This window comes from Dermacentor silvarum, chromosome 4, assembly GCF_013339745.2.
Source record: "Dermacentor silvarum isolate Dsil-2018 chromosome 4, BIME_Dsil_1.4, whole genome shotgun sequence".
In the NCBI taxonomy this organism is placed as follows: domain Eukaryota; kingdom Metazoa; phylum Arthropoda; class Arachnida; order Ixodida; family Ixodidae; genus Dermacentor; species Dermacentor silvarum.
Genome location: NC_051157.2, coordinates 70,955,252 through 71,027,340, shown reverse-complemented (window position 1 = coordinate 71,027,340; position 72,089 = coordinate 70,955,252). Strand labels below are relative to the sequence as shown.

At 48.2% G+C, this 72,089-nt stretch overlaps 1 protein-coding gene across 2 annotated transcripts; it reads right to left on the bottom strand.

Annotated features, from left to right (window-relative positions):
• Positions 1 to 21,021: 21,021 nt before the first annotated feature.
• On the bottom strand, positions 21,022 to 48,880 carry LOC119450206 (heart- and neural crest derivatives-expressed protein 2). 2 transcript variants are annotated; one of them, XM_037713592.2, is made up of 3 exons: positions 46,553 to 48,880; positions 37,302 to 37,339; positions 21,022 to 23,290 (listed from the first exon to the last, which is right to left on the bottom strand). In XM_037713592.2, exons 1-3 carry the CDS (start codon positions 47,174 to 47,176, stop codon positions 23,281 to 23,283), a joined length of 672 nt encoding a protein of 223 aa, XP_037569520.1. In that variant the 5' UTR covers positions 47,177 to 48,880; the 3' UTR covers positions 21,022 to 23,280. The 2 variants fall into 2 exon arrangements, with proteins under 2 accessions (XP_037569520.1, XP_037569519.1); XM_037713591.2 differs by lacking the exon at positions 37,302 to 37,339 and having other exon boundaries at positions 46,553 to 48,878.
• Positions 48,881 to 72,089: the final 23,209 nt, after the last annotated feature.

Sequence of the window (72,089 nt, the reverse complement as noted above, 5' to 3'; positions counted from 1 at the left end):
AAAGTAAAACCAAAAGTAAACCCAAAACTAAAATAAAATTAAACGACAACAACAAAATATAGCAATGCCGTTTAGTTACACAACGTTTAGGTTGATTTCGCACCCCTTCGCGTTCTTCATTGCTTGCTCTTCGTACGACGGCTGTTACGCACTGCGAGGGATTGTTCAAGACTCCGGCGATCAAAGTCGGGTAGGATAAATAAAGCTTGAACGAAAAAGAGAAGTTAAATGGCAAATTCTGGAAATCAAATTAATATTGAAACAACCGCGCTCAAAGTTCAATCAGAAAGAAAAAAAAAGACAAGGTATACGAGACTCTATAGTCGATACGCATAAACGCTGGAGCACAGCATTAAGGGGATGCATTATCAAGTCTGTCGCGTTCGTACATGGCCGGGTACAAATACGCCGCAAAACATGTACGAAATAAAGCGCAACGTGACATGCCTCTGTGGGTTTGAGGCCTTATTTTATTTCATAACAAAGGGTGTAGGCACTTAACCCCCAGCCATTGGAATAGTTACACTGCAAGCTGTCGTTCGAATTCAGGGATGAAAAATATCACGTAGGAAAACTTCCAGAGCTCTTAGAAGACAAAATGGGACATGTGGGAAAGATTGAAGCACTTCTAAAGACTGCACACACTCAAAGTAAGTTTTTAATGTTCAGCTGGCACAAATAAGGTAAAAAATAATATGCTGATATAAAGGACCGACATGCCTATCTTACTGCACATTGGTTTTTCAAGTTCATCGCTGTAAAAAGATGGAGTTCGTCAGTGACTTATATGTTGAAGCTGTACAGGACACTGTTTTGGGTATTTATCCACTACGTACAGTCTCCCAGTGTTTTTTATCTCATACAGAACTAATCTGCGCGGGGTACAAGGCCTTCCCCGATGTGCTTCAATCTGCAGTCACAACAATAGCGATAGCCATTGCCATCGCGGAACAATTAACGAGATAGAGAGGAAACGACATACACAAGCGTTTCACCTTTGTTTCATCCATTTTGTTTTTTTCCCCCATGCTAAGAAGTTTGATCAGAAAATACCAACTAGCCAGATATCTTACATATTGATGTACAGACGGTTCGATGACTGCAAACAACTCGTCCTGTGCGTGCGTTGATCATCCCTTTAAGATCGGTCTCGACCAGATTCAATTTCTTTCATTCCACAACATCAACGGGATCGCAACTTGCGGCTATCAGATGCGCTGTACGTCAAGTGCATCCACTTCACCGATGGGCCATATTTGAAGATTCGAAGACGGCCCTACAAGCTCTGCACTCAAGCCTGCTTCACGGCCCTCGTGAACGGCTGGTATCCGAAATCGGGTAATCTCAACACCGCGCGGTTGAAAGCGGGCACATAATCAAATTTCGCATTTCAGTGGCTGCCGGATTATTGCGGCATCAACGAAAGAGTCCCTGAAGCAGCGCGTTCCGCACATTAATTCCTGCGTGTGCCTGTGCCGTTGTCTGATGCAGCGCGGGCAATTTGTTATACTTGCTAGTGGCGGCAATGCATTAGAACATTACAATTCACCGGAGTGTGCGACGAACTCGCAACTGCACTCCTACGACCTGTCATTGCGCCTTGCACTATACCGCCTGATCTGTATGCGTCGCTTTTACGAGCGCGTATATACTGTATCCGCATCGTTGTGATGGACAGCGCCCCGTGCAGCGTTTGTGATTGCGACGAGACCATACCACATATCCTTAAATACTGCACTTTTGACAACGAAATACAGACATTGAGGGCCATTTTAAGCCGTCAGGACGACAGAGCGTTAACAGAAGAAACAAATGGGAACCATGTACTCGGCCGTCATCCGAGCAGAGGGTCACAAACACTGCTGCACTTTGTGAAGACGACTAGGGTTCTGCGACCACCTTTTATTGCGTGGTGAACAGTCTCTCTCTCTCTACGTGCGTGCGTGTGTGTGCAACTTAAGAAATGGCATGCACTGGAAATAAATCGAGATTTCTCTTCGTATATATAAAGTGATAAAGGGTAGACGTAGATATAATAAACGTTATAGTAAACGTAATAATTCTATAAGAATTGAGGATGCATACTCATTGCATGTTTTTTTTTTTTGTATTTTTATCGCGCAATCATGTGCAATTTTCTGCGCAGGGTCCTGCGCAGGAACATTCTTCTTCTTTCTGGGGTTTTACGTGCCATGCAAAACCAGTTCTGATTATGAGGCACGCCGTAGTGGAGGGCTCCGGGTTAATTTTGACCACCTGGGGTTCTTGAACGTGCACTACAAAGCAAGCACATGGGCGTTTTTGCATTTCGCCTCCATCGAAATGCGGCCGCCGCGACCGGGATTCGATCCCGCGATCTCGTGCTCAGCAGCGCAACGCCTTATCTGACTGAGCCACCGCGGCGGGTCTGCGCAGGAACATTGCGCAGGGTCCTGATGGTTCAGTGTGGAAGAGGTGGCTCTTCGGAAAATGGTTTTGCAACACGTAAAATTTATTTCGTCGTGTCCACCTCCGTTTAGCCAACCAGCGTGCATTGCCAACTAATAGGTCACAAAATGTGTATGTGGCCCTGCTGTTCCTCTGTAGCTTTCGTGTTTTCGTGGCACCCGCTGCTTCCGTGGCCGGGCTATAGCAGCAGAAGACCTGGAAGCTATACAAGCCACTACGTCACGCTAGTAGGCCGATGCTGCCATTAAAAAGCACACCGTGACGGAAGCACACATGAGCGTGGTAAGCGCATACAGGAAGCTTTTCGCTTGATGCCTCTCTCCATTGAACGTGCGGTATATCCTTCAAGTGTGACGTCACGGCTCCGCGGACTTCGTGACGCTATGAGGTGATGGTTCTGGCCCGAACGCTGGAGGAGAGGAAAGAGGGGAGGAAAGGGGTGAATGAGAGGGAGAGAGAAAAAACAATCGAACAACCGGCGCCTGCGTACTGCGCGCGAAATGAAAGAGAAACGCAGGCACGATGCTGGTGCGAAAGCGGGTCGATGGAGTCGTTCGCAGGGTTGACTACTGCGTTGCCGGGGGGGGGGGGGGGGGTACCGGTCGTCCAATGGGAGGCTCCGACTCCGCCTCAAGACCTCGAGCCTGGCGGTGGGCGCAGCCCACCCCGCCGGACCGGGCTTAACGACGATGCGAGCAGTGCGCCGTGAAAGGACGCTCCGTGGGGGAGAGGAGAAACAATGAACTCTAAAGGGGAACGATGTGCGCCCAAAGGCGGAGGGAACGCAGCTCAATGACGACATGGTCAACGAGCAAGGGGAAGAGGTGGCTCTTCGGAAAATGGTTCGCGTGTAGATAAATGGAGCGACGTGCTCAGCGTAGCGCAGCCGAGTAATGGTCGTATACGAATGCAAAGGATGGGCCTCGCCGGCCCAAGTGCAGCATTCAGAACGCCTGCTACTGGACTCCATCGAGGTTCGGAACTATAGAAGTATGCGCGGAAATGAATTCGTGCTATCTCATTTCTGTTACTCGTGGTAAATGCATACTCTGCAGATGATGCTTTGCAATGACATAATGTACAATCTAGTGGTATTATTATACGTAGAGTGTCTCGTCGGTGGCTTCCGTCTCCTTTTAGCGGGCCAAGGGAATAAAACGGTAACTATGTAGGACGAGGTAAACAATGCCCATCACCTATGCGGAATATGCTGTCGTCAAGTTCCGTCTTTATTGCCTTTCCCAATTAAGTGCAAGGGATGCGCTGGCAAAATGACCCTCAGGATGTGGCGCTCTGGTCTTTGCGTTACGTTTACATGCTTCCTTCAATGCGTCTGTTATGTGCTTGCCCTACGCTAATGTGGTTTTTGATTTTATGCCGAAACCCGCATGCGGCGGAGGCTGTGTGGCTATGTCGTTCTGCTTGTCTACTCGGCAAAACAGGAGCCAGCGCATACCCAGTGGTACGTGTTGTCCGGATATGTCCACAAACATAGTCGGCGAGGAAACAACGACGAACGCCCAAACCATGGCGAAGACGCAAAGAAAGCTTGGCTTTAAAAACGCGCCTGTATACACAGTTAGATTCAGGTGTCCGTCGAAGAACTCCAGGTGGTCAAAATTAATGCTACGACGGCGTCCCTCATAGCCCACTGTGTAGTTTGGAGGCGTTAAACTTCACATTTGTTTAAATTGCACGCAGAGGTCGTGTCCCTTGGTTACAAAGGATTTGGCTGCCACTCGTTGGCAATCAGCAATCGGTTGAAAGTATTGTGGAGTTTCCATCACTAAAGGAGCTCGCATCCCGTAATTTTATTTCAGTGAACACGCCGAGCGGAGCACTCGCTCGCAGAGAAGCGTTTGAGAGGAGCAGTCCGCAGAGAGAGCCTCATCCGTCACGTGTGCGTAGTCTCGATGAATTAGAAACAAAAGTAAAGAAAGCTAAAAATACGCGAAATGCGCGCTTGGTCCTCGCTCGTAGGCGGCGGCCGCAGCATCGCGCCTACCGTTGCGCCAGCGCAGTAATGGCGAGCAGTAGTAGAGGCCGTTTCAGCGCCGAAGCTATACGCATGCCGCGTGTTTGTTTGGCCGGGCGCAGGAAGCCGCACCGCCGCTGGCAGAGTTCCCAGACTGCCGCCGCAGTCTTCTCCTTGCGGCGGCGCGCGACGAATCGGCCGCGAAATGTGGTGGCCGCACGCTGCCGTCGTAAAGTGCGCCTCGGAACACTCGCCGCTCCACGCTGCTCCCGAAGTTGTAACGTCCACGTGCTCGTATACGTACGCTCTAAACTTATCGCACTCTTTCTTTCATTCTTTCTTTCTTTCCCTTACAGCCGAGTGGGAGTTACACAACGGTTTTCGTGCGGCTGCGGCAACGTGCGGTGATGTGGTCGGTATCGAGGAGGCGCAAGCGCACTGCGGAGTGGTGGCCCAGTGAAGTGGCGCAGCGTACTGGAACATGCGTCGGATATAGCGATGAGCATATAAGTGCTAAGCTGGGGTATAGTGAATCATTTGAAGAGAGTTCGGTAAAGCGTAGCGTCTGTGCTTAATGTAGCGCAGCATCGTGAAAAAAAAAATTATAAAATTTAGAGCCTTTCCACTACTGTGAAGATGGAAGCCAGCGAAGTTGTGGCTATGGTGGGTTTGCTATAGTGAATATTGCTATAGTGAATTTTTATATTATCATTATTGACTATATTGAGCGTCTCCGACATGTTCGTCAAAGAGCATGGACCCCGGCGCCTTGTTTTCTCCCGGTGCGATGGCCAAGTAATGCGTATGCTGCGCCAAGTACGCCCCATCGTCATAGACTAGCGTATGAGCCACAGCGTTCATAGCCGCGGCACACTGCACGGCATCGTCAGGATCCTGACGAAGATGTGGTTAAACGAGCGTCCGTACCGTAGCGAGTCCAAAGGGCAACTGCTGATAATAGCGCTAGCGCGATCTCTACGCGTCACGAGTAGAGCACTGCACGGGCCTTATTTTTCGGCCCAAGCCCGGCCCGGGCCCGCTTTACGAGGCCCGAGCCCAGCCCGGGCCCGTAATACAAAGCCCGAGCCCGGCCCGGGCCCGGGCGTACATGACCGAGACCAGCCCGGGCCCGGCCCGGGCCCGTGGTTCCAAGCCCGGGCCCGACCCGGGCCCGACCCGGGCCCGTGTAACTGAGCCCGGGCCCGGCCCGGGCCCGGGCGTTCATTACTAAGCTTAGCTAGGGCCCGCGTGTGCATGACCAGGCCCGGCCTGTAATAAAAAAAAAATCTTTTTTTTTCTTTTTCTTTTTTTTTTTTACGTACAGATTGTGACGTATCTGTCAGCCTCACCTTCTAGAGGTTTAATAAGCTGCAGTATATAAGCAATAAAAGGCCGAAATCTTTGTTTCTCCCACGGGAACATCAGTAATCCGGCCCATTGCCTGTGCTACTATTTTTCTGGTGGTGCGCATGCACTTACCTTGATTTGTACGATATAGTTCTATGATGTCATTTAGCATGCAAATATACAGGGCGTTTCATTTTAGCTGAACCAAATTTTTAAAGGTTGCCTGTGGCAGATAGTGCAATTATAATCCTTGATCTAAACTACTCGATGAGGTGGCCATTATTTCCACGAGAAATCAAAACGCCTAATTGAAGAATTAACATTATTATGCTAATTAACATTTTCATTAATTATTTTATGGCACATCTTTCAATCTACGAATTATAGCAGCCGAGTTCGCAAGGCATATCCACCTGGAACGAATTCTCAGGACTAAACCAGTTTCGAGATAATAATTTTCAAAGTGTCCGACGAAATCAATCGAATCAAATCAATTTATTGTCCAGTTTACATGCTGGACGGTCATTTTTGACTAAAAGCTACATATGTAGCTGGGCACGCCATGTAATCCGTAGGAAGGATAACCGGTGGACCATTAGGCTTACAGAATGGATACCTAGAGAAGGAAGCGCAGTCGAGGTAGGCAGAAAACCAGATGGGATGATGAAGTTAGGAAATTTGCAGGCGCAAGTTGAAAACAGCTAGCGGAAGACAGGGGTAAGTGGAGATCACAGGGAGAGGCCTTCGTCCTGCAGTGGACATGAATAGGCTGATGATGATGATGATGTAGCTTGACGTGACCCAAAAGACCAGGTAAGGCAATAGTACAGCAAACATATTGCACACATGCACAATAATTCACATATATTTCCAGCTCTCGCTGGAATTCCTCATATACGAAATAGCTATGAACGGAAAGACAAAGAATATTTGCGTCACGGCGAGTTAACAGAATTGGAAAAACTAATCACGCGAAATAACTTTTTAATTAATTATTTTACGGCACATCTTTCAATCTACGAATTATAGCCGCTGAGTTCACAAGGCGTATCCACTTCGAACGAATTCAAGGCGTATCCACTTCGAACGAATTCTCAGGTCTGAACCAGTTTCGATATACTAACTTTCAAAGTGTCCGACGAAATGCATGGGCGTTCCAGTTAACCTTTTGAGGAAAACGCTGTTTTATGCATTGAAGCACACAAGTAACTGGCCTTAGCGCTAAAATATAGCCATAGTATTAAAACTGGTAATAGTGCGATCGCAAAAGCGGTAACATGGAAATGGTTTCAGGAGTGGTTCTTTGTATAATTTATTTTTCCTTACGCGGAAAAAATGTTCGTTTTTGCGGAAAAGAAAAAAAAAAAAATTTGCGTAGCTTGCACTGGCGGCGCAATGCTAAAGAGACAGCAGAGATGATGGGCACCTAGCTAGTCCTGGCTTCTGGGCTAGGCTAAGCACTACCAAGTCATCCCCAGCATTTCCCGGAGTTGATTTATTATTGATTGATTATCGATTAGCTATTGATTGGCTATCAATTGTCTATTGCAAGATATTGGCCACGTATTTGGGATACGTTAAGCACTACCAACTTATCCGAATTTATTGATTATTGATCAATTATCGATTAGCTATTGATTGGCTGTCGATTGGCTATCGTAAGGTATTGGCCACGTATTTGGGCTAGGCTAAAGTCATCCCCAGCATTTTCGGGAATTTATTGATTATTGATCGATTATCGACTAGCTATTGATTGGCTATCAATTTCCTGTCGATATGCAATTAGTCCCCACCATTCTTAGCTAGACTTAACCAGGCTCAGCTTCGCTAGTTCACAGGTGTATGTGCTATTGCGCTTGGACCCTTTCTGCACTGCTGCCAGGATCGGCCGACATTTTTGGATTCAGCGGACACATTAGACCCGGCTGAAACACCTCCGCTGTTAAAAATGAGAACTCCATCTGTTTTACTATTTTCTTTGATAAGATATAGTCATCTGATAAGATATACAGTCAAGAGAGCGGTGTGGATCTGAGAACAAACGGGGATAACCGATATTCTAGTTGACATTAAGCAGAAAAAATGGAGCTGGGCCGGCCATGTAATGCGCAGGATGGATAACCGTTGGACCATTAGAGCTACAGAATGGATACCAAGAGAAGGGAAGCGCAGTCCAGGACGGCAGAAAACTAGGTGGGGTGATGAAGTTAGGAAATTCGCAGGCGGAAATTGGAATCAGCTAGCGCAAGACAGGGTTAATTGGAGATCGCAGGGAGAGGCCTTCGTCCTGCAGTGGACATAAATATAGGCTGATGATGATGATGACAGTCATCTTGCACGTGTCACTTTAGCTTGGCACAGAATGCATTGAAACATGCAATGCATAACGGTCGCGTGTGTTCGAAGGCCTAATTAGGCCCTTCAATGAGCGGGCCCGAGTCTGGCCCGGGCCCGTAGCTTCAAGCCCGAGCCCGGCCCGGGCCCGCGGCCTCAAGCCCGAGCCCGGCCCGGGCCCGGGCTTTAACGCGGCGTTAAGCCCGGGCCCGGCCCGAGCCCGCCGACAAACGCTTCGGACGGCCCGGCCCGCGGGCCGGGCCGGGCCCGTGCAGTGCTCTAGTCACGAGACAAAGGGGTACAGCAATTGGTGGGACGTGCCGCCGCCGAGTATTTCGACACTTGTGAAAAAGGCATCGACGGTGGCGAGGGGTTTAACAATGGGCCCTCCATCATCCGTTTGGCACCTTTTGCATAAAGGCACAGCTGGCGGGAAACCGCCACGCACATGGAGCCAAACCACACGCACACGAAGCCGAAAATTGTTGATCTACTTCCGGTCTATCCATCCACTTCCGTTGCCGGACGCGATCTCCTGGAACCTAGCCTATAGCAGCTTCGCTGTAAAAATGTAGTGCAAAAAAAAAAAGAAAGAAACAGTGCGAAAGCGAGACAAAAAAGCACAACGCAGTGCTGCGTCCGTGTTGTCTCTGTTGTCCCATTTTCTCGCTGTTTTTAAGAGCGAATCGCTTTCTTTGGCTCCTACGGCCATTTTCTCCGTCTATGGTTGGCAGTCGGACTTTCACCGCCGATACAAAGGCCACGTGCTATTTCGCATGGCCTCCGAGATAGGTGGGGGCGTGTTGTACACAGCGCGCGCCGCCTGATCTCGGAGACCATGTCTCGTATAGAACTGAGTTGCGGGGCGCGTTCGTTGCCGAACGACAATAATTACTATATCAGATTTAAAAGATATTGCGTTGGAGAGTAGTCCTCTCAAACTTAAAGTTCTAGATATAGCGCTTGCAACGGTAAACTATAATTCGACCCATTTCGTTAAATATCCCGGGTTCTTCCGGGGGAAGTGTGAAGATAGCCAACGGGGGCAACAATGCGACAATAGAGCTTGACTCCGTTGAAGCCTTGCCTTCGTAACGTCGTTAGTTGCGCGTGTAAGCGAATAGCCGGGCCTGCCCGCACGTGCTGTCGCGCGGGAGCTCTCGGAAAGGATTGCGGCCCTCCTTTCCTCCCGCCACCCTCTCCCCCTGTGGCTGCTACAGGAGAGGGCACCGGCACCGCTATACAGATGTGGTGGTTAACGGTTCTGTTTTCTACGGAATTACGCAATGAAACAACAAATGCTACCTAGATGTCCTCACTACAACAAATATACGCCATCAAGTGCGTCATTGCTTTAATAAAGTAAATATATTTCTAAAAGCGTTCGGCTATTCGCTCAAAATTGACAATAATCGTGGATGTTTTCTGTACAATATTGACATGATGAACGCTCACCAACTAATCGCCTTATCCTTTCTAATATAGTTCTGCGAATCCCCGCCCCTTTATTTGCTATTTTAAGTGCGCTAATGCTCCTTCACCACATGAAAATATTTTACCCTTATCTGTTTCTGTTGTATTCGAGAGCCAGAACCGCGTAGAGAGTACAGGGGTCAAACAAGTGCAGATTGATTGCGCATGGTGAAAGAAAAGAAAAATAGAAGGAAGAAAAAAGAAGCATGGCGATGGACTGTATGCGCGAACAAATGTTCGGAGGTCCGCCGTTTTCTAGACTTTCAGTTGTACAAAGTAGAAAAATAATTCCTGCGGCCCGCACTAAAAGGCGATGGTGTCGAAGATGGCGCGGACATGCGTATCATATGGTCTAAATGTACATAGAATCACGTAATATTCCAGACATCTTATTTACCGTGCGACAACGATCAAGCATACAGGATATCAGTTTCTGAGACACGACTGCAAGCATCAAATGCAGACAGATAGCCTTCCAGGAAGAGACGGTGATTGCTGCACGCACGCTCTGTATACCCCCTCCCCCCTCTCTTTTTTCTTTTGTGGCACTGCCTTATGGCGCCGGACGCGCGATACGCTCTGAAGCCGCATGTTTTATCTGCCAGACAACGCCCCACAAGAGAAGACAGTAATAGCGGCGGTGGTGTCTCACCTTCGTTGTAAATGCAAGCAGCGGGCAAAGTGAGACGTCCTGTGAGACGTCCAGTGCGTACGGGAGATAGCTGCGAGGTTGCTATTCTCTGGAAGGGCGCACAACGCGTGACACATTTCAACGCGGCAGCGTTAAGGACTCCGTGCCGCAGAAAATCCGGCATCGGCATGGATGTCGGCGTCCGTGGCGGAGAAAATCATCCCGAACCACCCCGATCGCGCAGGCACTCCGCACGGGGCAAGCTGTTAGTGAACAAAAATTGAATTTCTCACAGTGAAATTCGTAAGAAAAAGGGTAAATTATGACTTAACCAAACCTATAGACATGGTGGCGTCGGCCTGTTATTTGAATGTACGAGAAAACATAATTCTGTTACTAGGGAACTCAAACACAAATCCCTTTTGCCAGCATTTCTACCATACCAACAGCGGCGCGCTCGAGTATGCTACTTGCGAAAATCTTATCCAGATGACGCTGGTCAATCCAGGTCAATTGGGACTTGGCCTGCATAATGCGTTTTGGACACGCGCGCGCGTCGGGGCAAAAGCAAACAATTATTAAATAATAAAAAAGGTCCTAGAGCCTTCACATTTTAATACAAGACGACTTATATTGCCCCGGAAAAGCGTCATCCCAGCAATGCTTTCTGTTTAAAAGTGAAGCCGACTACAAGGGGATCTGTGTAAGCTAGGTCTTTGTAAGCTGTCTTTCCCCCTTTCTGTGTTGCAGTGAAACCGACTCAAAGAAAAATGCGATGATAACGGGTCCCGATAACGCTATCGCGTTCCACTCTTAAAGGCCAAGCTTAAGCGTCCTCCAATTTTTTGTTCAACCACTGTCGATCACATGGTTGACCACGACCTTTCAATACCGTGTCCTTTCAATTCTTTCTCAGCGCGCTCACTTAGCCATACATACCGTGACGCACTTCTTGATCCTTCTTCCTACTTCGATTTTCGGTTGGTAATCTAGCAGGTGGAATCAGAAGAATAACTTCTGCATTCGTACAAAGCTTGCGTAAAAGCAGGCGAAGCCAGCAGAGGTGTGAGGGAGCAGTCGCTATATATATAGCTCGTATGTGTACAATCTGAGAGTGTGCCGTTCACAACAAATCGAAGGAGGTGTTGCACGACGTAGAACAATTGAATTAATCAAACACACTCGCACTAGCAGCCGTGTTGTTCTTCCACGATTAAAAAAAAAAAGAAAGCAAGGAAACTATTTGCTGAGTATCTGCGCTCTGTCAGGCCAAGCTGTGTTATCGCTTCCTTATTGTTGAGTAAAAAGAAAAAAAGAAAAGAAAGAGAAGAAAAATCAGAGACTAAAGAAAGAAAACGTGACGTGACAAACAAAATTACGAATTACATGAAACATAAATGGCGAAGAAGTTGTCTATTCGCGAATGTGGTGCACGCAAGGTAACCATTATTTTATAATCATCGATATTTACGTTTCAAAGGAGATTTAGGATTCCGGACGCAGCTGGAGACGTTACTGGCTGTGCTGTGATCGTCATTTGACACCGACTACGACGGCCAACGCTGTCTCCGCCGGATGCGAAAGGTTGTGGGAACAGCTTCGCTGTTAAAGCAAAAGAGAGAGAAAGGAAGCGCTGTATAAAGTTGACAAGGCGTGCGCTCAGCCAACGCCTCCAAGATAGCGCAAGGCCTGTGCGCTTCGATTCATGACGTCATGCATGCCACCTTGCCCGACTGCCATAGAATCTAATGGGAATGCTCCCGAGTGAGCCGCGGTGATTTTTACGTCACTGCATTCGTCACGCCGGACTTGGCAATCGAAATTCCGGTCCAGGTAGCATGACGTCATAAAGCAGAGCGCACATGCCTGCTATCTAGGAGGCGTTGACTCCGCCGATATGCCTTAGATCGATTCCCGCGTCGGCTGAGCTCTTCCTTGGCAGCTGAATAACCCAGCTGCTCATGTATACACGAAGGATGTTACGCGCACTCGCCGTCAGAGGTCACGCGCTATCGGTGGCGTGCTATCGTAAGTAGCCGGCGCACAAGACGCGTCGGATACGCACGCAGGGTTCGCGTCACAGTCCGCGTCACCGCCGCATTTTCCCACGAGACCGCGCCAAAAGGGCGAAGTTCACAGCGTGAGAGTCAGAAAGTGTATGTGCGTATATGCTACAGTCCGAGTTATATATACATGGTCTCCGAGCGCGCGACGAAGGAAAGTGAACGCTTCGCGGCACCGCTATCGCGACCGTATATATGGGGCTCGAGTGACCAGCTCGACACGGCTCCCATGTCACTGATTGGCGCGGGAGAGGAGTCCCGCGGGAACGCCTTGCGGCGCGCAGAAAGCCTTTCGAGCGACGGCTGCTCGGCTATAAAACCTCTTGACGCCTGGGCAGAATTTGAGTTTCGAAGCAGCGTACGCACTATCTTCCCCGCTACGCATTTGAAAGATGGATGATAAGGAGAAAGATAGCATTCATTAAATACCGAAGAAGTGTCCAAACATTGTCCGCGCATTGGTAAAAACGGTGCACATGCGAGTGTTCTGTGGGGGAATTCAGTGGGTGATGTCAAATTACACGTTCAAGAAAACAATTGCTTCTTTTGTGGCTTATACGGTATAAAATGTCCTTTCAAAATAATCTTTATCTATACCTTGAGTGTATTTCCTTCCGTGACTTTCAGGACATAAACGCCATGTGCGACATAATGATTCTGACTACATCGAGCGCCGAGTATTAAAGAAGTTCGCGCAAGATTGATGACGGTTATTGTTGAGGACGAGATCAGCCGCAAATTGTGTGAAAATGTTTAGAGTGTATCTGTATAGGCGGACTTCAGTGGATGGTGCCGAACAATCTATGAAATGGATGGCGCTGAGAGGCTGCATAACGCGTCATTGTCAATGTGGTCTGGAACTTTTAGGAAAATCAACTTTTGGCCTCAATGCTCTTTCCCATTAGTGCGCGAAATTTGTCGAGCACGACGTTGATGAATGAGAGGGAAAAAATAGGAAAGATCTCTTGTTTCACGTCGTGATTATCGACACCTGCAACGGCACTAAGCGGCCTTTGCCGGCTGATCGCCGCTGATTTATCTTTGAATTTACTCCCGCGAATATCACTCACCGGGCCATCTGATTGGCTATGACCTCCTTTCCTCATGTGGTCCCATGTTAACTTTCCTCCTCGGTCATCTTCCTCCTTCGCTCGGAACTTCTTTATCTTCTTTTAAATTTTATAAATATATAATAACTTGTTTATATGTCATCTGCTGCCATATCTCTCACGATTAAACCCCTTTTAAGGCACTTTAGATACTACGAGCTATGCGGCGTAAGTGCATTGCCAGATGTTACCTACGAAATACACGTGCGCAAACGAATGTGATCATGCGTGACATGCGCCTACATGTCCACTCTGAGACTGTGTCATATCATACAACTTCCAAGCATGCCTATAGCTGCGAGATGGTTCAAAAGCTATTAACTAGGGGTGGTCAATAGCGAAATTTCAGAATCGAATCGAATACGAGTATCCGAGTAAAACGACTCCCGTATATCGAATCAAACATCGAATATTTTTCTCATTTTTGAATCAACACCAAATAAGTTTGGCGAAAAAAGAAATCACGCTGATGTACATTAATACGTACGTGCACTATACCGCTCTCAATTAGACGTCCGAATAACTGAGGAGCTTGTAAATGAGAAACAACTGCTTTCAACGGCAATGACAGTATTGAAACAAGGGAACAGTAAGTCACCAGTTGCACGCATACAGTGTTATGTTCGCTGAACTAGAGAGGCGTCGTATACAACAGTGCCGCATGTTGTGCTGAAGAGATGGAAACATGGTGAGGCTAGCCAAATAGTAAGACGGAACAAATTCGTAAATATAGGCTGCCTAAGAGCAAGCCATTAATTGGAAATCATCGAGCCGAAGTTCTATGCTCCATGCGCTACAACCGCAGCTATGCTGCAGCAGAATCCTTCGGAACAGTCCTCGGACGAAAACAGCGAAGTGCATGGGGAGTAACTGTTGCCGTTCGTCCTGCCGTTGCTCTCTTTTCGACCAGGGACTAAACACTTACTCCCCAAAATTTGCACACGACACGCACACTCCTGCAGTTAGTCCTTTGAGGGACGAAAGCGCCCTTTTTAGGACTAACAGCCCAGTTACTCCCGTTTACCCCGGGATCTTTCTTAGAGTGTTGCTCATATCTAGTTCTGTCTTCCTTGAGTCTCCAATAAGTGTTTCTATCCCTTATATATTCGAAAGAAACAAATATTTGACAACTTCAAATAGTGATTTCTCGAATCGGATACGAATCGAACAACACTATCGATTCGATTCGTATTCGACATTTTGAAAATTCGCATAGCTTTACTAAAGAACGCTTTAAATAGCTAGAATTAGAACGCCCGTAAATCCCGCGCATCCAAATTACCCGATAAGAGGCTGTTGGTTGACATCGCGGCGGTGCTGACCTTTGACTAAACTTAAATTCTCGGGTTTTAGGTGCCAGAACCACGATCTGATCGATTATGAGGCGCACCGTATTGCGGGTAACCTCAGAAAAATTTTGACCACCCGGGGTTCTTTACCGTGCACCCAATGCACGGTACAGTGGCGTTTTTGCATTTCTCGCCAATCGAAAAGCGACCGCCGTGGCCAGTATTTGATCCCGCGCCCTCGGGCGCATCGCCGAAGCCATGGCACTACGCCACCACGGAGGTTTCGGCCTTTGACTTGTGCATAAATTTGTCTGACCACTAACTCTGTTGCGTTTCCTTCTAGTGATTCATACAACAAACTTGCCCGCTCGCACAGGATTCTAACCACGCACCTTAACACCAATATGTGCAACGGAAGCTCAAGGATGCAGCGGGAGATCTCTAAAAATTTGTGTAAGCCACTGAGGTCCCTCAACATTCTCCGTAGCCTCGCTGCACGCTGATGGGTGCACGACTAGTTTCGAAAACTCGAGTAATTTATTTTATTCTTCTGAATCATCTTTATCCCCCGTTTCGGAGTTTCCCTTCCGTCTTCCGTCGCTACATTTATTCTCATAATCGCCTCCAGCGTCGTTTCTGAGATTACATGACAAAAACTAAAACTGCTGCTGACAGTGTCAGTGACATTCTACGGTCGTGCGTAGTTGCGTGCGCAATTTTCTCTGTTCTGAGCACTCTCTCAAAGCACTTCCTTTATCTCCAGCGCAAGCCGGTACTTTTTTGTTGTCATATACTGTAAACCTGCGCTGATAAATCGAAACAACCGTATAGATCATTGTGTCAAAGCACGCAAATATATTTAGTGTGCAGCAACATCAAACAGGCCCGCAAGCGGTAGTCCATTTGCGGTGCTTATAGCTCGAGGTCGCGGGTACAATCCCGGCCGCGGCGGCTGCATTCCGATGGGGGCGAGTTGCAAAAATGCTCGTGTACTTTGCCTTGGGTGCACAAGAAACAACGTCAGGAGGTCAAAATTAATTTTGTGTTCTCTACTATATGCCTCATAATCAGATTATGGTTTTGGCACGTGAAACATTTTTTTTCCTTTTTACTTTTTTTTTGGCATCAAGTGTATTGTTGGCTCACAGCAATGTCCAATATCTATAGTACACTCATAGAGGCGGCAGTTTTTCGCTTGAAAATATAATGCATTTCACTTGATTTTCAGGGCCCAACTAAAGTGGATAGAAAGCAGAAGTGAACGTGTGGCATCATTGTATATCTATATATGTGCATTATCACTGGTTGGCTTATATAGCTTTATAAATTTACAGCTGTATTTAAAAAAGGCAGTTTCGCCCGAAGGAGAAGGCGTTAAAAGTGATGGCAAGGTTTAGCGTGGTGCTCGAGCTCCTCACATGGTGTTCTAACATTACGCGGAGACGACATGGCGCGACACAGCACGCGAGCCAACCGCTGCTGCCCAGCAAGAACAGCGCCCCGGCAGATACCAGGCGTCTCAGAACGCTGGCCCGATGAAGAATGTCGGCAGCGGCATTACAAGCGTCGCACCACTCTACGCACCACCATGGGGCACAAGATGAGGCCAAGCGTCTCAACGCACTCGCATGACCACGAGGAGTTCATAACTCGTAGGACCGCTCAACGGTGTTCAATTGGACATTATTACATTTTTTTAGCTCTTAGACTGGGAAGGCTTAGGAGTGAGGATCAACGGCGAATATCTCAGCAACGTTTGCAGATGACATTGTCCTATTCCGCAACAATCGGGACGAATTACAACAAATGATTGAGGACCTTAAGCGAGAAAGTGTGTTCAATAGCCTGGAATTAAGAAAACAATAATTCAGGATCGCCAGTCAGTCTCTAGAGTCTGTAAAGGAGTACGTTAATCTAGGTCAATTACTCACAGGGACCCTGATCGTGAGAAGGAAATTTACAGAAGAATAAAATTGGGTTGGAGTGCATACGGCAGGCATCGCCAAATCCTGACTGGGAGCTTACCGCTGTCGTTGAAAAGGAAAGTGTACAATCATTGCATTCTACCAGTGCAAACATGTGGGGCAGAAACTTCGAAGGTAACAAAGAAGCTCGAGAGCACAAAGAGCAATGGAATCAAAAATGTTAGGCATCACGTTAAGAGACAGGAAGAAAGCGGTGTGGAGCAGAGAGCAAATGGGGATAACCGATATTCTAATTGACATCAAGAGAAAAAAAATGGAGCTGGGCAGGCCATGTAATGCGTAGGGTAGGTAATCGATGGACTATTAGAGCTATAGAATGGGTGCCAAGGAAGGAAAGAGTGGAGAAGGAAAGGCAGGGAAGAAATGCGAAAGCAATATAGCCCCTTTGGTGAAATGGGAGGCAGGCGTGTGCCAAGAGAAGGGAAGTGCAGTCGAGGACGGCAGAAAACTCGGTGGGGTGACGAATTTAGGAAATTTGCAGGTACAACTTGGAATGAGCTAGCGCAAGATAGGGGTAATTGGAGATCGCAGGGAGAGGCCTTCATCCTGCAGTGGACATAAATATAAGCTGACAATGAGGATGATGATGATGACATTTTATTCCACACAGCCATTTTATACACTCATGGCGTGGCGCCACCTCCTACCCATTGGCTGCGCCGTCATGTGCCTAACGACGCACGCACTACAGGCCACACGTTTAGTCAGCCAGATGGCTTCGACGTGACGTGCGCAATGACGCACGCACTACAGGCACACATTTAATCAACCGGAACCGTGGAGCCGCCGTGACGTCGGGGAGGCGTGCTCGTCTAGCACCCCGGAGGCCCGGGCTCGATTCCCACGCAGATCAAAAGTTACCTAATTTTCTTTTCAAAGGCATTAATTACCTTGTTTACAAGAACCTCCCTGAGAAATTTGACGCAATTCGAGCATTTCTTACGCGTTATTCCTCTTTGCGTCGGCCATTCTTGGTACGATCATTTGGTCACGCCGCCGACTACAACGCCGGATTTCCGCGTAATGAGGCATATAATGCTTTCGCATTAGAAGTTTTATCTTTCTCTCAGCAGGAACACTTATGTTTGTGTGCCAGCAGCGTAAGCCAGAACGCTGCCTAGCCTCCCGCAGAACCGACTGAACGGAGCGTGACGGTCCGTCCACTTGCTGCGTCGTTTTAGCATCCAAACGCACTGCGCGCCGTCGATATATAGGACATCGCGGCGGTGGCGGCGGCACCGGCGGCGTGAACGCACCTCGATCGGTCCGTATAATTGATATCTTAATAAAAGAAAGAAATAAGATTATAGGAATGTTGTTGAATAACTGACCTTGTCACCCGGCGTCGACGCTTCGCGCGATGAGTATGTGGTCGTCATCATCGAAATGCATTCAGGCGCCAAGCATCAAATGGCGTTGCGGCTGTTTCAGCTTCCTACAATATACAGCTTTAGCAGAGCGTTGCCTGCGCTCCGTTCTGCTCACATTTCACGTGCATACTGGTGGCCTGCATGAGCTGCGTTGATCTCGCTTACTTAACGAGCGCGTCTCTCCGAGACGCCAGTGACGTGCCCTCAGCCTGGCTGTATAATAAAACGACAAAGAAAGCAAGTAGACGCGCCTTAACGATCCGTTCAATCGGTTACGTAGCAGAACGTGGACAGTGTTCCGCTGCCCGTGTGAGCGTTGTGCGCACGCGCACTTGTGTTCCCGCTAGCGTTCCGCGGAGCGGCTGTGTACCAGTCTGTGTACCAGTCTCAGCGGAGCGGACCATAAACGCTCTGCTAATAATATTGTACCAAATCTGCCGACGTCAGCCGCTTGGACTATAGGAATGAGACGTCATTCTTGAACAGCAACAGACGCGAGCCCGTTTCATGGCCTGCTTGAACTCGATACGAGAATTTTGTGTGCTCGGTAGCGTTCGAGTAGATAAGACATGCGTTGCTGTACTATACAAGGTGTTTCTTTTTCTTTTCCTTTTTTTTTAGCTGCCCCAAACTTTTAACTATTGTCTGTGGCAGATAGCTCAATTCTAACTCTTGATCTAAATTACTCCATGAGGTGGCAATTACTCCTACTAGAAATCAAAATGCTTAATTGAATAATTAACATAATTAGACTAAATAGGTTTTAATTAATTACTTTACTGCACATATTTCAATCTACAAGTTGTAGCTATTGAGTACATGCAAGGCTAATAGACCTTGAACAAGTTCTGAAGATGGCACCGGTCGCGAGATATTCGCCCTCAAACTTGCGCTGAGCGTGCACTGTTGCTCCATTTTCTTCTTATTTCTTTAAGAAAACGCTGTTCGTGCATTGAAGCACAAAAGCAACTGGAACGCCAATGCATTTCGTCGAACACTGAAAATTAATATCTCGAAACTGGCGTAACAATTAGTTCTAAGTCGCCAAGTCTTGTATAATCACCGGCTACATTTTGTGGATTGAAATATGTGCCGTAAATTAATGAATTAAAGAGTAATTAGTGTAATTATTTTAGATATTCAGGTAAGCATTTTTATTTTTTGTAGTAATGGCCACCTCATCGAGTAAATCATATCAAGGGTTCGAATTGTGCTATCTGCCACAGCCATTTTTTTTTAATTTGGTGCAGCTGAAAAGAACACCTGTAAATGTAGAAGGTGGAAATTAACGCTTACCTGGAGAATAAGGATGGCTAGAGGGGTCGTGAACGTGCAACGTCTCCTGCAATATATGATTCCTCTGCTCGTTACGTTATCTGCCGCTTGTGTTGGCATGTAGATAGCTTGAACGCCCGATGCCTTATAAAGGCGAAGGCCTTATATGTCTCATCGTTCAGCGGCTTTCAAAGTCCTTGAGCGAAAACGGGTCGACTACACAAAAGGTACAAAAACTATCATCATCAATGGCTCATACCCCCGTAAGCACTCATACCCTCGTAAGCAAGCAAGATGGATGATAAATATGGATGATAAAGCGAATTAATAAAGATAATAAAGTGAAATAGGTGCATGACTAAGCGAATTCAGATGGATGATGAAGCGAACTAAGTGGATGACTAAGCGAAGTAAACTAAGCGAAATAAGGGGTATGACTAAGCGAATTAAGAGGGTTGACTAAGCGAAGTAGACTAAGCGAATTAAGGGGCATGAGTACGTCTTGCGTCCGTCTTTGATGAATCGGCACTTGGGCTTTCGCTTTCAAGTCGTCTTGGGGATAACATAAGAGACCCTGTGATTTTTTTTTATTTCACTGTTTACACTGTGAAATAAATTTCAGCCTGGAGTATTACGAATCCCGCATTTCCAACCTGTCCACCTTATCTCCAGGTGCCTGCTTACAGTTCAGCCAGAATTACAGCGGCATCACCACGCGTTCGTAAAAGAAACGCGATGTCACGGTGCCGAAAGTGCGTCAGAAATGTGTTCCATCTAGTTTCAACAGACTTTACAACAGCCTCCAGCTCATACTTAAGCTTTGCAAACGACCTTCGGGTGCCCTTAAAATGCAAAGCTGTACGCAGTGCGAATTTAGATGCAGTGTGCCATTCGACGTATTCAAAATGGCAAGCACCTATGCGATACGGTATACATGCCGGGTGTGTTTTATTAACGTTAATAGAATTTTTAAATTTATTTGTGGTAAACAACACAAACATACTCATTGAGCTGGATTACTCGAACGGGCGGACATTACTTACAGCGTAAACCAAAATACATAATTTAATATTTATCAAATTTTAATTATTCAAGTTTTTAACTATTTATTTACTTTAACTCACATATTGCAATACGCGAAATGAAGCCAGTGATTTCACAAAGCGCATCCTATTGGAACTAATTTTGAATCTAGCACATGTTTCGAGATGAGCGCTGTCAAACTTGAGGTAAAAATTAACTCTTGTTATACTTACTTTTTTAACAAAATGCCTTTTATGGATTGAAGTTCAAAAATTGCATTTCGTCGCGAATTTTGGGGACGCATATCTCGAAACTGAGGTAGTCCTCAGAATGCTTTCTAAATTGAAATTTTTATGTCACCGGATACAATTCGTAAATTGCAATATTTTTATTTATTTATTTATTTTCAATACTGCCACTCTCAGTTGAGAGCATAGCAGGTGGGCATTACAAAGAGACAATCATGTTAAAAAATTTATGGCCACATATTAGTCGTAAACCAATATGTGCCATAAAGTAATTAGATTGAAAGTTAATTAGCGAGCATTCGTTAATTAGTCCAATTTTCATCTTGATTTTGCACACAAGTAACGTCCGTCTCTGAGAGTAATCTATAGCTCAGTAAGTAGAATGGTGAGGCATGACACAGCTATTTTTCATAAATTCCGTTAAGGATAATACAGAAAAAACACCTCTATATTAACAAAGAACATGATATGCACATTGCTGCCTTTATTTCGAAATAAACACCCTTGAAAAAAAAAAGCACCAAAGAAGGAAAACATTGCACTTAAGTGATCTAATAGGGTAAATAACAACAGATTTAGTAAATTATCTGTGACCTTCGTAAACCAACAGAAAAAAAGAAAAGCTTTCAAATCAAATATTAGTTTTTCATTTCAACAAAATTCATCCGCGAGGGAAAAATAATGCAATCGATATTTACAAGAGGGAAACGCTATCACCATTCTTTGGTATACGTAATCGTCATAAGTGGGGCGGTTCCAGTTCTTTGTCTCCAAGAACCTCATCTGCTACACACAAGCGAAAACTTGTCCTCAGTATGCCTTAACATGTCAAAGCAGAGAAGCAATTTCGTAGCTTTTGACAACAGACATGCGAGTATTGTCATCAGGCGCTGGCTCGCGCAAACGCGAAATCTTACGTTGGAAAGAAAGAATGGCGCTCTACAAAGTGCTGCTTTTATGCACATGCGTATCTGCAATATAACATCTACTCTTTTCACCTGCAGCTGTTTATCAGTTCATGTAGGCCGGCAACAACCGACTTTATGAAACAGAAAACTGCGCGTTGCATAACGCGTGTACCTAATTATTTGGAAAAATGGATATGGCGACGATAAGTTTCGCCACCAATTTACAGATTCAATTAATCTCCATTCATTTCGTTAACACAAGGGATGATCATATGTTTGACGCTAATTCGCGTGGCTGTGTCGATCTTTGCCCAATAAAGGATCAGAGAACTCGATGCATATTGTACAGTAGAGCCTTCGCTAATATATATAGTGTCGATGATTTCCGCTGCTTCAGCCTTGCCTATACGCAAGGATTCGAATTGCTAAACCTTATAACACTTGCTGTTTGACAAATGCACAAAAACACTGGCGCGAACAGAGCAGTCACTGTCGCTCAAAACCGTACACGTCTACGGGACGCAGCCGTCGTTGCACATAATAGTTCCTTCGGCACGACTGAACTTTACGTTGCACTGGGAGTTGACCTTCGGATGCATCTCTTCTCGCTGCCGAAAATTTCTGTGCAGTGTGTGGTCGATTCGAGAGTCAGTTCGTGCGTGAGCATATAGGTGAGTGCAGGGTGCAATGACCCACGGAGAAATATAACACCTCTTTTCGCGTGCAGTTCTTCGCCGGGAGCGACTTCGCGCAAATGCGTGTTTCTTCTCTTCCTCTTGGTGACGGCTCCGCTTGTGACCGCGGGTATACTTTGCCTCGTACGGGTTCGCACCACTTTCGTCCGTCCTGTAAGTGTTTCACCTGCTATTTTGACACCCACTGCAGTACGCGGAGCGCAGAGTTCCACTCGGTTCATTTCTGGGGTTCCGACACGTTGTTTTCGGAAGACGTATAGTTAGTCTCTTACCACGCACCGGTTAAAGGAATGACTCCTCGGAAATTATTATGAAAAAAAAAGAAAAGAAATAGCTTTAAAAAAAAGAAGACTATAGGAACACACATTGTCTGACTTTGGTGACAGCTATCACGATGTAGCACAGCAGCGCAAGGCAGGCGCGCTGTATGGTGCACAGTTTTAAACATTACAACCACGTTAACCTCGTGCGCGTTGTAGTTTCTAGCTGCGAATGTGTTTACGATTGCACACGCGAAGCATTAAACTTTGCGATTGACTGGGTGACTTGGAACTTTGCGCGTTGCTAACAGGCTATAGCGCCGTCCGCGTGCGACCAAATTTGAATGCGTGCCATTTTTCACCGCAGAACGGTGGCGTCCAACACACCGTGCTTCCGAGGCTATATATCACCGCTTTCCTAGCAACTACAGATATTGCGGGGACTACGCGCTCCTGATACTAGCGTGCGCAACGAACACAGAAGTGACAGGCGCTGGGCAAAGTCCTCTTCCGAAGCGCGCAGCACAAATTATCCGAAGGGGTAAAAATAGAATCCTTCCGTTCACAGATCACATTTTGTCCCGTTCGGCACAGCACTGTTCGAAGCCTCGGTGCAGGCGTTCGGTGTCGCCCCACCGCGGTGACACTGTTTCCGCGTGATGCGTGGTGGGTCACTCGACTGTTTGGGTGCATGCGAGAGCAGCAGAAGCACAGTCGTGCTGCGAGTTCCAGTTGCGTGCAGTCGGCCGACGCGTGGGCGACGAGTCTCAGGCGTCGTGCTTAAGCTCCAGCGCCCAGACGTGTTGCGGCCAGCCCGTCCGGCCTTTGCCCCTCTTCTCGGCCTGGATCACGTTCGCCTGCGCGGAGGAGAAGACAATATATATGCGGCGGTCAAAACAAAAGTCCGTAAAAGCAACCTGCACGATAAGCACACAAGACAGGCGGTCAGCCAATCAAAAAAAAAAAAAAAAAACAATTTTTTTAGGTGATACGCTCGCTATACCGCGAGTAAGGGGTTGGGAACACTCGCACGCAGAACCACGCTTTACCGGCTTGACAATTGTACGCCGTTTATCCTTTGACACAGCCCTCTTCCACTGTCAAGCTTCTTTTGTAACCAAACGACACAAAGTACTCCTCCACACCTTGCCTCTTCTGTACGCCCTTTCCCATTACACAGCAACAAACCAACTCAGGAGATTTATTTTCAGTTTCCCAGACACACATGCACAAATTCGTGAACACGTGGCCGCCAATCGCAAGACCCGTGGCCAACAAAGGAACAGTGAAGGAAATCCTTGTGTCCTCCGGACACCTGTGCTCGTCTCGGGAGGTCGATCTCTGCATGAGCTGTAGCTGCAAATAAGTTCCCTCTCTCGTCATTAACCAGTGAAAAATTTGCCTTACGTTTCCTTCAGCCGCCCGATTCCTAACCTATCCTCTTTGTGGGTACGTGTTATTATCGAGGATCATAATCATCACAATCATTAGTCAGCTAGACGCGACCACTTTATATGTAAATCCAGTTCACATATCCAGTCGACCTAACGCCACTTTCGCAATTCATTCGGTCGTCGCTACAGAATGGTTTTGACTTGTAAGTGGTGTCCAATATCCACGCCAGAGTGGTGGCCGGCGCCCTCTTGATAACAAATGCAGATCTTGACGACTATGATTCTGCTAGTTGCATGAGGCGGAAGTGATTGCGGAAGCCGGAAACAAGCCGTAAACGTCGGGTTATAAGCGTAATGATTTTATACCGTCGTCGTCCACGCCCATCCACGCCCAGGGGAGGCTCCGCGGAATACTTTACTACATGAGGTTCTAAAACGCGCACTTTTTCAAAACACGGTACGCGAGTGTTTTTTTGCATTCCGCCCCTATCAGAGTGCGATCGCCGTGGCAGGTAGTCGAACGCGCGACCTCGTGCTCAGCCGCGCAACGCCATAGCCACTGGGCCATCACGGCGGGTACATGTACCAGCAATTAAGCAATTATAATAGAGACAGACAATTGATGAGTCAACGAAAGACGTGGCATATATATCACCCCGTGCTCGTTTTTCCAATCATTATACGCACATGGTAACACCATATAGGCACGTTACTTTAAGCATCACACATCGGCCACCACCGGAGACTCAATCGTGGCAGGGACCGCACGGCAGCCGCCCCAAATAGAAGGCGCGCTCGTCTGGTTTGTGTCAGGTGACCCTCATACATGCTCGGGAGGGCCGCAGCCGAGCATTGAAGACGCAGTGTCGTCTCGGGATAAAGGCATGCCGCAAGCGGCCTCGCATAGTGCTTGCGCTCTCTATACCTGCAGCGTGAAGCACGCGCTCTTAAGCGTACCATTAAGGCTTCTGGCCGGCGGTTGCAGGGCCATGTGGCATCGATTACGGCTGCCGCGGTTAAGCATATATCGTAAGCTTCCAGTGCCTAGACACAGCATCATTCGTGCAAGCGGAGCGCAAGATAGTCGGCGAACGAAAGCAGGTCGTCTCTTCCATCACGTTTATCTTTCTGTCATCCTTTTGTCATTTACCCAGAGAATACTGGCTACACGTACAGACGAGCTTTCTTGTGGCCTGCCTTGTTGCCTATATGTGCATGCCGTATTTCGGCGGCGCTGTTAGACCCACGGTCGCCGCGCTATAGTACTAGAGCCGTGGCCGTGAGATATACAGCGTCATTGTGACTATAAACGTGTAGCTTTTCGAACAGTTATCTAAAAGGCATCTTCTCCTTCTTCTTCTTAGTATTCTACTTCTTCTCCTCCACCTCCTCCTCCTCTCGCCTTGGACGCACGTACCGTTCAACTTGAGCACGCGTGACGTGCTCGCATTGTGAGCTCTGTTCTGTGATCCTTTTCTCTCTCTCTATTTTGTTTGTTTGTTTGCTGTTTGTTCAACAGACTACGAGTAAGCCTTCGGAAACGAAAGATTTGACAAACGGTATTGCGTACAGAACATATCATATGTATCGCACTCAATGAAAGCGCGAACTGCTTTCACTTTTGTGCTGTTCAGTGCGAGAAATCATGTCAGCTAAGGTTCAAACGACGCTGATAAAGTAAAAATAATAAAGGTATCGCTACAACACGAATAAATGTGTAAATGTGTAACAATATGAATACACATGTGGAAGCGACACTTTGTCTGTCTCCCCTGTTCCAGATGTCTTGCGCAGAGCGGAGAACGTGCTGCATTGACTTGATGGCTCATGTGTTATGCTTCTCAAGACATTCGATTCGATCCCTGCAAGCTGAAATCCGCGACATAATCCCCGCATAACGTCAGAACGATTGAAGAGAAAGCACACGTGGTACAAAGTAAACCGCAGCCCCTCCAAATCAGCATTCCCTAAGGAGTGCGAGAGTTACCCGTGTACGACATAAGCCATCACAAGAGTCTGCGGCCTTTATTTTTTCCTGCCTCCAAAGTGGTCTACACGCACGACCACCAACAGCGCGTACGCGCATTGCACATTCACCACGCTTACAGGACGCCTCCGCCGAGGCCTCCCTATACACAGTGTACAGGAGCTGCTTGCAGACACAGGGTCGCGCCGGCAAAATTATCCCTGCCGCGATAAAAATGATGCTCCAGAGCACCACTCCAGACGCGCTTTCCCTCACGACTCGCAAAGAGCCGTGCGCGCATTGGCGCAGGCTGTGGTCGCGAGCACCGCACCCGGCCCTCCTTGCGGAGGAACTTATTAGATTATCCCGTAATGGCGAAATTGCGGACGCCCTTCCATTGTTGTAGCCGCTGCCGGCGCAAGGATGAAGGAAGCGGCTGCCCTCTCCTGCAGCTTCCGAGATCCTGCAGGCGCGCCCGTATAGAGGCACGAGGACCGAGGGACTGGCACCCGGCGCCGCATCGGCCGCAGCCGTGCCAGCGCTTTATCTTCGCTTCTCTCTGCAGCGTTACTACGATCATTAAAAGGCGTGCAGGCGCACGCAAGAGCTGCCGTCAACCATTAGGGAAAGCTAGCGTATGCCCTTGTAGTGCGCGCTGCTTCGATGTGCGCAGCGTGTTTTCTAGAGGAGGCGTAGGAGAGGGAAGGAGGAAGGATTGTCAACCAGACGTCCCTTCAGTTTGCTCCCCTATAACGCGTTTTGTGAAAAATCGTAAACAAGCGATTGGTCTTCGGCCAGCCGGCGTCCCGGCTGGCCGAAGCGCACGTTATAGAAGACGACGCGACAGTGAAAGACTGCTTAGCGGCCTCGCCTTGAAGCTCTTGAACCGCGTGACGACAAAGGTTGTCTATACTGATGAGGTACGAGCGACCGAACGAATAGTGGAATATTGATAGTGGAAAAAGAAAACACGAATCGACGTCTGTACTGTTCTTACCTCTACGTCGTTTTCGTCAAAATTCGTGCTCGCTATTAATGCGTAGCTTCCTTTGACTCTTCTCCCTACTTCGCGTGGACGGCTGCATGGGTCCAGTAATTTGGCCCCGATCCAGAAGACAGTGCAGTCAAAGCTGGTGGCTTCGTGGGCCGATCCCGATACCAGTGCACGAAATATGTCCTCGCAACAGTTATAATGTGGTTTGTTGCACGGCCTGATCCTGGAGCCATGATGCAACATCACACATGCATGCTGCACCAACACGCCTTATAGCATTTACCAATACAGCTAACCATTAAATGTCCCCAGCAGAATATCTCAGCAGGTCTACATGGAAGCTATTGTTTGACTATGAAAATTATTCTCCGCTGATTTCTGGGCACATTTTACTTGCATCTTAATGTAATTCGACTATAAAAACGTGCGTGCTGTGGACATCTAGCTACATACGCGGCACTCAAAACTCGGCGCTATAGTTCCTTGTGCACAGTGTGGTGACTCCTCAGCACGCCTCGCAGCTTCCACGATGTTGCACAGTATTAAGGAAAACGGACCGCTTTGACAAGATCGCGTTGGAGAGACTCGCTCTATATATATGGTTCCCAGGCTGTGCAATGCCCGCCGTTCATAGCGAGACACTCCGATAAAAACCCTACAGGGAGAAAATCAACCCAAGGTTCGAGAACTCATGGAGCGCCAATTCCTTATCGAGAGTGGGATCTCTTTAAGTGAATTAATGGTTTGAGGCCCCCCGCGAGATTCAATATGAGCCGCACGTGTGCGGCGCGGCCCTGTTCTGGATTTGCCTCCACAGCGGGGACTGTGGGGAAATCGATTCGTGCAAACCGAGATATCTACAGCATTACAATGATTGTGTCATGTCGCGATTATTATCCGCACGGGTTGAATGGTGCTCGGACATCGTAAGCGATGCATATACGTAGAAGGGTTCAATAATATTACGTTGAATGAGACACGCAAATTACTGTGAGGAGACAACCTCCCTGGCTACAGGGCGTCCACGGCACAATAAAGTCGTATATGGGAAGCTGGCTGTTCTCCCGGACGCGTGTTCTGTAATATTAACTGTTTAGAAAAAGGCGGGCGTGTATTCGGCGTGTATATGTTTCTACGCAGACGTTGCGAAATAAGGCACGATGCGCTGCATTCTAGCGCATACTGGCGTTCTAAATGAAGTCTCTGCTGTATACAGTCGACATTGTGAGCTGTTAATTTAGACGCTTTATAACCACATATATTGGTCTAGCAATAGCGTTGTTGCAGCCCACCTACATACATGCGGTAGTGCTAACCACATGGTAGATTTAGTTCGTGAAGCTTAACGTCCCAAAACAACACCTGGATCAATATGCGACGCTGAATGGTGAAATGTTTGGCATTACTTTTAAAGGTTTCATCCAGTCTCTCTCTCTCTCTCTCTCTCTCTCTCTCTCTCTCTCTCTCTGTATATTTTATTTATTTATTTCTTGGCAGTTAACAATCCTTCACATATAAAAACAGCCCACAGGGCGATCAGCGCCAATGTATATACGAGATCGTAACAAGGGAACAAAGCTCAAAAACCCGATAGAACGTCATCTTTCACATTGAATTGCACATGAACATCATTTCTTAATCGAACAAAACTACGCAAGTACCACTTATGCACCTGTTTCCACATTTCCTTGATAAAATATGCTTCTACCAATTCTCTGGCCATGGCATTCCTGCTTTTTCTTAATATTTTGATTTCCGTTAGCTTTCAACTAACATTCGCAAGATTCACATTGTGCTGGCACGTGCAATCTTAACCGGTTCTTTATCGCAGCAGCCCGTTCGCCCTACATTAACTTTGCCACAACTTCGGCGAGATTTGATATACCATGCACCCCAACGCGGCATTTCACGTATGGCTTCATGTGCTTCACGCCCGATGCCTTCTTTCTTGTCATGTGCACACGAAATACGGGAACACAGTCGTGCCAACTTGCACGAGTCAGAAAAAAAAAATGAGGAGGGGAATGCCATATCGGTTTGCAACCTTCAAATTGTGTGACACTCTGTGTATGTATAGGTATCGCTTCACTTCTTGGCTGAGATGCCCGCGTTCTTTGCATTACCGCGTCCCTGTAATTTTCGCCGCACAGTTTCTGCCACAGCCGTTATCAATTTACCTGGATATCCCGCAGACAGGACCATTTTAACCTGGTTCTCGAAACTAATCTTCATTAGTTGGCTGCATATGTTTCAGAAAGTCAAAGACAGACCCCTTTCTTGTCGTTTTAATATCATCTAAAACAGCGTTCACCATGTCCTGGTACCTATCAGTCTTCTGCTTCTTACAAACAATTAAAAAGTCGCCAACGTACTTAAAATGAATTAAATCCCGGGGTTTTACGTGCCAGAGCCACGACCTTATTATGACGTAAGCCGTGTAGTGTGGGACTCCAGATTAAATTTGGACCACCTGGTGTTCCGTAACGTGCACCTAAATCCAAGTGCTCGACTGTTCCTGCATTTCGCCTCCATCGAAATGCGGCCGCCACAGCCGGGATCGAACCCCGGACCTCGGGCTCTATAGCATCGCAACGCTACAGCCACTAAGCTACCGCGGAGGGTGTCAACGTATTTGCGAATAACAGTCTCAAGCCAAAACTGTAAGCCTTCCTCACAACTACCAGCAGCTTGCCTGGACCCGTATTTTGGTTGTAGCAACCATAAGGGAAATACAATTCGCTTGCGCGTGCTGCAGGTCGACATCAAAGCATTGCGCGCTCAGAAAGTGCTATTATTGGACTAGACAGCCCGTACACGTTTAAGTGATTTACACCATAAAACGCGAAGAAGGATGTAAATCGGTCTATAACTCGCACCCTTACACCCAAAAAGGGTGTGAGTTAAAAAAAAACTATTTGCAGTTCTTTTGTCTTCAAGGGGTAAATTTAGCAGTGTATATGCCTCCGTTCTGCCGATTCGTCGCGTACGCTCTCGGTAACGCACCTGCTGCTGCCAGCCCTCTTTGCCCCGAACAGTGCCGGAAATTTCACAGCCAATAACTGTATACATACAAGTTAACCTACGCGATTGACTATGCGAATCGTAAAAAAAAAAATCGTATCGCAGTGCGTTCTGCCGCTCAATATTATTTTCCATTACAACAACTTCGTCCTGTAGAGTGCCCCAGCTAACTTTAGCCAAAGTTTAAAATATGGCATTGGTAAATTAATATTGAGCAATTACCTTATCATATAGAATACGAGAAACAGTGTGACTTACTCCATACAATAGCTAACAAGACGCATTTTATAGCGTCCTCGTAGAATGCATCGGATATAGTTCACGCCCGTAAGTTATTTCCGTAATTTACATTTCTGTGACCTCGCGGAAAATTTTGCTCGTGAGAGACACTCTCTTCACAGTATTACGTAAGGTTTGCTTATCTGTCATGTTAACGTGTAAAACAGCGCACAGTGCACAGCACAAAGCAGAAACAAACAAGAAAACCGCTTCGTCTTACGTTTCTCCTGAGTCCGTTTTTTTTTTTCCTTTCTTTATTATTTCTTTTTCTCGTGCCCGTTTCTGCTTCTTTGTGTGGTGTGATGTGCGCTGCTTCGCACGTTAAGGTGATCGGTCACCCCAACTCACCCAACTGTCGACATTGCTGAACTTATTGAGCCTAAAAAAGCTAACATGATTGTACCGTTCTATTTGTTCACGAGAAACACTGCGTTTAAAATGCTAAAAAATTTAACGTTTGCTTAACCCAGGTGAAGAAAGCTACCGCGACGTTTTGAATATTTTTTTACTTGCCTATATACTCTTGCTCGCGCGACGCGCCTATACAATTTCTGACAGACAAGCGAAAATATTGCCCCTCCATTTTGCCTCTGGTTCTTCTTAAGCGGGCCCCTCGCAAAAACAATACACGATCGGTACACATACACGCGCGAGTTCTCGTGCAGCCGCACGCACACACTTGACATGCCGCGGATGACGCATGAGCCGAATAACCACACGCACGCACACATCTCAGACACAGCCGCAAGACAACCCCACGCACAACCGTGGCGGAAACGGCGAGCGACGTACGTATACGAGTATTTCTGGTCGTTGCGGCAGGAATGCCTCTGTTATGGCAGCTCTTGACCGTCGCGAGAGACAAACCAGAGCACCGATGCACTCCGCGTCGCTAAACGTGGGCTCCCCCGCACGCGGAAAGCGAGGCACGACAGCACGCTCGAGTCTGTTACGCCCCGTGGTATACGTATACACGCAGTATGCCTTATGTATATATCCTCGTGCGACCCCTTATGCTTACATTATATATTGCAGATTGCCTTCAATTATTTTTAGGAATTAGCTCGGCAGCGATCGCATAGATCGAGTAGTCTTGTCAGTGGCAAATTATATATGATGGACTGCCGATAAAAGTGTCAATGTTACATCCTATCTCTGTCACATATTTCCTTCGATTCTCCTCCTTCCATTAACTGCTGACCGATGTCCAGGTGTCGGCCGCGCGCTTGAGGGTTACGGTACGATAAGCAGGGCTTCCTCTTCTCTGTCAACCAACCTCTCTCCCTCTCTCTTCGTTTAATTCATTCCAATGCGCCAGGTACTGCAGACAAGGTCGTAGCGTGACATGTATTTTCAGTAGAGTCCTCGTAATGGCAGAGTAAATAAATATACGTTTATTTTGCTGTCACTCGTGTTGCCTTTTCTTTTTCTTTTTTTTTCCATAAAGGTTCATCGTGTCAATGGCTCTCAGAACACGCACATTGGCTGCAAGCATGACGAAGAACAAAAAATTATTACCGCCCAAATACTGACGGAACGCGGCACACCGAACAATCCGTCAAACATGGTATGGTGCCTTACAACATGTAAGTCGGTAATAAGAAGTGACTTCAAAACATGGAGGAAAAGCTTCAAAAGCGGTTACGTCCTTGAGCTGTCTTCGGGTCTAAAGAGGATATATACGACCGTCTACAGAAATGTCTCCATCGCCCCTTAACATTTTCTTTCACTTTTTGGAACGTTCTGTTAGTTCATCTTCGACAATGCTGAAGCTTTCCTAAAAAAAAAAAAAAAAAGGAAAAAGCAAAACTTCAGTCAGTAGCGTTTTGTATTTTGTACCATTCTGAACGGACTGTTACCAGTGTCTGTTTGGCTTATGTATATGCACGATTTCTACGGAATGCTACTGCAATCAATTATTTGTATTAGCCATTTAATTTTAGGAATAATATGCACTTCGGTTTTGCTCCCGCTCTCGGAGCCCCAGCGTCATGGCATGCTAAAAGCTTGGGCATTTCCATGGCGGCGAATAGGAAACGAGCGAGAACTACGTTTTATCACAATCGTATGTCCCTCAGTGAGCGCTTCGCAACATAAATATCGACCGAATTGACCGGGCTTCGGACTTCGATTTGCTAAACCTTTGAAACACTGGACTAGCTTCCAACGCATGTGCTATATGCAGGGATCACCGCCCTTCCGGTATATTAAACAGGCCACTTCCGGGAGGTCATAGTTCAAGCATCCCGGAGGACGTACTTAGTCTGCTGCGAAAATGCAAAGGCCAACGCTATCCGTCATATCAACGCTATCCGTCAATACCGTCAGATCTTGCGTGCGTTTGCAGCGGCCGCCATCGGCCACTGGCCTCGATACCCTTGCACTTTCTCCCCAGCCTGTGCGTGCGATATCAAATTGTTCGGAGGCGACCCGCGGCGAAATAGAAGCATGATAACACGACGCCACACGAGCGGCACTAGGCAAAAAACAATTAAAAGAACGAACGTGGAAAGTGTCACAATGCTTCTTTTAACGGCAGCGCTTCTTTGCGTCTTGTCTAAAATGTTCTGTAACTAGATGTATTCCTAGAGCCGACAAGATTCAAAGTGTTTACGTGGGACGTTTAAGTGTTTACAGCACATGAATGAACCCGCCAACTGCGTATGAGACAGTACAGTTTCAAACAGGAAAACTCAGCCGTTCAGAAGTTTTCGAAACACGTGTAACTCAGTCGGTGCCAGCAACACTAGCGAGACACACGAAATGCTCGTAATGAAAGCACAACGTATTCAATGTCATGGCTGTAACCACAGACCGACATTATTCTCGCCAAAAAAAATGCTCTCCATGAAACCACAATGCATTCATTGCCACGGGCGTAACCACATGCAGATCGACACGACACACCCGCCGCGCTGATTTAGTGACTAATGTCCTTCTGCTTGTAAGCACGAAGTCGCGGTTTCGACCCTTGGTGGCTGCGGCGGCCGCACTCCGATGGGGGATGGAATCCAAAAATGTTCGTGTTCCGTACTTTGCGTGTACGTATGAAGGAACATCATCATGCGGGCGAAATTAATTCGGATCCCCCCACTATATACGGCATCTCTTAAAAACCCAAGTGTTGCTTTGGCACATTAAACTCTGCACCGCATACATCTTTAAAATGTTCTACAAGCTCGCGTGTGGTGTACAAATCTCGGTGAATCCTGCAGCGTCGTCCGTGTAACTTAGCAAGACCGATTCTTTCGCGTCGCATCCCGTGCAGGAATCTCCTTTTCTACGCATAAACGACTCATCCCGGCCCAACGTTGCCGCGACGACAGTCGACAGCGCTGCCCGCGGGGCGCATCGTCGTGAAAAATGGATTGGCGGCGCCGAGCGCGCGTCTTCGAAGGAATCAAGGCTGCCCGGGGCACATCCATCGCAAGAGCGAAGAACTGCGCTCGATGAGCCCCGTCGAGCTGGCGCCAGCGGTTCTCAATGGAGGCCCCTTGTTGGCGCGCCCTCTGCGACGGCCCGCTTTATCGCGCGGCCGCGCCAAGGGCTCCGGTTTCGCGTGCCTCGGCTATCATCGGTCGAGCTCGGACCGAGCAGGCTGGTTCGCGACGAACACTTTCGCTTCGTGCCCGCGGCTAGAGGCGACGCGACTCAGCGCATTCATCTGCATACGATCTGCTGCCGAAGCGTGTCGGCTCAGACGTCGCTGCAGTTGACGAGCCAATTCGTGAGGTGCGACTTCTCGATACCCGACATGGCTGCGTCCGCGAAGTTTGACTCGTGCATTCCTTTCGTGTTCGCTCGGCTTTACTCGGCCAAGCTAAACTGTGTATGCAGATGCTGCGTGTGTGGAACTTGTAATCTATACGACCGGAGCTGCAGTTATTGCAACGTGTCCCAAGTAACTTGAGAATCAACGTCATCGTGTTCGCGAGACGAAGTGATGATTTGAGCGACTATTTCGCTCTCGTTTTTTGCCCCTGCTACGCTTACGCGACTAGTCTGACGTCAAAACTTCGAACGTAATGGCGCTTCTTCCTGTATTTTTATCCGTACTTTATCTGGAGCCATCGTCTGTCATTATAGAGTATAAGCAAAACAAATCGCAACCCGTGGTATTTAATAAGGTTACTCTGTCTACAGGACAAACTTCTTTTAAAAGGCGGTTCATTCTGCAGCCAAGTTTCGCAAGTGTAAGATGTAGTAGAGAGGTAATGGAGTGACTTGACACTGTGAAGTATATGTCTTCTCTGTCGAGCACGCTCGCTAGCAGTTGGAATGGCAAGCACGGACAACCACACGAGAGAAAATAATGGTGCAACACGAGCGAATATTTATGCGCCTGTCTTCAGTGCTGCTGTCTGCTTCCAGTATTTCATCTATACTTCAGTTATATAAGTTATTATTTTCCCTAAGTAACCAACCGTCAAGCGCCACAATTCTTATACGCGCATCTGTGCAGGCAAAACAAAAATTGAAAATAGTGAAGAAAAAAAGTTGCATACACTGGGAATACTACGGAAGAAAGGTCTGAAGAAAGGTCTCATATGCGCGAAAAAGAACAAGAAAATTATGCTTGTGAACCTATTCTGTAATTTCTTACGAGAATAGGCGTCTATGTCCTTTGTTCAAGAGAAAAATTAGTTCCACGTAAACAACAGGCAGGCGTATCACTGAAATCAAGGGGATTGCGGCTTGGAGGTCTACGCACTAACACAGAAAACCTATCTCGGCCGAAAGACGGGACCAAGTCGGGAAATGGCAAGATACGTGTGCGTCGACGTCCGGAAATCACATGCGCCGTCAAACCGTCCGCAACCCTGATGGTTCTGCTGGGTGAAAGCGTTCATTAAACGTATGTGGCACTGCGCTTTATCGCGTCCTTCATTCATCAGCGACTTATCTGTCGTGGTTGTCGTCACTGCGACACAGCTCCCCGCAGCAACTAAGTGCGGTGATGAATTAAACCTTCTATGACGTTATGCGGTCGACTCATTTTTGTTGTCGGGTCAACGTTTCATCCACGTCAATGTCCTCATTTTTCAACACCGTGATATCGCCCTTGCACGTCTCGTGCCTTTGCGCTGTCGGTTAGGTTGGACAAGCGTTGAGAGTTCGTGCTGCAACGATTACAGTTAATAGAGAAGATATATAGACTTAATAAGAGGCATAAATAATGTAAACGGCCTCAAAATCACTTCGTCATCGCGCCTTTATTACATATATACGGCTACTCAAGCGTGGCTACTCATTTCTTCGGGCACCCGCTAAACGAGGGGAAGGGACGTTGCTTAACTAGTATCCCTCTAGATCCACAGCAAATTTATACAGGGAGAATAAACTTAACCACCTTGCAACGCCTTCCCCGTACCTCCCCCCCTCTTTCACACCCATGATTTACACCTCAGAGTTTCATGGCAAAGAGCGTTGCTTGTGGCACTGAGAGACGCAGAAACAAGTCACAGAGGAAATGAAACGCCTTCTTAGCGTCCACTATATACAGGGTGTCCCACGTAACTTTAGCCAAACTTTAAAGATATGCAAATGCTATACGTAGCTGGACAGAACCAAGTTAATGCTTGCCGTAGCTTGGAGATACTCAGATTATTTTTGCATATCACCTAATTGCATAATTTGTCTTAATTAATTAATGAACTTCTCAATTCTTATAGATAGAAGAAAAGTGTCAATGAGAAAACTGTAGGGCAGCATGAAATCTCCCGATACAGCTTTCTGTTCTCAATACGTGTTACATAAAAGTGTTTTTCCGAGCGTGAAAGAAGCCCGCGAATACACGCAAAGTGCCTCGAACAGCCAGTCGCGCGGCAATTTTGCGTGCATACACGGGCGGCTTGTTGAATTTCTAAGTAAGCAGGACATCTAGAACTCAAAGCGAAATGTGTGTAACGGTGGGGCGCCTCAGTATGGAGGAGTGTACTACATCACAAAATAAATGAGCTCTATAACTAAACCACTATACGGTCAAGCCAATGATATCGCTGGGCAGTAAGCAAATATATATAAGAGACAAATGAATGCTCATTGATTACGGCCAAGGAATTACATCGCTGTGCTAAAAGACCATAGGCGGCGAAAGATGTCTCGCGACTCGAGCCTGCTCGGACCCAACCATGCCAATATCGGGATTCGTCCCAAGCGATTCGTATTGTTCCTCAGCTGCGTGAATACGATCGCGCGCTGGTCTAGCGACGTCGCCTCGCTTTCTCTTTTTGTTTTTTGCTAACCTGGTGGATGTGCATTGTGTTACCGTGCACGAGCAGAGCGGAGGACGAGCTAGATAAAAATGCACGCGAACGTGATCCGAAATGCGGCGGTGGCGACGGCACCGTGTTTTCTTCTCGGAGCCAAGCGACAGTTGACACCACCGTGGGAGCATCAGCGAGCGCGGACGCGCATACTGGAGGAGAACACGAGATCAGCGCGAAACACGCGCCCATATACTAGACAAGAGAAAGCGCGAGGAGCTTCACGCCACCGAAGAAATGTTGTGAGAGCTTTAGCGCTAACGAAACACGAGGTCTGTATACCGTAGCTTGAGAGCCACATGCACCAGGGCGCAATTCTAGAAAAGACGTGTAATGACGTCACGTGAAAACGAGTGTAGCCAGCGCCACCTTATAAGCGTCGACACATCTCCTGCCGATGATTACCTAGTTTAAAAAGATGTTCACGTTTTCCATCACACATTCGCAAGCTTGCTTGGAGAATGCCTCGACATATACGAGAACAGCAGAATAAAATTCTGCGCCTGCGAGCTGTTTAACATGCGTCTGGCTACCGCGAGAATTCGGGATGGGCTTTATGTCTGCGAGAGCTCCGTTGAAGATCGCATTAAATAAAAATAGATTCTAAGGTAATCAACAGGGGGCCGAACAAGGGCTGTCTCTGGAGGTAAAGTTCCGACAAGGGGACCCATGCCGAAATGTTGGTTCCAGTAACCCCCCTTGTGTTCGTCCCCTGTTGGTCACTTCAAGTCTCCATCTTCCCGTGTATACCTCTGTCTTGCTTGGATTCTAAGGCAGTGATATTACCTGATACTAGCTCGAAATGTCATACTATAAACAAGCAAAAAAGCTTGATGAGTGCAGCTTTTCCACTGCAGCAACTCCGTTATTTCGAGCCCTGCAGTATAAAGCACGACGTTTTTATCCGAGAATGCTGCCCAATAAGCGTGAGAAAAGTCTAATCCTGACCTTGATGCCGCACCTGGTAGGGGAAACCACTTGAGTGACTGGAGAGACAAAAAAGATCACGGATCACTTGGCTGACGGGCTCTTTAACGTCCAAAAGCAACACAGAGGCTGTGAGACACACAACAATCGAGGGCAGCCGCATTGAATTTTAGTCACCCGGGGTTCTTTAACGTGCACCCAAAGCGCGGTACACGAGCGATTCTGAAGCTCTTCACGGACGAAGAGGGCAAGGAATGCGCTGACTCTCAGCTGATCGTTTCATTGGCTTAATTGGCTGTTCTCTTGATACGGTTGTAGTTAACGAAAAATTGAGCACCTCGGTTTCCCTTATTCGTCTCGCTCATTGGCAACATTCGCGTATATGCTATACAGGCAAACAAGAAATAAAGAAAAGCAGGAAAGCAAACGAAGGCGCAACTTCGCATTACAAAGATTGCGCTCGTGATCATTCTATACATGTGCTGGCTAGACACTCAAATTCTTTGTCTGCCTTTGAGACTAATGGACGCTTGACTGACGCAATTGCTTTTCTGTCATCCCGAGATGGAAGACATCAGTGACCTTGTGAGCCAACTGCCGTATGACGAAAAAATACGACTGTGGCAGAAGACAGGGCTACACACCCACAGACACGACTGCCGCGAGATGCGAGTATATATTCGGAAAGAGAGCGAACGTGCTCATTCGTTCTGATGTTTACACAACGTCCGCTTCGGTCTACGTAGTATATCTTGCCGCACAATAACGGCAAGTGACGCTAAACCGGGTTTGCGCGGTGCTAACTTGGAAACGTGGCGCACACTGCATGCACTCACTCCCTTGCCGACATACCAGCGCATCAGGGTTGTTTCGGGACTTGGCCGCATTCAGCCACAGCTTATCAGGCAGATAAAGAAATTACGGCAGATCCAACACACTTGTGGGAATCTAGCATTAAGTGACATATTAGTTAATCGTTTTAATTAAATGCTACGCAAAGAGACACATGATGCGTACAGTTGTACTTTATTTCCAAGTTATGCCATTCTTTATCCGAGTCCCAGCTGTGTGGGAGAACCCCCGCTATGTCTATTCGGCGAGACACCGACGCCCAGCCCGGAGAAATATGCAAAGAAGCCATGACCACAAGCTACACCTCAGCTGCACCCAAGGTGAAAGTTATACAGGTATTTATCAGGATTGCAACCCCTCCAGGATCGGCTCGCGTCGCAAACCACGTTACTATCCTTGCAAGGACACATACATAGTGCACTGGTGTCCGGCTCGGCAACCAAGTCCACCCTCGTAAGCAACCACGTATGCATGTTCGTATACATGTTCGTTGGCGCATGTTTGTAGGCAAGTGTTCAAGGACAAAGGCAGCTTCGCTTCGGAAGAGATAGCCCCCAATTAATTATTTTGGTTGGCAGTTACTTGCGGATACATTTAAATAAGGCCGCACAAGATGACGACTTTCCTTGGCCTCCACTAAATCTTCTGCCAGTGGCTGACTCTGCCTGGCTGCATCGTGGAAGCTGCGAAATGTTCTCTGGAACCCGAGACTGAGCTGGAGACCGAGAATACGTCCCACTGGCCCGCGCGCTGGGACAGGCAACGTAAGGTCGCGTGATCTCACACGACCGCGCTTTCAGCTGGCTTGAGCCAGCTGTATATAGTTTCTCCTCCGGTGCAAGGCACATGTTATATAGCTACGTAAAACATAAATCGAGAGTAATAGGAACTATAGTTACGTTCCAACTCGTCCGGTTCGCCATCCTTGTACAGTAAAAGGAGAATGGTAGAGACATGGCGCCGGGCAGAAGAGGGGTACTCCGCGGCTTTGGAGTCGCGGTTCTTGTTTGCACTGCAATCGGATACACGTGTTTCAGCGCCGCGGGCGCGCGCGCATCGTCTCCCGAGTTGTCTCGCTGACAAACCGGCGCGTCTCTAAAGTGACGTTTCGGAACTGCCACAGCGAGCACCCAAGGACCGGCCTCTCCCACAGGGCACGTGACTTTGGCGGCGTCCAGCGGGGGTCGCGGGTAGCTAGGCGACAAGACACGCCGCGTCTCTGACCGCGCCGACACACGCTTCGACGCACTGACAGCCCCTAGTCGCGTGACAGAATCTGTAGCAGTGCATGCGCTGATTTGAAGGCCCGCCGTATTAGTGTAAATAGGCGGCTTGGTGACACAGCTGCCTGTGTCCCACGTCCTGTTTCGGTGCGTGAACGGGAGGGCGCGTTGATGAAATAAAAGGGACCGCACTTTAGGACGTGTCATACATTTGTTGACACTTGCGGAAATTTGACTGAAGGCGAGCTGCACGTTGACCTACGGGTCATGTACGACGTATATCCAGTGGCTCCAACGATGACGGAGAAAAGAAAATAATGTCATTGTTTTAGTTGTCAAGTTTGTGTCGAAGCGTCTTTTGAAGCTCAACTAATCGCCGCGACTAATCACACTGAACCTTACTAGAGGTGCCTAGAACAAACTCATCACGGTAACAGCGCATGCGCACCTTTCCTTGAGAGTCACGGTGCCAGCAGTTCTCGCCTTCTGTCACTTCTCTTGGCATGCCGTAGAAGAAAAAAAAATTAAAGCATGGATTTTACGTGCCAAAACCAAGATCAGGGGGACTCCTGATTAACTTTGTCCACTTGGGGCTCTTTAAAGTGCACCTAATTAAGTACACGCGCGCTTTCACATTCGCCCCCATCGGAATGCGGACGCCGCAACAGGGATCGACCCCGCGACCTCGAGCTCGCCACCGCAACGCCACAGCAGTACTGTAAACCATAGGGAAATTTCCCTCGACGTAGGCATTCGAGGCTTTGTTTAAGACTAATTTTCCAAATCTAGGGCAACTTTGTGCTACGACATGGCGGAAAGAAAAACTCAGACACTTGGGAAACCACGTGCTGCTACGACGCCGCAATGACTGATACGTGGAACTGCGGACATGACGGCGTGTTTTTAATTTCAGTCAGCCCAAATTATCTTCGCGTTAGCATGCGAAGTATGACTTGTGGTCGTATTGTGGTGTTGTGAACGCTTCTCGTTAAGTAAACGACGAGATGTGGATGTCCCCCTTTAAATCAAATATTTATCTGTAACAGCAAAACAAACGTATGCTGCATTGACAAACAAAGCACCTGCAAATATCGGCATAAGTGGACAATGCCGGGAGTTTCAGCGAACACTTTCAAAAATGTTTAAAGGTTGCCTGTGGCGGATAGCACAATTCTAGTTCATAAGCTGCTCTACTAGAAGAGGCGGACATCACTTGCACAAAAAATTGAAATGCATCAGCTCATGAATTAGAATTGTGCTATCTGCCACAGGCAACCTTTAAAAATTTTCAAAATGTTCGTTGAAACTCCCGGCCGGTATATAGTACGTAGCGCTGAGCACGACTAGGCGGTCGGGGCACTGCGCAGCCGACTATGCACTCAAATTTACCGCCCATAGGCGGAGCAACAGACTTGCATTGTAGAATGCCAGTGGTCACGTGTTTGGGTTAGTTTTGACAAAGAAGAAAGAAAAGTGTCGCAGTTTCGCCCGAAAGGCGAAGCATAAATTGCGATAGCAAATTAGTAGGGAGCTATGCGGAGTAAGGATAGTAGTTTTATCGGCTGCATAAACTTGGACACATTCGCTTACTAACTGAATTAACAAGCATGGTGTCAGCGCGCACAAGCAAACATGAATAGATCACACTCGATGACCGCAGACAACCACTGCCAAAACGCTGGCATGAGCAAGCGCGGCGGCAGCAGCGAGCGCAGGTTCGTGCGGTCTATCGTTTCAACGGAAACTGAGCGGCGAAAGCACATCGCATACAAAGGTAAGAGCCGTGTGGAGATCGCTTTCAAGATACGGTGCGCGCGACAGCCCGCAGCCGCGCGAAGTACAAGTACGCAGTTGCGGGCAGAGTCTAGAAGCCGCGCCCCCTCCCTCCGGCGCTGCCTCCCGGCTTTCCTTCTTTCGCGTGGGAGATTGAGTCGCCAGTTCCCCGTGCTCCGCTTGCGCCCGGTCGCAAGATACGAATTTGGTGCCGCAGCTAAACGTCGCCTCCCCTCCCTCCCTCCCTCCTATCCCCCATGGCCTTTCGCACAACTGAATACGCCGCGTTTGCTCTCCGCCGAGCGTTCACTCTCCGTGAAAGCGCGCGTCCCTCGCGCGCTTTCACTCGCACATACAGCATATACGGCGCGCGGCGACGATTTTATCACCGCTGGACTTTTTCGAAACCTCACGGCTACGACGACGGTGACGGCAGAAATGCGCTTGGAGTGTCCATATAATCACTATCGCCATAAAAACTTGGAAGCGTATTTGCGTGCTTCGCTGCAAATGGCTTGTAAGCGTACAAAATTGGTCGGTACATCACAAAAAAGCATCTAAGAAAAATTTCTTCCACATGTGTCTTCAGTGTGTCGTGAAGGGACACACTGTTTTGACATTGGTACATTTTGTAATCCAGTGTAGTCCGGTGTCAGCTTCCTTACAATTAAAATAAGATTCTGTGTCGATCTGGGCATTTTGCTGTTGCTCAAATTTGTTTTGCATGTGGAGCGAGCATAAACGTGCTGACGTCATCTGTGAATGTAATTTCAAGCAGGAGGTTGTGTTGTTAACAGGAAGAACTCCGGTTAGCATCGCTTGCACTGCAACAACATTTCCCCCTGAGTGCAGCAGCATCATATTATTTCAATTTATAAAACTAACTTGGAAATAAAATGAAACTCCAAGTTTTCGGTCTATTGGCATAACAAAGAATTTTTTTTGCAAAAACCATACAGACAAACTGAACAAGTGCATATTACAAAAATCTAGAGAAGTCTAGGGAGCTTCTTAATTCAATTTAGAGAAAAACAGGCTTCGGAGGTTGGCAGCACTACGCCATAGCGCTACCGCGGCGCATATGCAGCATCAGCGAGATCTTTCAGTTTTCAAAAGATCGAACCTGACATCACGACGTGAGAGACTGGCTCACTGCGTAAAAAAAAAAAAAAAAAAAGACAGTTAACCACAACTACTAGGGCGATACGACAAAACTAAATAAACGTGTTTTGCTGAGATAGCAATTGTATACGGACGCTCGAGGCGCGCTTGCGATCCGGCTCCATCGTGATGTCCTGTTATCGCGCGGCGCATGCGCAGCCCACGAATGTGCAGTTAAAGGACCTCCGGAGACGCGCAGTGCGCTTGGCTGCAAAAGCGGCGAAGCCGAGTGGATGCACCATGCCACTCCGCTCCGCTTCCACTGCTGGCATGAGCGTTATGAGCGCGCACGTACATTGGCGTTTCCGCTGAGCAGCTTCGTGCATACCACACCTCGGTGCATATACAGTGGTCTGAGTAGGTCGGACAGTAAACGTCAACATAAATTTATCTAATTCTTTCTTTGGACGCCGACAAACCTTGACGGTGCTCATTCGGTCTTATCTCGGGCACCATTGCGGCGCTCCTCATCCCGCCAGCGTTGTGAGACGCCGTCAGCGCAAAACGCTAGACCTTGCTATCGCTTTGAATTCTTCGCCTTCGGGCAAAACTGCCAATTTTCTAACTTATAGACGTTGTAAATTTGTGTTACGGAAACCAATAATCGGATAACCTGCACATGATTGTTGTTAAAGACCAAGTTCAGCGATGTATTTGGTTGTCCTTCATGCGGTCCGTAAAGGCTCATTCACACGGCACCGATTTTGGTCTGCCGACTGTTGGCGACAGCATTTTCCTTCCTTTAAAGCGCTGGCGACAGCGTTTTCCGTCCTGTAAACTGCTGTCGCCAACAGTCGGCAGACCAAAATCGGTCTCGTGTCGGCGTAGTGCGAGTCAGCCTTAAGTGAATCGAGCAGCGCAAAAGGCGGAACGTATAGTATACACAACAGACGCAGCACTGTGTCTATATACCACCACTATGAAACTAACAGATTTGACAGTGATCCACGAACTGTGGCGGTGGTAACATACCCACAAGCTCGAACTCTAACGACGATAATGTCAGGACATCCGATTATTTGTTCCTGTGCTAGAATTTCACAATGTCGACAAGGTAGAAGTTGGCGTTCCTTAGCTTTGTCACATCGCCCCAAAAATGGTTCTTGATATTTTCTTACAACGCGAACCGGTCTTCGACGTCGCGATCTCCTGTTTCTCTGGGAATCTAATGCTCTTGGTGATGCTGCACGCCGTCACAAAAAACAGAAGGCACCGGGGTCACAGACCGCTGGACATTGCCTGAGCTGGGTGGAGTGTTCGACTTCGAAGTTCTAGCGTGGAGGGTCGAGAAACCGGGCACTAAGTGGCAACATTATCGGCGACCGACTGCGCACCCTGCACTGGCAATTCGTCTGGCTGACTGACTCTATATACTCCGTTACAAGCGCTTTAGTGTCACGGACCGTGCACCCGCAGAAAGAACCAAGCTTAGCAAAGAAAAGCGGCACGTGGAGAAAGTATGTGTGCGACAGGACTGCTTCCCAGTGGTGGCCCGGAAGGACGCCGAACAATAAGTCCGAAGCCCGAGCAAGGGAGGGCAGACGCAAAAGGAACTAGAAAAAAAAAAAAAAAAAAAAAGGTCTCACGTGCCACGAGTTCTCCGAACACCCAGTGCCTCGCGCCCCGCCGAAAGCGCGCGGGTTGAGGAAACAGCAAGAATTTACGGCGCCGTCATAGGAAGCTGGCAGGCAGGTGCGTGGACGAGAGCGAGAGAGAGAGAGATGAAAAGACAGAGAGCTTAACTAGGTTGCACCTGGTTTGCTACCTTACACTTGGGCAAGGGGAAGTGGGCAGAAAAGGAAAAAGGAAAGGAAGAACAAGTACTTTGAGAGGGACTAGGGATCTGAAAAACGTGTTATTTCTGCGATGACATTTTGCCACGGATATCAAAGAGAAAGCACGCGTTGGAGGCGGCCACGTCGGTTTATCAATGGTATAACAAGAAACACTGACGACTACTCGTATCAGCGAACTGTACGCTTGCTTGTAGCAATAAAATCTAGCAAACCACTCACTCTCTTATTCCTGCACCGACGCCATGAGCTAACAGATGTACGTACGTGGACGCGGGAGATGTATGTGGCGCAGTGTACGATAAAATACTTACTGGTATAAAGGTGTATCACTACTTCGGCTCAGTTAATAGACGCCGGATCGAGCTCACAAAATAGTAGAGACCTCATAATCTTAATATCCTTCTCCTGGGATCGATTCGCCAGCCATTGTCAAATTAGTGTGCGTGTAGGGTCTAAAACCTAACCCGTGCATATAGGTGCGATTGGTTTCTAGAAATATTATGACCTGTACAGCATAAATTAATAAAGCCCATCCTCCTTCCCTGTGCATTCCTGTAGGGGCGGATTGATAAAAAAAAAATAATGGACAATCACACAGAAACTATACAAGACGTCGTCAACCAAGTGACTTAGAAGTTACCGAAGCCCGAAATGGTACGTTGTATACAGTGAACGTAACTTTTAAGGTTAATCCAGCGTGTGTAAAACATGAAAGAATCCAAGCGCATTTGTGTCAGTCAAATATTTTCGAGAGAGAGAGAGAGAAACGAAGAGGGAAAGATAGGAAGGTTAACCAAGGGCGTGCCCGGTTGGCTACCCACAACTTGGGTAGGGGGAAAGGGGAAAAACAGATAAGGAGAGAAGTTCACAAAGCATAACAGGTAATTATTGGCTTTGCGTTAGTTGTTTAAACTTTGCGGAATTGCTTTCCATTGTGTCACATTTTGTCAGTTTAAATAGGGCTTCACGCTGAAAATGTTCATGTCAAGTGTCGCTGGCACCGTTTGTCCCCTTGCGATTAGACAAGTATGCTTACCATTATATCGACGGGATCTCCGTGTTTGTTTCTTTGACATTCTCTACGCTTTGGGGCCCTTTAACAAATATGTTGGTTCCTAGAATGTTTCTTTTTATACCTGTTTGAATCTACTTCAAACTTCAAGAAAAGAAAAAATGAGCTGATGCCGCTTGTCATTTAATCCGCGTGTTTGAGATGGCCTACAGAAATGAGCCAGAATGAAGCAAAAGTACGTATTTCGAGAAAACGTTTGATATTACTCAATCCTGACCATGCGACGCTGGCCCTTTTGTTAGCAGGGGGACAGGAAGAGAAACTTTGCTCATTTTCAGAAATCCTCGATCCGCAAGAGTTACTCAACGTACGTTGGGCAGAATACATGGAGTCGAAAAAATAATCAAGTCATTTTCTCTCTCAGGAGAACGCGTATACAGAACGAAAGAAGCTGCATTCTGATGGAAATAAGTCGTTCACGTTTTTTCGAGGCCAGATGTACAGTACTATAGTGAGACGTAGCGCAGCATACAAACGCGCTATTGCAACTATAACAGCAATCGCAAAAAGCGCGCGAAAGGTCTCAGAATACACGTTTACCCTGTGAAAACTGCGATGCTCCATCACTTCATTTATATGCGGGTACACCGTGGCGAGAGGACAACTCGAAAAGCCCTAAATCATCCTTGGTACCTCTTCCTCGATGGGCGATGTGGCTTGACCAGCCACAGTGACTCAGCGGCAGCCAGCGCACGAGGTCATGGGTCAAATTGAAGCAGCGACGGTCGCATATCAGTGGGAATCGAAGACAAACGCCTCCATAGAGGTTACTCAAACATCGGTGTCCGTTATAAAGGTTTCCTATGATTAAAATTAATTCGGCGACCCCTGACATGACGTTCGTGATATAAGGTGTCTCCAACAATAATATGATATAGATGTCACCAACAATAATTACAATGTGGCTGGCCGCGCATGTGCCATTTTACTCACGCGCTCTGTAAAAAAAAAAAAAAAAAAAAAAAAAAAAAAAAAAAAAAAAAAAAAAAAAAAAGAGACTGCGTTACTGACAGTCGGCCTTTATAAAGCTGTGAGATTTCTTGTGGTCAACGACAAGAAATCCATCGAGCAAAGTACATAGTAGTATAAGCAATGGCCTGCCTGCGTCCGACGACTTCTAGACCTGCTGCGGCTTCAATAGATTGGCTGGTGCCCTCGCACCGTATACAATGCCGCATTTCCTCAACGGAGAGTTTAAGTGCCGCATCGCCGTATACGAAAGAAGAGCCTTTCCAACCGGGAAAAACGGAACAGGTACGAGGCAAAGGAATACTGCACTGCTGAACGTGGCATTTTCTCTAATACTATGTAATATTTCGCCATTACCTTACACCTTCATTGAGTCGCAAGCACGCTATATACGTGCATTTGCATCTAAGAATTGATCGCACTCACCAGCTCTTTTCGGCGCACGTCGTCAGGCGAGCTGAGCGGCGTGAGCTGCTGTTGCTGCTGCTGCTGTGGAGGCAGTTGCTGCTGCTGTTGCTGGTGGTGGAGCGTAAGTGCTGCGTGGGCCGCCTGCAGGTCCGCCTTGAAGCACGCCTGGTGCGCGGCTCCCGGCGGTCCCTGCAGCAGGTCCATGAGGTAAGCGATGTAAGAAGTGGCCAGCCGCAGCGTCTTGATCTTCGACAGCTTGGTGTCGGCCGGCACGTTGGGGATGCACTCGCGCAGCTCGGCGAATGCGTTGTTGATGCTCTGCGTGCGGCGTCGCTCCTTGCGGTTGGCGGTCACCCGCCGCTTGACCCCGCGCCCCGCCGGAGGCGGCGGGACGCTGGGCGGGTGAGGCGAGGCCCAGGGCTCGTCAGCCGAGCCCGGCCTCGCGGGGCCGCCGGCCGAGTACGAGCACGCCGCCGGCACGCCGCCGCTGCCGGTGAGGTCGCCAGCCGTCGCCTGGTCGCCGAGAAGCCAGCCCAGGTACTCGGCGCCCGGTGGGGCGCCGGCGTAGTACGCCCCGTACAGGGGCTCCTGGGCGGCGAAAGCGGCGGCAGCCGCCGGGGGAAAGCCGCCCACCAGGCTCATGTCCAAGCGAGGTCGTGAAACCGGCTTCCTTCTTCACTTGCGAGTATCAATCGACTCCTAATACCTTGCTGTCAACGAAACTGCCCGAGTCCGGTCAGATATATAAGTTATGGTGAGGCAACACGTAACGTCTCTTGCTGTCTTGTTGCACTATGACCGGCCTGGAACTACCAGAAGAACATTCACAGAATCTTATTCTCTCCCGGAGAGCACGACACACTATTTGGTTGCCTAGGTTAAGCCAAATGTCACGGCTGATGTCCTCAGCGAATGTACGAAACACTATAACTGGCGTTCAGAAACTCCAGAATCTTCGAGCATATATAAACTGAAACCCGGAAACTGCAAGTTCCTACAACCCTGCAGAATGCGCATTTCAGGTGGATACCTGTTGCGGGATGCAGCGCATGAATGGCAGCATATACACGTTCCTCTTTGGCTCGCTAGATGTATGCTGGCCTGAAGGCGTCCACGTTATCGCTCGTACAGCAGTCGGTACTTCGAACTTGTCGGTGTTCCTCAGGGAGCTCGCAATACTGACGACAGCCCACAGCTAGCCACGGTGAAGGAACAACGTCTTCTCTGCAGAACCATGCTCAGAGCTCTCTCAGCGAATAAACTTGCGGCATGATGTTTTAGTGATGACAGTGACAACAGCTTTTCCAGCACGCGGGCTTACTTCCCATTTGACGAAGCACAAGAAATCAACCGTTACAATGTTTCTCGGCTATCAGCTGGTCTTCGAGATATATTTCCGGCGTACCATTTTTCTGATCGTAGCTTTAAATTGACGTTGTTCGTACGAAACTTGGCATCAAAAAACGTTTCTCAGGAACACGAATACGGCGCAACGTGGAACGCTGCCTGCTCCTTCGGCCGTCCTCAAACCGATGACTTGTCACGAGGGGCCACCTTCTGAACGCGCAGCTGCCGCCACCTCAACGCTTCGATGACACTAAATGGGAAAGCCGCGCGCGCGGTGTCTGGGAGAGCGATGAACTCGGTTGCAGCTGGGGATATGGAGCCGCCGACGCACCCAAGGCGCTAACAGAGTCCTCCTTCCAGGCCAGAGAGATGGTTCTTTCAAGCTATTTCTCAAGAAGATTCTTGGAATATATTCGTAAACGTATATCCACAAGTGCTGCGAGTGCTGAGCCGACTTTGTGGAATGTGGATGCTGCCGCAGTTCAGACACCAGCGATCGCTGACGAAGACAGCTTTGGTTACCGGCTTAACTTGCCTGATGCCAGCGGAGTCGGAGCGGCGCAGTATGACAGGCGACGTCGATTCTTCAGCAGTCAGGACAAGACTTGGCTGAAGGTGGTCGGTCAGTACTTCACTTCCACCAGGAAGTCCACAGAGGAAGACGACCTCACGCTGCTGCTCTGCTGCTGCTGCATGTGAAGTTGCACTCGCAGTACCGCGTCTTAACTATTTCACAGCCCGAACACTTTCACACCCGTGGTTAGTTCTAAAGACGGAGCTCGGTGTGTCGTGTTCGTTGCCACACGACGGCAGGCCTCTCGACTCGTCGATGCCGGAACAACACTCGCGACAAAACGCCGGACCAGGCGTCGAAGACCGCGCGCCAACGGGGGATTGGAAACTAGGCCTTCCGCCGCTGCCGGGCTGCTACCGCAGTCCGGTGCTCGGGCATTGCGTGGCCGGACTGCGCCTCGATCGCCGGGACCCGCCATGCGCCCCGCGATGCCCGCAGAGGCGGGCGAGATCCTGGCCCCGCCCGCGCGAGCGCGCCCCGCTCTCCCTCCGGAGGACGCCCACCGCGTCACGCAGGGTTCCGCAGCAGCCAGCGCTCGCGCGGCCGCTGGCGCTGCGGTGGGTGCGCTGGGGCCTGACGGTGAGAATACACCTCCTCGGCGGGGTCTTCGGCACTGCTGCCGCACCTTTATGATAATACGCGCCATCCCCCCCCCCCCCCTTTTTTTTTTTTCTTTTTGGTTGGTTCCTTTGCTACCTTAGTTCACGCCGTCGTCTCTAACTGCTGTGCCCGTTCGGCAGAGTCATTACGACGCAGGAGTGATGTGGAGCCTGAAGCGCCAAGCTCATTGCCCGAGTACGTTGCCGAGCTTCGCTTGCAGAAATGCACTGCGACACGGAATGATGTAACCTCGATAGGCGTCGAAGAAACGTAGCTGTAGAGCAGTGTAAAGAAAATGGCACTTCATATCCCGGGTGGTGCAGGTAGAATAGGAAAACGATGACGTGTAATATGATTTCTCTCTCTCTCTCTCTTTTTTTTTTTTGTAAATAGTGATGACAGAACGTTCCCGTTAAGTTTACAGACATCAGCACCAACATCCACCTAATTAATAGGAAAGCGCTACAAAGGAAGCCTGCCCGGTCTCGACGAAAAAGAAATATCGCGCAAAAAAATGGTAATAATAATTTTATTGGATAATATATAACCCCGGTACAACCCCAAATGTCCAGGGAAACATGCAAGCGATCTCGCTTCCTATATATATATATATATATATATATATATATATATATATATATATATATATATATATATATATATATATATATATATATATATATTGACCTGATTCTTCCAGAGATGCTACAAGAAAAATTACCGCCGCTAGCAAGCTCTTGCCGGAAATAGGAATTTGCGGCGCAGACTAAGATGCTACAGACACACGAGTCGAACGTTAGCTGTGACATATCCATGTTAGTTTCAGCCGAAACAACGAACAAGAAATGTGCTCAGTCTGCGTATAGAGTGGTGGTTCCACTTTACAAAAAGAAAAACATGAATTTATTTCAGATACATTTTATTCCTCCTCCCTCCTACTTTTTATTATTATTGCTGAAGGAAATTGCACGGGGTACTTACATGATAGCTAGAGGGCCCTCATCACGTAATAATTGTATAGTAGTGATTTATAGAACTTATTGTACATGAACCAACGCGCGTAACTGTTTAACATCGATTCCATAGCTTCGTAGTCCTTGGACTTCTCTCTCTTGCAGCCCTCGCTCCTGAGCAGAGAAAGGGATGAAGCTTTATCGTCCCTCAGTGGATTAATGAGCAGGCGACCTCAGCCTAGGCCACCTCTGCCAGCGTATTTGATGGCGGGTGAGTTGTACGCTGCCAGGTACTCTTGCTCCTGGAGTGAATAGCGGCGGTTGTCAGCCGTCCATCACGGTTGGATGATATGGAGCTGGGATAAGGCACAGGGTGGCATATCCACCGGATATGAGAAGTGGGATGGTCGCCGCAGTGTAAGCAGGGAGGAGGCTGTCTTGTGAGACATCGGAGAAGGTGGGTGCGGGCTGGGGCAGGAAGGGTGTCTGTTTGTGCCTTGCAGAAAAATGGCGCCTTGTCAACGTGTGATGTGCGGGTGCAGAACGAGGAATAAGCATGGGAATGTATGTATGGCTCGAAGGAAGGTGAGGCTGTGGGGCTTGTCTAGGGCCACAACAGTTGATGAATGTCAGCTGTAGATGACTGAGAACATTTGGGGGGCTCACGAGGCCTTCAGGTGCCGGACAACAGGCACAGGTCACGAAGCTCACAAGTCTGAAATTTTTATAGAGAGACTTCCTTCAGCTTAGGAAGACTACGGGGAAGGAAGTACATATGCTGCTTTATCCATGTCAAAATCCAGAGGTATATGCACTCAGACATTGTGTTAGCGACGTTAGGTCAACACTGGCATTATCATCAATCAGTCAATGAATTGTACCCCCTGTACCGCGCACTGGGTGCACGTTAAAGAACCCCAGGTGGTCGAAGTCAATCCGGAGCCCTCACTACAGTGTGCCTCATAACCATATCGTGATTTTGGCACGTAAAACCTCACAATTTAATGTAATTTCTTTTCTCTCTCTCTCTTTGATGTCAGAGTCATAACACATACAAATTGTGCAGGCAACGCTCGAACTCGTAGCCGACCGAGAGCTAACTGGCGCAGACGGGAGAGCGCGGACCAAAACACGAGAGATGATCGCAGATAAACAGAGTTGCAGACCTATACGGACCATGGATTCCGAGAGTGCTCCGGAGCGTGAAGCTGTTGTATCGGCGTCTTCTAAAACAAACATAATAGGACTCGCCGTATATACTATACACGAGACGCACACACGACCACCCGTCTCGGCTCGCGCTCGCATACGGAGACGTCGTTTTCCTCGAAGGCATGCCGTCCTTAAGTGATGGTGCGACGACAGCACAAGTACACAACGCCGCCTGGACGGTGGCCGACGACTGCTTCCGTGCACAGGAGCCGAGACGGGCAAAAAAAAAAAAAAATGTCGAAGAAGAAGAACGAGAAGAAAGGGAACATAGCGTCTCGGTCAGTTGCAGAACTGTTCCCGCTGAGACAAGAGACGGGACGACGACGCCTATATGCCGCCGGGAAAAGTGTCTGCCGCCGCACCCAAACAGATCAGACAGACAGACAGACTTGCGGTCTCGGCTTGAGAAAACGAAACGACCCGAAGGCCGACACCGCGTCTCTCTTCTGTTCCCCTGTCCTCTTTCTTTTCTTTTCCCTCCATAGCGCTGAGTGCAGGGTCGGAAAATTGACCGGGGTTCGGGTTACACTTTCCTCTCGCGTTGTGTCTGAAGCGAGGGAGAGGGCAAGGGGTTCCTCCTCGGAGTCGATCGGGTCCGAGCCTTTTGGCGATCGTTCGTGAACGGGGAATGCCCCGGCGTGCGAAGGGGAGAGAAGGAGCGCAGTACGCAGCGCTTGCGCACTGACAGACGGCGACGCGCGCTATCTGAGTTGAGAGCGTCTTTCCATCAGTGCTCCTGCTACTATATGCCACTCTTGCAGAAGTGCATAGTGAGAGTTACTTGGAGAAGGGTGAGAGAGTTCCACCCATGGCTGCGTCACTGGCTGAGTTATTGCTTTTCTGGAGGTGCAGGGACAAGACGAATGTGTCTTCGAGACGATGCCGGTGGCACGGATTCCTTCTGTTTTCATTGGCGCGTGGGCAACCACTTTCCACTTTCTCCTTATTTAGTTTCTTTACGCTTATTGTGCCGTTCGGGGAGGTCACGTGTCTTGCAATAACCGTTGTGATGGATCTGGTGCCGACACCACAGGGTCGGTGGCCGTTTCGCGTAGAGTTACGTTGGGCCATTAGATTCGAGGCCCACAGAACGTGAGGTTTTATTTTGTTCTCTTCTATTTCTTTTTGTGCGCAACGCGCAAGAACGTGGGCTACTCTAGGCAAAGACGGTATAGGTGCATCTATCTATCTATCTATCTATCTATCTATCTATCTATCTATCTATCTATCTATCTATCTATCTATCTATCTATCTATCTATCTATCTATCTATCTATCTATCTATCTATCTATCTATCTATCTATCTATCTATCTATCGCAGATTTGTTCCCCAGCCGCGGCGGAAATGCAAGAATGCTCGTTTATTTCCATTGAAGAAAGAGAGAAGGATACGGATGGAAGGAAAGGCAGGCAGGTTAACCAAACGCACGTCCGGTTTGCTACCCTGCACTGGTGGATGGGCTAACGGGTTGAAAAGAGAGAAATAAGGGAAGAAAGAGAGAGCACCAGTCGCGCGCACACTCGAAGGAGCTACCAAATCCATAAACGGTCGCAGAGACCTGTCGGCTAAGGTACACATTAAGAACCCCAGGTGGTCAAAATTTATCCAGAGCCTTCCACTAAGGCGTCCCTTATGAGTTCATAACTCATCTGTGCCAGTTTCTGAACAATAAACCTCATAATTTAATTTTATTTAATCGAAGGCTGATTGACGCATAAAGTCTCACATACTGCGAAGGTCTCAGCAAACTGACGAAGGCGTTGATCACGGTGATTTAGCAGTATGCTCGCGCATGTATAAGTAAAGGTATACGCAGTCACACTTTCGGCAGTGGCACTGCGGTATATCGTGGGCATTTTCGTGTTCGCGCGAACGTAGCGTTCGAGCATTGTCCGGCATGTGTGCACCAATTTGGGAACATCCGCAACGGAACTTGCGTCAGCATTTACATACATTCTAATGAGTAAGGAGAATATGAAGCGAGGTCTTCCAACTTGCACTTGTCCACCTGCATATGCCAGTTTTACTATCATTCCCGCATCACACTGCTTCACTGCAAGCATCACTGCTTTCCTCCAAATCATGCCTTAGCCCTTTCCCATCACTGTGTCCGCCGACCGTGAATGGAGACGTGCAGATCAAGGGGGCGCAACCAGCCCATACGTTCCACTTGCGTACACAGGCTCCTTGAGACTGTACGCAAGACCCAAGCGGAGCTCGGGTCCTTGCGTCTCTTAACCAAAAATCTGTAATGTCAGGCCATTCACTTTCTTCTTTCGCCTACTTTGATCCTGATATCAAAGGCATTAATATTTAGCATGTAAATACATTTATTCGCATTTGGATTTATTTTCAATGGCTCAGACACCTTGCAAAATAATTTTTAAAATACTCAGCTCCCACGCAGTGTGATCATATGTCGCGAAGGCGATATATGAAGCTTTCTGAAGCAAGAATGAGATGCGTATGGGAGGCACAAAGAAGTACGACGCACATTTAAATATATTTAAGCATTCTATATACTCCTTGTTTCACAGTGGAACTTGCCCATTCTGGAGGAATTAGACAAGAACAATGCCCAGTGGTCCATGCTCAGTGGCCAAGAATGGGGCAGCTCAAATATAGAAATTTTAAGAATAGTAAAGAAACCGTTGAGTATCATGCGCTATACGATTAAGAGGTATATGTGCTTTAGATATACCTATGGTATAAGCTAACATTATATGTATACAGGTCTTATGTCGCGATGCTTCATTACACAGAACAACGCGGTGCGTTCACCAGCACTTAGTCGGTCGAAATCAAACCACACTACTCGGCCCAACACACGAAGAAACTCAGGAATTTTTCAAAATAACGCTTCAAATTCATAACAGAATTATCTACGTTCGTTTTCTTGGACCATGTGTGAATGTGCCTTCTTCATCTCCTCTGCCCTGGTGGTTTCACTGACAACAGTCGATAGGTGTGATGCTTGGACACATATCTCGCTGCGCGTACACCACCCGCATACCTCCTGGGTACTGCTGCGGCCAGTACACGTGCTTAAGTTTAACTGGACAGCAGATATGGCTGGTACCAGACATATCTGCAGTCTAGTTAAGCCGCATTTATACTCCAGTTAAACTGAAGCTCGTGTTGTGGCGCAGAGGTGTATGCAGAGCGAAGATAAAGATAACAATTTCTATAACATCTGCCTATCCTGTAGCGACAGGCTTTGCATCCGTGAGATGGTGAGGGATGAAAGAAAGGGAGTGAGATAAAAACAACGCACATACACTAATACCAATTCCCTAAAACAAAAGTTATTTAGAGTCTCATTGGAGGCATGTATCTCGTTGGAATGTTAGAAGCGCTTTAGTGGGGTGCAGTTGAGATTCCGGACATTGCCACGGTCCAAGAACGTCCCGAAACTGAAGTTCAGTCTCAATTTTCAATTCAATTCAATTTCATTTTTATTTCAGCTCTTGCCTGAGGAGAAAGAGGCTAAAGGCTTCAATCGCCTGACGGTCGCCTCTGCCACTCACAGTTCGCAACAAGTGCAATACAAGAAAGAAATCACAAATAAAACGTTCAGAGCTAAACACAAACGAAAAATGATGCAAAAATTAAAGTGATGATTATAGTGATAAAAAAATGTTCCATTTATTCACATGAGTAGAGTTACATAAAGAAAATTTCTAAATCTATTAGTAATAAAGGAGTAATATTATACACTTAATATTGCAGAAAATCGAAGTGCTACAACAATACGCGATCAGTCTCGTAGTCGCTGGTCTAAACTAGAGGTGTGTGAATATTCGAAACTTTCGAATGATGAATCGAATAGTGTTCTATTCGATTCGGTCTTCGAATCGAATAGTCACTATTCGTAAATGCGAATATTTTTCGGATACTTTCCTAATACAGAACGTCAACTGTGCCAAATTAAGCATAAAACTGGGCAGGAAGTACTGTAAGTTTTCACCGCCGCGGGCACACTATAGGCATAAAACAGGAAAACTTGCACAGTGGAGCAGGCTAATTAGCTTAGGTAGCCATGCCTTACAAGCATAGAGCGATCATTCGCACTCACTGAAGTGTCCTGTGCATGCGAAAAAACAACTTGTTTGCTCTTAATGCTCTATTTGTGCTTTTAATAAACAACTCTTCATACGTATACTAAGTAATGAAAGAAAATTGGTAACATTAAAAATACTAGGATGTGAACATCGTTTTATATTAATTGTGATAACGGCTGTTCATTATTCGAAAAATGTTCGAAAACTATTCGATATTTGATTCGACTCGATACGCTTCTGGCACTGTTCGATTCGTATTCGATTCGGTCTCAAAAATCACTATTCGCACACCGATCGTTCCTCAAAACAGCCCTTGAGGTTGTATACTGACTTTAAATACAAATTAACTTATCAAATTCCTCGTCAACCCTGCAGGAGAGGGAAACAATGGCGTGCTGGAGAAATGGCTTTAAATAAATAGTGTTTTGTGTAAGCGACATTCAGGCGAATGCGATGAAAGCACGTTCGATCGCTCCAATTTCAAGAACGCTTGACATACGAAAGTTACACTCGAGGTCGAAACGCTTATACGTGTCGTACTGCCGCTCTGCCTCACTCCACGTAAGGTTATAAGCTGAGAGCGCTATGCAGCGGCTGACACAAGCGCCACTGTGTCACTTCTTGAACATGGTATATCAGGGTCAGCTTAGCTGAGTCTGTGTGCAGTTCCGGCCGCGCGGTCAGGTCTGACATTACCTGCTTGCCACAGTGGGCGAACAACCACTGAAGCACAACACTGTGACTTGACTTCTAGGCCATTGAGTGTAAGTCGTTAATGTCGGTGACTAGCTTTTCTTGCAGGCGAGGTGACCTCGCGCATTGCAAAGCTGCCCGCGAATCACTAATATCACTCACTCGCGAGCTAGTTGCTGCAAACTACAATGAAGACTGCTCGCAGTGCAGCCGGTTTAGTAGCTGTGGTAGATGTCCTATTACCAAACTTTTCTGCGATTGTTGTCTTCATTGCCGGGATCCACACTGCTATGGCTGATGATAGGCATGACCAATCCATCAGTCTAAATGTGGCAGCGAGCACTTGGTGAGTTATAGACGCGCTCTGTAGTGCAAAATGTGCTATATAGAGTTGGCCCAGGCATGTCAGCCTTTCTCTTAATCCAGGTATAGTGGTGTGAATGTTTACCACGGAGATAACTTTCAGGGTGGAACAAGTGAGATAATACATCTCTAGTATTATTGAGGGAGCAAGCCTTGTCTGAGTCTGAGTTTCTCGCCACGTATTTAACTGCGAAGGAGCTCCTGCATGGGCGAAAAAGTGGCAGCGACAGACGCTTGCGCTCCGTCAGGGCGCCCACAGACGTATTCTTGGGGAGGCCGAGACATATTCTAAGCGTTTTGGCTTGCATGCCTCAAGAATCTCGGCGTTCACTTGAGAGGCCTTGAAGTAGATGCAAGAAGAGAATTCCGAAGACCTTCAGAGAGCGGAGTGTATAGAGCCGAAGAAGAGACAGCACCTGCTTGAATTGCTGGAAAGCGGCCGGAATATGCTGGCGAAGGAAGCGACCTTCTCCTTCAAGCTCTGTACATGAGGTGACCCGGTCATGCTTTTGTCAAAAGTCACCCCTAAGAACTTGTGTTCTTCATTGCAGGTTGTAGGAGTGTTACCAAATTCGAGAACATGGCGAGATACATCGCGCTTTGTGAACGCAATGGCGCCACACTTCTCGGATGACATAACAAGGACTCGGGACAGCAGAAATCTCTAAATAGATCGAGCTGGTGGCTCTCTGCAGTATTACACGTAGTATTCTTCCGTTGCGCCCGGGGCACCATATGTAGCTACACGTCGTCTGCATAGGAGAAGATGGCCACTGAGGCCGGTATGCACTTTTCCAGGGCAATGAGGCAGATGCTAAAGAGGGTTGGACTTAAAACGCCGCCTTATGCAACGCCACGTGATACGTTATGCGAATTCGTGTCTCCTTCACGCGTCGACATGTAAACATATCTCTCAGTGAAGAGATCACAGAGATACACATATCGAAATACATTTAAAGATTATGTATCCCTTGTGTTATACGGTAGCACAAACTCGTTCTGGAGGATTGACCAAGAATGGGAAAATACTTAGTTACATATATCCAATGGCCCAAGAATCAGACAGCCTTCTTGCAGATATGGCATAATAAAAACATCAAAGCAGCCGTTGAACATCGCGCGCTCTTCCATTAAGAGGTACGTGTGCGTTTGATATATTAATTAGCCGACGCTATATGTACACGTTTAACGTCCTGATTTATTGTTTTATTACAAGGACGCAAGACTGCGCTCAATGCCACTACCCATGCCGGTTAAAATTTCGTGCTGCACAAGCCGCGGGCAACCGGTGGCATACACACCGTTGACCACGAAAGGGATGCAAAGGAATGGGTTGCCAAATATATAAGAAAATCAATCAGAAGCCGTTCAATATCTCGCGCTATTCTAATAAGCGGTCAGGGTGCTATGGAGACACCTACGAGCCGACATTACATGCACATGTTTTATATCGTGATATATTGTTTGATTACGCAGAAAAAGGTGCGGTCACTGGCACTATACCTTGTCTTACAACAATGAGTGCTATATAAGCCTGCGTTGGTTGGAGCCTCTCTCGCGTGCCTATCAGGCGAGTAACCAACGACCCACGCCTAACATAGGGGAGATACGTGGGCAAAGAAATTGCCTCGCTTAATTATTGAGCCCATGGAAGAGTCTACAATCTCCGACAGGGCACCTTGTCGCGTAAAAATATATAACAACGCAAGACTCGTAATTAGGTGCGAGCGACTCGCACGGTTGCCTCGATATTCCATGAAGCGCGACGCTAGTAAGGAAAAAAAATTTTTTTTTCCAGGCGACACAGTATACACACAACAATGTAAGCCAGCGACGAAATGCACCCAACCGCCGTAAGTATACAGGGAAGTTTCCCGCCACAACCCGACTCCTCTTTTCCTAAAACAAAAATGAAAGAGGCTTGCACGTTACCGAGAAGCTAGAAAGAGAGCGTCGTGTAGAGGACCGGAAGGAATGAACGGTTTTTTTTTAAATCATTTTTGCTTCGCATCGGAAGGAATTAACTTTTATTTTCCTTTCTTTTCTTTTTTTTATCGTTTTTGCTTCGACTCGTGCAGGGCGTTCGCTTTGGTTGCTTCGGCGTGGCTCGTTTTTACGACGTCGTGTCGTCGCGCGACTCGTCGTCAGGCGCCTCTGCGGAACGACGGCGCGCTAAAGCCGTAGCGTGCTCTAGGGAGCCTACGGTCGCGGCTCACGACTATACGACCCGCAGGCCGCGGTCGTGTAGGCGGCTTTGCCGAACTTGATGCGCGCACTCCGGGGTCGTAAATCACGTCCCGGTGAAATATGCCTTCAACCCGCGACCACGCAAGGGGAGAGCTCTCGTCTGCAACAGAGAAAGGAAATAGACAGACAGAGTGGATGTCGTGAGCGAAGACGGTGAGGCGAAGGTTGTCATACATGCATGCCCGCGAAAGGACCGAGGGTCGTCGTCGTCGTTTGAACGAAACCGACAGCTAAATGTTGGTCGAGTTGGTACAAATTTCGCACTGCGAAAAACAGCGCGACCGAACAAGGACGACGAAGACAGGACAGCGTTTGATTGGGATGATTATGATGATGGTGATCCTTTAAAGACGGAAGACGGCCCAAAAAGGTTGTACAGTTGATTTGGTTTGGTTTTCCTTCTACGACGGCACATACCCTCTGCGGAGGATCGGCCAAGATTTGGATGGCATTAGGGAATTGTCGTTGATACCAAAATTGGTACAATTGTCAGGAGGAAATGACTAAAAAAAAAAATAACGTATGCAGAACTTAGTAAAATCTCCCTGAAACAACTATAAATTCCTCCAGAGCTGAGCAAACATCCCTGTGGTAGTTTCCAAGAAAGGAGGCTCCTTGAGAAAGAATATTCACGATGGAAAATCTTAAGCGAAGTTGTCCGAACGTTGCTTCTAAAATGTTTGTCTTAAAGAAGAAAACGGTGGTAGAATAAGAAAGAAAAATTATCTATAGTCTCATCTTCTCTACAGATTCGGCACAGAGGGCCCGCAGGAGGGCGCCAGACCAGCCCTGTGACGATAAAAGTTTAATACTGGTATTCGGCAACGTAATCGAGTCAAAATTACTTCAGTTTTTTGGGTGTGAAAGCAAGTTTTGTGCCAAGGGAATAAGAGGTGTCGATATACTGAAAGACTGGTTATAGCTGGGTTCAAAAAGCCTTGAATAATTGCATATATCTTGAATCTAGCAGTAGTCAGGTAAGCTGATGTAGGAAGTAATGATAGTACAGGGCCATTGATGGCCGCTCTCGCGAGACTGTCAGCCGTTTCGTTCATAAATAATCCCTTATGCACATGCACAAATGTCCAGGCGTCGTCGTTGTTGTTGATGTTGTTGATTATATATAAATGATTAGTACAGCAACATAGTTGCAGTTTTATTACATCCCTTTCACTGTTCCACCAAAGAAAACGTTTTTCTGGACTTGAACTTTAGAATACACGTTCAAAATCTACACTGGTAACAGTCACTAAAGAACGCAGCCGAGGGGAAAGGTAAAGGAATTAAAAAAAGATCCGCGACATACGTGGAGAAACCGCCAGAAAAAGAAGCAGTTATGGCCTCGTTCTCCACTCCAATATCTGCTGTGATGATTGTTTTATTAAACATTTTGGCGTATGACATTTCAAGTGCTCCGATGTCCACCGCCATATTTTTTGCAACAACCGCGCACTTCCAACCGCGCTTTTATTATATTGGTAGCAGAGTCCTATACTGAAGATTTATTTCTGGCGATGTTGATTTCAACTAGCAGCAACAATTAACCAACCACACTTAACCTACTGTATTAGCTGGCAAGCTGTTTATTGTTGTTCTCATAGGGGTTTCAGAGGGCCGGTGTGCTGGCACCGAAACACCTATGCCGCCTGTGCCACTGAATATTAGCTTTAAGGGCGCTAATGTACGAATTCACTGTTTGTATGAATCTACTTTTATTGGCCGTATAACGCTCCAATTTGGATAATATGACAAAAGTATGCATGTAAAAAGTTTCACGATACAATGGCTTCATGCGTAAAAGCACGTTTCATGGCACCCGCTATAGAGCGTGCTAGAATTTCATGGAACTCATTTGCCGTGGACAGTACCCGTACTAACAGTCAATGCAAAAAAAAAAAAAAAAAAAGAGAACGAACAGAAACGAAAACATAGAATAGAACGGGCGCGCGTTCAAACGGTCGCGTCTCCATACACGCGCACGCTTGGTCTCCGCAGCCCCATAATGCGTCATATTTACCAGCCGCACAACGCATACCCCGGCCAGCTCCCACAACGGCGAATCAGCTCTAATGGCATTCCACGTAACCGCGGTGGCGTGACGCTGAATAAGGCGCGCACGATGTCTGGTATGCGACACACTAGGGGGCGTGGCGCACGAACACCAAGCCAAGCAGAATGGGCAACGACGTCGCCGCTGATGCTGACCAACGTCGAGCAGTCTGTGTTCTTCCCCCACCCCCCGTACTCTCCTCTCTGTGGCCACTGCACAACGCAGGCATGCAGCGGCGACAATCGGCCCTAAAATTTAGAGGGCCTTCTTCTGACGGGCAGAGCTCGCATAAGGACGAAAGGCGAAGGGCTACATTTCCGCGTATGATTGTCGTGGACATCATTAGTGGGTCTGTCGAAGTCTTCAGGCACGCCTGGTCCTCGCCGTCGGGCGCCACTTGACCGCTGCCCCTTCCCGCCCACCTGCGTACATACTTTACGCCAGTCTTTACATCCAAAGAAAACGAGCCGGGCAGCAGGACAACGCCGCTTATTGTAACGGTGTTCGAAAAAAAAAAATACCCGTATCAACCAGTTAATAGCGCATGCCTGCGGCAGCACTTCTTCCTTATTAAACACGCAAGCAAACGAAGGTAGACAGCATATCCTATTCGAGTGCTCTAACCTGAGAGGCTTGCCAATCGATCACGATTGTAGTGCTAAACTGCCTGCAACGTATACATACCAGAAAACATTGCTCCTTGTTGAATTCAGAACAAGACGATTAACGATCTTTATTTTTTTAATGCTAACGTTTATTAAATATGACACATTGCACACTGCATTAGTACGAAAGACAACACTTGATGCTATAGTTTGAGCTAGGTATGCTTGAAGGCATCATTCGTCCCAAACAGTAAGCCGCGGTCCGTGCCACAATTCGCGTCGATCGGTTCACACTGCGTCGCACTGCGTCGCTGGGGTGTCCACGGTAAACGGCAGTATTCGCGACGCCGGCACTGAAGCAAACACTCACATCAGTCCCCGCCCGCGTCATTAGGCGCCCGTAAAGAGCTTGCGCGCGTTTTCCCACGCCGCGTCTTATAGTTGACTTTCGCGGGTGGCCATTTGGCTCCTCAATGACAACCGCTCCGGGGCGCGCAGGTATATAGGCAGAATGGACACCGGCGCGATTCGCACTCGCATCATATCTACTGCGTTTATTCAACTGGGTAGTGCTTGTCTATTGTGTTTGCTTTTAATTATCTTGCTGTTGATTGTTCTACTCGTGAAATCACTCTGTGATTTTGATTTTTTGAAAGACGAAAGAACGAAAGAAAAGAGAGAGAGAAAGAAAGAAAGAAAGAAAGAAAAGAAAAACACTTGATAAGTGACCCTCTCGAAACTACGAATGACAACGAGAGAAGGACGAAAAAAAATTGGCGGTTCCTACGCATATGCGCGAATCGGTTACCGGCGAAGCTTTCTGATGATGATGATAGTGGTTTATCGTATAAGGGTACTAACTCACTGCGGGGGATAGGCCACGAACGAGGTGGTAATATGATAAACGAACAAAAAAATGCGAACGAAGATACTAATGAAACCACTAATAAATAAAATATGGTGTAATAATGTAGCTTTCTTTGACGTTTACTGAAATGCGTTATTCCACTTCGATCAATCGTCACTTCTATCACCTCTGTGATCGAGCTCAACGTACGCTCCTCGCTCAATGGACGCTCTGGTCCCATTTGTTGACGTTGATTCCTTTTTTGCTCACTTCACTTCTTCCTTCACACTCGGCTGCTTTCGATGCAGCCTCCTTCTAGATTACTTCTTCAATTTTCTGTTGCCGCCTTCTGCACTTCTTTTCTCTTGTTCTGCTTATCTATTGGGTTACCAACCCAGTGGTCCATACCCATTCTGGAATGAATGAATATGTGTTGTTTGTGGCGGCATTCTGGGCCGGTATTTTGTAGCGATGCCTTTCCGATGCTAATTCCTTTTCGCGCTTTTCGCGCTTGGTCAGTGGTCAGAGTGACGGTCCGCTCACGTTATCAAAGGGATCAGCCGGCCGTGAGCGGTGGCTGATAAGACTGGTATAGAATAAAGCATAACGCATCGCTACAAAATACCGGCCCTGGAGGATAGGCCAAGAATGTACACATACCCAGAGGCACATGCCTAGCTACTCATATCCAGTGATCCAGTGGCTCAACTTGTTGTAGAATTGGAACGACAGCTGCAACCAGCACTCGCAAAGTCGACGGTAGAGGTAGGGAAAGCTTCGTCTCAATAAAATGTATCGTTACAAGATGATATCGCCATTTTGTAACGATCCACTCCATTTTCAAATCTCTATTTTTTTTTTTTTTATTCGTCGCGCCGAGTGTCTGATACCGGTGATAACAGCGGCGCCAGAACTAATGAGGAAGGGTGAAAAGCATACAAACTGATATTGATTGTTATGTAACGCGGCCTCAGGTTTCCGCTTACATGCAGGATATCGTTTTGTACTGTAAAGCATGTCTTCTGCGGTCGCACAGAATTCACATGTATGAGAAACTTCTACCCGAGAGCACGCTTGTCTCTGTGTTAGGGTTTTCTCCTCCCCACTACAACTCTTCATTATATATATATATATATATATATATATATATATATATATATATTAAGGGGGGGGGGGGTACGCGTAGACGCCATGCTATTAGTCATTTCTTTGTCCCCGTCCGGAGCTCAGTCATCCACCACTTGTGTTCGAGAAGCAGGCAGGGAAATAAAGCACAGGACAAAGTATAAGTATAAAACTTCCTTGTTTACACTTCCTCGGTCTTCGACCTCCTGCTGTCATCGACAATATAAACACGAAGCGAACGTCGCCAGAGCCGTTTCACCGTGCACGACAACTACGCTGAAGATCATCATACGAGTATATCAATTCAAGGAAACAAGAACGCGACACTTCCGTGGATTAGCCTGAATTAATTCTGCCACCTGCTAAAGGAACATGAGCTTGAAGCAGAGCAGCTTGGGCTGCCTGATGCAGGTGCAAGAAATCGCCCAGTTTGTATTAGTGGAGAGTAACTATAATGAAAAAATAAATCAATCCCAACTTAACCTTATTCATAATGCTTACGAGACCATGACATTGCATGCAAACCTTACTAATTAGCCTGTATAGGTATATACCGCGGCCGCCCAAGGAATCATGTTTATAAGTTTGAGAGTGTCAACTTGGCGCGAGTTCTATAACGTATAGATATATACACGTCATACCAGCTCCGCGTTGAAACGAAGATATGAACAGAAGCTTCAGAGAAAATTACAAACGAGAAGGGAAACACAAAGCACGAAACAGTTATCAGCTCATATGGGCAGCAGTGTAAGCACGCCACTGTCATCTGGTGATCCACATGCCCCAAGTGTTGAAAGCTCGACACGTAACTACACGCATACGTGCAGAAGGGAGCGACATACACACCGATACATTGTTTATGCGGGAGATGTTTACGCCACCTTTATTTCTTCCGGGTTACATCTCGTAACGGCGGGAAAGAGGAGCGCACAAGCCGAGGAAGAAGCGCCGAGAGGCGAATCGTCAGCGCGATCGTCCGTCCGTTTGCCCGCAGTCGAGGCTAAAGCTCGCTTCGAACCCATTTTCATCTCTACGTTCTTTTTTCCTTCCCTGTTTGACGTACAAACAACCAGGCGCAGGTTTACGTTTCGGACCAGGCCGCAAACAAACGAAGCGTCCGCGCCTTCTCTCCATGGCGCGGCTGGTCTAGAAGTATTTTTGCGCAACTTACAGTGGCTATGCACATACCCCAAAGGCAGTCGGGCACGGCCCCGCAGCCAGCACAATACATGGAAAGCAAAAAAAAAAAAAAAAAAGCATAAAGGAAGACGTGATCCGGGCCGCAGGTTCGGGCGGACGCTGCTTGCGAGGCCTCGGCGGCAGGCTGCGATGAGTGAAGCACGTAAACGGTGCACACGGGGCTCTGCCGGGGGGTGGAGCGCCTCCCACCAAGATGGCGGACTCCACGGGCGAGACGCTTTGTTGGTTTACGAATCAGCTCGGCGCTGACAAGCTAATCAGCCGCGAAGGAAGTTGTTTGATCGGCACCGGAATGCAGTTCCGAAATAGAAGCACGGGTGCTCCGTTGCAGCAGTGTGCGGCGGACGCGTAAACTTTTGCCTGCTAATGCGGTGTACGTGGGCGTTCGGTGCGTGTGTGTGCGTGAGGGTGCGTCCGCGCTTAGGCCACCGTCTTGGAGGCCCGGAACAATCGGCCCCTATATTAGATCGTAAACTGACGCTCGCGCCTGGTGCAGCCCTCGTCATATGTGCTTGACGATGGTGGAGTATAAACGTAGTTTGCTGAGTACGACAATGTCGATGGCCTCGGCAGCTGATGAGCTCGAGGCTGTGGCGACGAAAGTGAAGAGGGGGGGGAGGGGGACAGCCTAAACTTTTCTCCACAGACGGTGCACACGGGGCTCTGCCGGGGGGTGGAGCGCCTCCCACCAAGATGGCGGACTCCACGGGCGAGACGCTTTGTTGGTTTACGAATCAGCTCGGCGCTGACAAGCTAATCAGCCGCGAAGGAAGTTGTTTGATCGGCACCGGAATGCAGTTCCGAAATAGAAGCACGGGTGCTCCGTTGCAGCAGTGTGCGGCGGACGCGTAAACTTTTGCCTTGCTAATGCGGTGTACGTGGGCGTTCGTGTGCGTGTGTGTGCGTGAGGGTGCGTCCGCGCTTAGCCACCGTCTTGGAGGCCCGGAAACAATCGGCCCCTATAATTAGATCGTAAACTGACGCTCGCGCCTGGTGCAGCCCTCGTCATATGTGCTGACGATGGTGAGTATAAACGTAGTTTGCTGAGTACGACAATGTCGATGGCCTCGGCAGCTGATGAGCTCGAGGCAGTGGCGACGAAAGTGAAGAGGGGGGGAGGGGGACAGCCTAAACTTTTCTCCACACCAACCTGGGCCCGTATTCATTAAAAAAAGAAAAGAAAAGCTATCAGGCTAGAATTGTTCGTAAGAGCGAATTCCAGCTAATACGAGTGTTAGACCAGCTAATACGGGCGTGCTCTGGCTCCTCTGGTGCCCAAAATTGCGCGTGTATGCGCATTGCCACTCTCCTGATTGGCTAACGGCCACGCTATAGCTTCTACTTCAGTGGTAGATCTACATTATTATGAAATAGAGGATACTGCGGCGTGAGCGGGTTCCGTCTGACCCCAAATCCCGCACCCAATTAACCCGTGCTTCCTTTTATCGAGGTTGGCCAGCGCTAACTGCACTGGCTCTCAATATACATACGGAAATAAGGAAGAGTGTCCCTTAATATAGTATATCTCTATATATAATATATTATTAATGTACATATCGTCGTTCGTCATCTGTGATCAATACGACTTCATCCATCTGTCTGTGAGCGCTATTTGCTGCATATCGTCGTCAGTATACCTTGAAAGTTTACCACGAGGCGGCCCCTTTCATCAGCGTCGCCCAGACGGCGACAGTGGTCGACACCGACGGTGAAAGCTGACAAGTGTCCCGAATCGGGAGTGCGCACCTGGATGTTGCCACGAGGCAGCCCCTTCATCAGCGTCGCCCAACGGCGACCGCGCCCGACATCGGCCATGACGAGTTAACGGGATTAAGACGAGAGGCCAACTTCCAGGAATTGCTACCGTGGGACCGACAGCGATCTCGGTTTCCCGGAAGACCATGCAGTGGCAGCAAAAGACGAGCGCGAGGTTATAACAGTAAAGGAGGAGTAGGAGTGAACACGACAATCCCTCTGATTGGCCGCACCAAGGTCAGCAGATTCCCCAGTCGAGTCTCCTAGGGAAGACGAAGGGATTAAAAGGGGAGACCGGTGGTGCAGTGGAGAGGGGGTCGACGTGACCTGATACGAACTGACACGTTGAATGTGTTCCTGATGGAGTGGGCTTCCGTACTCGGAGCCAGTGTACATAGTGTAAATTAAACCGTTTTCCTATTTCCTTCTACTGGATGTACTCATTGGTGGGCTCGGTGATTTCTTGGCCCAAACGCCACCGAGAGCCGAAACAATATATATATACAGCACTATATCTATCTAGTCACCGACTCACTACCGTAAACACTTCCTATTATAGATTCGCTAAGAGCTTCGCCTAATACACTTAATTACACCTGTTAGTCCTGTTCCGTTTAGTTTTTGTTCTACATGCACTTTCGGAACATGAAACGGAGTGTGCTTGAAACGACATGCACGGCTACATTTATCACGGGTAATAAGTAAGCCCAGCGCCGCTATGCTGCGACCACATAACTTAATTCATCTGCCCATACAGTGTCTGGAAAATAAGAGAGCACGTGATCAAGTGATCCATCTCTTCCTTTACTATTCGGAAGTGGGGAAAGGAAAGGGGGGGGGGGGGAGGGGGCGCCCTCCTGGCGGCTCCATCACTTCACGCAGCATTCCAGAACAAGTCGCTAATGCGGCGAAACATCCGCGGGCACGGATCTGCGCAAGGCACAGCCAGAGTCGAGGTTATTACTCAAGCAGCGAGTTCCCAACACAACGCGCGCGAGTATTGACGGTAGAGAATCCGGCAACAACGACCGGCTCCTATGCCGCGGGGTCCGGCCGATTATCGCGCCCTTGCGCTTTCCGCAGTTCCGCCCACCGTTTCATGCTTCGTTTGCCACACTTCCCTTTCTTGTTCTTCTCTTTTCCCGGGCTTTTGCGAGGATTAGTTGTGCCTACACGTGACTGTATAGAGAGGGGGGGGGGTGGATGACATAAATCAGCACGCGACAGCACTCGAGTATTATGTTTCCGATGCCGCCGGGTGACGTTGTGGTTCTAGAAAAAGGCGCTCAAAGCGCCCTATTGTCCGCGCCCACGAGCCCCAGCGGCGCGCGACGCGCGCTAGATTTTAACATGTTCTCCACTGGAGTGGCAGCCGTACCCTGTGAACATTCTATTTCGGCTTGAAATTGCGGTACGTTCTGTGCGACAGATATGCCACCCGATCGTTCTTGGCTACGTACATGCGGTGAGATCGACGAGTCCTCGGGCCAGCTGATTGTGTAGAGAGAAATCTGTGGGTATAAGTTACCAGGGGCATATATAATCGCGATAGCTTATAATTAAAGTGCAATCAGTTCACATGGCACACTTTCTGACCCCTTGAATAGCAGGTTTACGGGCTTTCCCGAAGAAAACGTCGACGACCACACGCTGTAGGAGATGCTTAGACCAACAGCAAACATGCACTGGTGTTGTTCGAACGGTATATCGCAATGCTTCGTTTATCTTCGACCACTTTTCACAGAACATATAAGATTAGCGCGTACAAGGTTAACTCGCCGAATTACCACAGGCGCGCCTTGCGGTGTGCCTGCACGAGTAGGGCGACAGCTCCGCTGCGTGCGATAAGCGCATACGCCTCGCGCACAACCGGGAAACGATATATAGTACGGCGCATTACGAAATCTGCCGCCACTTTCACCGCCGCAACGTGTGCTGCTCTACGCCGCCACCACCCACACGTCGATTCTATACCACTGGGGCCGGCGCTTGTTGCACGGGTTTCGATTGCAGGAGTGTGCGCGAGGGGGGGAGTGAGGGTTACGGGGGGTCGCAGTGTCGCGAGCGAGGGTATACACTTCCGCGACGATGCGGCGCGTGTCGCCGGCATCGCGTGTCGGGCCGCGCGGGGACGACACGGGTCGGCGGGCGGAATCAACGTGGTCCCAGTGTGGCCCGCCTTCGTACGCGAGCACGTGCAACTTGATGAGCACTTGTTTCTAAAAGCTAATGGGCCGACCACGCTGAGCGCATCGCGTACAGAGTGTGTTCGTGTTCATACTTGAAGGTCTTGGGCACGCTCGAGGAATGGGAAACAGCGCTAACAACGGGACAGATGAGAGAGATACAAGGGCTCGTGTTTGTGGTCTCCCTCATATCGGTCCTGTCGTTAGCGCTGCGCTTTTTTCCGTTTCCTGGGAAGCAGAACCCATAGCGCGTGAGCTGACAGCGTCATATACCGTATGCCACACCAAGGGCCAACTTGCACTCTTCTCGAACTTTTCCTCGGAACCACGCGACGCTTTCTTTTTTTCCCCGACATAAGTCGTTCAAGCAACTGCACTCGCGTGCCACATCTGGGTGTATTTCCTAATTATGCACGCGTACATCTTGTTCCAGTTGCAAAACCAACTAGGCCAGATCATTCACGTTTTTAGACTCCCCGAGCGCCTGCTGCTCGAGGTTCGTTCATTTCTTTCTTTTTTTTTTTTTGCGTATATAGAAGTGCTCAGTAGTGCATTACCACTAGACACTGCTCACACAACACCATGCGGGTACGAGCAAGGCCTGCGTTTCTAGCCGCAACGTCACTCAGTTGAACCGCCGTTTCAATTGGCAGTCATGGCGGGACGAAAGCATGAACACGATTAGCGCTGCTGCTGGCTATCTGCTGTCCCGATATGATGCTCAAGCTAAAGTTCTAATGGTATTACCGGCATCGCGACTATAAGAGCGCGAACGCCCTGCAAGCTGATGGCTCATCCCATACAAGACACCTCGTCCCTGCAACGACAGTATACATATATAGAGCGCAGCACTTTTTGGGCGCAAGAGACGCTCAGAAGGCGCTATTTGTACGAGAAGTCCCAAAATACAATACTTCTTTTTTCTAATTAAAATAATTATTTCGTCACTGCTGTTCTATAGCGCATCATCACGCTGCTGGTAATTCGCCTGCCTATATATCTACAGGGTCGACGCATGTGCCGGAAACACGTGTCTGAGCTGTTATATTTTGTTACGCTTTTAGTTTGCAGTGCTGCGCTACTTTTGCATTTTTCGATGATTCATCCCAACGCACTATACATGCGCGAACATGGAAGTTACTTGATACAGAGCTTCTTTCTAGAACATAGTCGCGCAGCCACACATTAGAGACCTCACGGCCCCGCACGCATGTCTGTGTATGAGCTTGTGCGAACACTGCAAAGGCATACATGATGACGATGATGAAGATGAGGGAGGTGGTGATGTGTATCTTCAGGAAAGGACACTGTCGCCCCTAGACTTCAACGATTTAAACGAAAGGGAAAAGGAAAGAGGAATTCGGCGGCATTATAATGTAATGTGTCACGTTGCTCGCACGAACATAGGACTCTCAAAGAATTGTTTGCGTGTCTGCAGGTGCCGGGGTTGAATGAAAGCAGGCCAGTAAGTTCAGTAGCCGCTTTTTTTCGCAAAACATTGAGAGCCTGCTGAAGCTCTCTATGGCAATTCCAGCTTGAGTCAACATTGTGCGCTCTAAATGCGCTGATCATCGGTCGGGGCCAAGTGACTGTTGAAGCATGTTTTCGAATTGTGTTTTATTGTCGGGACGTTTTTCATGTCACCTCATGTAGTCACCCTTTGATCACTGAGCAATTTGTTGTTTGCAGAGAAGGCGGCGACGCAACAGTTGCCAACATTTCCAATTTCATGCCAGGGAATCAATCACAGACCAACGTGGTGACGCAACTGTGTAGTAACAACAGTCCTTGCTCGTGCACGCGCGTAATGTTGCGGCGGTATAAATTTAACCAGGTACTGCTGCTTGTCCATCTGGGGGCCTCGCAGCCAGACATGTGTCGTCACCGACGAGGCAGCTTCGACGTGAGCAGCTGGAAGCAACTGGTGCACGATTTAAAGAAAGGAAGAAGAAACGCGATCAGTGTCAGGCGGTTCATTAGTCGGCCAACACCGCATACCGTGGACGGCGATAACCGTTTTTCTTATTCCGGGCATCCCGTCGTTTTTCTTTCGCTGTCCCTTCCGTAACTCTGGCGCGAAGCTTTTCCCGGCACCCACTGTTTTCCCCCTCCGCCCTCGTTAGAAAACTCCTGCAAGTCTTCGTCGCGCGCTCGCGCATAAAAGGTTTACGCCCGTGCGTGTCCGCTGCAAACGGGATTCGGAAACGGACCGCGCTCCCACTGCAGAGTATATAACAGCGCCGGGAGCCCTGGCACAGTAAGGAAGGCCGCACCCAGTGCACAGAGTCTCGCGACATTGCCGTCGACGCGGTCAGCTGCCGGGCCCGACCCTTGAGTTGTGTTTCCTGAAAAACTCCTCCGCGAGGTAAGTAAAACTCCCGCTGATGCACGTCTGCCGGGGAAAGGCAGGGGATGCGTGGGGAGACGCAGTACGCGGCGCGCGCAGGGATGGAGGGAGGGAGAGCGGGTGGGTGACTGGGAGTACAGTGGCCGAAAACAGCGGTGCGCGTGCTCCTGTGGTAACGTGTAACCCCCCCCCCCCCCTCGCCCCCTCCCCTCCCCTATAGCTCTCGCCGCACCCCAGCACAACCGCGGTCGAGGACGCCGACCGCCGACCGTTGTACGTGTCAGGTCGAATCATTCCCGATAGAAGACAGGCTCGGCCTGGAGATTGAGAGCGTGCGGTCTTCACCCCGGAAAACGTTCGGCGTTCTGGCGGCCGAGCCGCGCCTCATTTATGGCGGGCAAGGTGCGCGCTCTCCGATCTGCGCAGAGAGTCCTGTATTCCCTTCCCTATGTAATTCAGTCTTTCGAGCTATTTGCCAAGGAATATATATACCGAACGGCACATTAGTGCAGGTGAATTTTATTCGATGTGTGCGCCTTAGCGTGGACGCTGCCCCATCCGAATCGTTGGTATTGCGAGACAGCTGGCAAACCTCGGGGGTTTATTTAGCAGGCGACGTGCTGAAGAGAATAACGCTGGCCATGATGATGAACATATACAGATGAAGAAGATGAAGGACTAACATAATGCTCACACAATTTCCCCCGCGCGCGGAAGCTGGCCGCTGGTTATGGCGGCGAACGCCGCATGAAAGGCTTTGAACACGAAAGATGCACAATCTGCTTGGCACTGCAGCGGCCGTGCAAAAGCGTAACAACGGGAGTGACACGATAGTTAACTGGCAAAGTCTGATCCCTAACAGTGTAGGGCCCGATAAAACGGGACTGAAACTTCTTGCCTAATCCAGGAGTGCGAACTGGGGTCCACAGCAACACTTCGTCTCCAGGGTGGAAGGAAACGACACGGTGGGATGCATCATAGCAAGTTCTGCGGTCTTGTTGACTGGCGTCGGTGTTGAGGCGGGCGCGTTGGCGATACCGGTCAATGCGCGAAACGAAATGCTCACACATTGATGTGGACGAGGGCACGGGGACACCAAAGAAAGAAACGTCGAGGATAGTGATCGGTTGACGACCATACACAAGGAAAAAGGGCGAGTACCCCGCAGTGCGTTGGCACCATACAATCGTCGGCAGTTTGTAAGCGAAGGGGTGGTTCGTACACGTCGTCGGAATTGTCGGTCTTTGTCAAGTTAACGAGGCGTTGACGGCACGAGATGAAAGCAGACGCCGAAGAGAGAAAGTACCACCCTAGTATAAGCATGTGAGCACAGGAAGTCAACACTGCGAACTGGATATATGGTGGCGTATCCCGTCAATCGAAACTCG

Excerpts from the sequence above, each read along its gene's own strand:
- LOC119450206 (XM_037713591.2), bottom strand. The coding sequence starts at position 47,176 with ATGAGCCTGGTGGGCGGCTTTCCCCCGGCGGCTGCCGCCGCTTTCGCC. Across the intron at positions 23,291-46,552 it reads ACGTGCGCCGAAAAGAGCTG|GCGAACGTGATCCAGGCCGA; the intron begins GTGAGTGCGATC and ends TCCTCCGCGCAG.